This window comes from Gracilinanus agilis, chromosome 3 (assembly GCF_016433145.1).
Source record: "Gracilinanus agilis isolate LMUSP501 chromosome 3, AgileGrace, whole genome shotgun sequence".
NCBI lineage: Eukaryota > Metazoa > Chordata > Mammalia > Didelphimorphia > Didelphidae > Gracilinanus > Gracilinanus agilis.
The window spans coordinates 107,087,142-107,159,230 of record NC_058132.1 but is presented as its reverse complement, the minus strand read 5'-3'; positions in this window follow the sequence as shown (position 1 = coordinate 107,159,230).

Genomic DNA, 72,089 nt, shown 5'->3' with positions numbered 1-72,089 from the left:
TAAATAAAAGACAGACAGACCAGCAGAGACAGAGAGGGAAGAGGAGAGAAGAGAAGAGAAAAAATGAGAAGAGAGGAGTTTGGAAGAAGTGGCAATTGAAGTGGGCTTCAAGAGATCTTAAAATTCACTTTTTATGTAATTAGTCTCAAAACACTTTCCTTGCAACAATCCTGCGAGGTAGGAAATGTAATTATTATCATAGCTATTCTATAAATGTGGAAACTTAGAATTATGGGCCAATAGATAATAATCACAAGAGCTGAGACTTATTTTTTTGATTCTAAGTCAATACTGATGTCCATGGCCTCCCACGTTGGGGAAGATGTGATCTGTGGTCCATGAACTTGTTTTAAAAATTGAATAACTTTATTCTGTCATAACTGTTTTTCTTTGTAATTTTATATATTTTATGAATCTAAAATATGATTCTGAGAAGAGGTTCATAGAATTTATCAGACTTTCTATAAAAGGATAAAAAGTGTATTCTTTACATCACAAGGTTGTTGCAAGGAAAATACTTTGTAAACCAAAATAGGGATTGGAATAACGATTGCTTCTGGGATTTCACTGGAGTATGGTTGACACCTTTCCTATAATTTAGGGTTTTAGAGAATTCTCCAAAGCACCTAGAGGTTAAATAATGTTTTCAGCCTCTCATAGTTATTATGAGGAAAAAGTGGGATTTGCATCCAGGTTTTCCTGGCTTTGAGTTTGGCTTTCTATCTTCTATCCCCTATGTCTCTTAATAAATCTTAAAGCACTGTATCAATATGAAATTATAATTAATCAGAAGTAGTTGGGTTCCTGGAAGTGGCACTGGGGAGGCATGGCATTCTAGGGGTTCTGACAGAGGAGAGAAACAACATGAGAACAATGTGTGAGCCCTTCTCTACTCCAGTACCTTCTGTTTGTGTTTTCCTTAAATATATTCTGTTAAAGAATGAGTTTTCCAGATTTTGTATCATTTTTCATAAACACCTGTGGTCATCCTTGTCCTTCTACTTCTCGTTTTCTCTTTGTGGCATGAGGATTCAGTGGAAACTACACAGGAGTGGGTACCTTTCCTAGCAGAGGTCTGGGACTTCACACAAAGCCTAAAGTTATGTTCTCCATTAGGGACATCAACATAAGCAATTTCGTAGCTACCCTAAGTGCAGAATCCCTGTGAAATCTTCTTTGTAGATGTACACATTCCATAGGAGAGATCAAATTAATTTTACTAGAAGATATGTTTTTTTCCTCTCCTTATTTCCCCCCTCTTCTCCAATTTATTAAGGAAGGAACTAAAACCACTGTGATGTTAAGAATAGTTCTACAGCAATGAGGACTGAGACTTAATCACCATGAAGTTGAAGAAGAAAAGAAAGAAGTGGGCAACAGTAATGGCAGCCTGAAGCTAGGGAAGGCAGTCACCCCACACAAGGACAGTTTGTGGAGAGGAGCTGGCAGGCTGGTCTTGACTGCTCTTTATCCTACTAATTGCCAGATCCAGGGAAGACAGCAGTGGCCAGCTCTGGCATGATTTGCAAAGTTCAGGTTCCAGCTTCTAGTCTGTAGAATCCATGATCCTGAGAGGTCTCCAACTGCCCTCAACTGTCCAGAACTCCAGGAGAGGGAGCAGTTGAGAGCAGTTGGAGACATCTCAGGATCATGGATGCTACAAGTCACATTGGAGGGGGGGGATGAGGAAAAGGTTCTTGGGTTGAGGAAATCATGGGAAGCAACTGAGTTGGAGGAGGCTATTTGGGGGGGGGACTACTGCTGGGGGGATTTAGGGTACTGTTTAAGGGAGTTCTTCTTGGGGGAAGGAGGACAAAAGGGGATAGCTCCAATGGACCCAGCAGCCACAAATGGAGCAACCCATTGGACAGAGACTTGAGACATGGGACATGATAGAAGGGCAGTTCTCATCCCCCTGGGGGAAGCTTCAATGAGCTCTGCCATGGTGGACTGGCATTTCCTGATCCAAGCCCAATGGGCATGGTTCCTTTGCCCAGACCTCTTCCCAATAGTGTTGGCCCACTGGTAGCCCATCCATGCCAACAGTTGATCCCTCTGGCATAGAAAGCTATTTTGTAGAGAACCACTAACATGAAATGGGCAGATATGAGAGTGATACAGCTTGTAGTTTATTTATTTTACTCTCAGGAAGTGAATGAAGGATCTTAGGGGGAGTAAATTCCCCTGTCCTAACAGAGAGAATGGTCAGAAAGGTCTGAGATCACAAAACAAGAGCTGGAAGGTACTTGGAGCTCACTAGTCTGGTCAACCTTCCAATGCTCTCAAGAAAGATTAAGTCACTTGTCCAAAGACACGCAGGTAATAAAAGGAAGATTCAGAACTTGAACCTAGATTCTTTGACTTCAGATCTCACCATTTCCTTTGTATTTCATTGTCCCTCAGATTCTCTTCCTCCCTGAAAATTTCAACAGCAGCAACAGCAACAACAACAACAACAACAAGGAAATCCTGACATAAATAGGAGGGTGAAGGGGAATTAATTAGAATCATTAGCATATATTACTCAAATAGCACTAATGTCTGGGAGAAGTGAGAAAAGATCATCTTTGCCTTCTGATTGCTATTTGACTGAAATCTACATATTCATGCTCATCTGGAAAATAAGCATGAGCTATGGTCCTTATGTTATATATGCAATTTCAAGCTTCCCTTTTCTGCTCTTCCTAGTAAATCTTTCTAACACTGTCTGGAAATGGCATGGTTTAGATGGAAAGCATGTCATGTCATACTTTCCCTGCTTTGTTCTTGCTGGGTTCCTTCCCCTCCTCACTTCCCCCTCCCCATTTTCATCTCTGCCTATTGACATCCAACTCAATCCATCTGTTCTGGTACTGGATTGTAAAGAATTCCTGTGGTTGAACACAACAGCATACTTGGTTTGCTTGTGCAATTTTTATTGAAAGATACACAGAGATGGAGAAAAATCAACAGCCTTTAGATGGCCCTAAGCACTCAGATCTACCCTGAATGATTTTTCTGGGCTTAGAAATGTCTCAACCCTGAGCAATATGGCAGCCACTGCTAGGAATTTGTTCTTATAAAGAGACTATCTTCTGTTCATGTTTCAAAACCCTCCATGATACTCCAATAGACCCTTTCTCCAATTGGCGAGTTCTTCACTGAACCCTGATATTTTGAGGAAAAGTGCAGACCAGTCACTTTGATTTAGGTGCTATGCTACCATCCCTCATGTGGAAACCCCTCTTTCTCAATGACCACCTCCCCACATTACCCTTTCGCAAGTTTTCTTCTGACATTAGAATACAAACTCTTTGAGGGCAAGGACTGATTTTATTTTTGCTTGCATTTTTTATCTCCAGGACTTAGCACAGTACCTGGCACCAAAGGGGGATGTATTTGTAGCTTCAATAGGATTTTTAGGCAAAGAATAAGGGGATAGTGCATGCTCAAATCTGTGTAAGTATTGTTCTGTTCAGCAGAGCATTTTCTCCAAGTGTGGCTCAATACTGGCTGCTTTTTCAGACTTCCTTGATACTTGCAGGCCTTGAAAGTTGTAATAACTCCTGGCTTGGACCTAATTCCATGACAATCCACTCACTGATTTCTGGATGGGTCCCAGAAACCACTTGGACAAAGAGCCAGGCTTCTTGTTGCTGTTTATAGGCAGCGTTCACCACTGCTCTAATTTGTACGGCCTGTGGCTGGACACCATCATCACTGGATGTTTCAGCAATCCTAGGTCTAAATGGATTTAAGGCAGATTGTGCATACCGATATGAGAGACCGCATGAGTGATGGGCAAAGCATTTTCAGGAAGGCAATGATCAGAAAATTCAATAATTAGGTAGTTTAGTAAATGGAACATTAGTCTTAGAGTAAGGAACATCTGAGTTCAAATTCTGCCTCAGATATTTATTAACTGTCTAATTTCAGACAAATCATATAATAATAATAATAGTAATGCACATTTTAATAGGGCTTTAAGCTTTTCAGAGGCCAGTAGGTGGCACAATGGGTAGAGTGTTGGGTCTCATCTTCTTGAGTTCAAATCTGATCTCAGACACTACCAGCTATGCAGTCTTGGGTAAATCACTTAACCCCATTGGCCTCAGTTCTGCATGTGTGAAAAATGAGAGGGAGAAGGAAATGGCAAACCACTCCAGGATCTTTGCCAAGAAAATCCCGAATGCAGTCATGAAGAGTCAGACATCTGAAATGACTGAACAACAGTATCAATTCTCAGAAATCAACAGAGTACCTAAAAGTCAAGTTGATTTGCATAGAATTAGCACAGTTATGGTGTAAGATTTGAGAAGACTGATCAAAAATCTCTGTCACCTAACTGTGTTCCCTAGACCAAATTGGTGGAACAATCCAATTTTGTGGGGAGTGATGCAATCTCTTCCAGAGAAACAGTGTAATTATATATGTATTTTTCTACAAGAAAGCCAATTAAATGTGAAGGGAAGCTAGGAGAGAGTTCTGACATGGAAGGAATCGACTTTTCACTGAGTGTGAATTGTGACCGAAAAAGCCTAGCAGTGAAATGTTTGGGAAACCTGGTTGCTGAGGAGAAATAGATATAAACATAAAAATCTTCTCTAGAAGACACTTTACCTTTTGAACAGTCATAGAAAAACCTATGGACTCTTCAAATTCATGACTTCTTCTAGGATACTGACTCACTGTAGTCTGGTTTCTAACTTTCTGAAGAATAAATAGTACACTTTTAACCTTAATATTCTTTCCAGACCTTCTGCATTCCAATACACTGAGACTGCTCTGGTGAAATATCTCCTATTTCTGGAACTTTCAGTAAAGTAGAGGCAGTGATAGAAAAGAGGGATCCTTGAAGGTGAATGATCAAGAGAAGGGAGTGATAGAATTGAAACTAGAGTCCCACATCTACTGCCTTCTAGTTGTATAACCTTGTTCAAGCCAATTTGTAAAATGAAAATCTTTCGCTAGACAATCCAGTAGAACATAAACTCCTAGAGGGAAGGGGCTATTTTTTGTTCTTGTTTTCTGTTTTCAGGATCTACTATACTGCACAACAAGGTTGCAGGCATTAAATAAATGCTTAACTGATTCAAATCATTAATGCCTCATCCTTTTAAAATGGCATCTTATTTTTTTTCATTATTCAAAAATTCACATTCTCTTTCTCACCTCAGACTCTCCTCTCAATTTAGAGAGAAACAACTGTTATAAAAATGAATACTTAAACAAAACAAGGGTCCATACTGGCCATGTCCAAAAAAGGATATGTCTCATTCTGTACTGTGTCCTTATACATCAAATAAAAAAAAAAGGAGATGCAATCATTTGACAAAACAAAATGTTCAAAAAGTGAAAAAGGAATAAACAAGGAAATCACATTATTATAGACAAAAACCAATATCAATATTAAACACACAAATCCAAATGCCTTGGTGTTCAAATTCATAAAGGAAACATTAACCGATCTGTAAGAATATGTAGTAACATAATAGGGACAGGAGATTTCAATATCTATTTCTCAGTTGTGGATATATCTAACAGAAAGATAACCAAAAGAAAAAAAATAGAACTGAACAAATTACTGAAGAAACAAGAGGAAAAAGACTTATGATGTGTTCCAAATGGGACTATGAAGGAATATATGTATTTCTCAGCACCATATGGAACTTTTGCAAAAAACTAACTACATAATGGTATTGCAAGCAAATGTAGAAAGGATTAAATAATAAATACATCCTTTATAAACCAAAACGCAGTAAAAATAGTCATTAGTTCAGGGACCACTACCAAAAGACACATACTCAAATGGAGACTTAATTGTACAATCATAAATAATGTGCCAGTCAGAGAACAAATCAGAACAATTAACCATATGAAAGAAATAATAATGATGAATTAATATACCAAAAATGTATAGGATATAGCAAGAGCAGTCTTCAGGGGGAAATCACATCCCTACAAACATACATAAAATAATAGAAGCTTAATTAACTTAATATATATTTAAGAAATTAGAAAGCCAGCAAATAAAACTAAAATAGACACAAAAGAGTTGATATTAAAAATTAGAGGAGAGGTAGATCAAATGGAAACTAAAAAATCCCAAGGAAATGATAAATAACACTAAAAGCTGCTTCTTTTAAATCACTTATTAAATTGATAAACTTTTACTAATTTAATTTTAAAAAGAGGAAAAATCAAATCAATAAAATAGCAAATGAGCAAGATGGAATCACAAAAAAAGCAGCAGAGATAAAAGAATAACCATAACTTATTAGGCAGATAATATGCTAACAAAGTTGTGAAAACACACACATAACACACAAAATAGAGAATGTTCAAATCTATAAAATATCTCAAACTGCCAGAACACCAGATAAAGATCTTATATAATGTAGTCTCAGAGAAGGTGATAGAAATTGGTATAAAGAAACTAACAGAGGGAAAATTCCTAGTTCTGATAGATTCACAGGAGAATTTTAAAATTAGACCCCAGTATGGTCAGAGATGACTGGTACTGATGTTTTAAAAGAGTTTGGATAGAGATCCTTCCTTTTCTAATCCTTAAAAGGAAACTTTATGACATATCCCTGACATGATGAACCAACTCTTATAATACAATCATATTATAGCCTTGTTCTAAAACAATGGTTCTCAAAGTGTGGTCCAGAGATAACAGGTTCCTTTTACGGGATCCATAAGATCAAAAATATTTTCATAATAATCTAAGATATTTTAATTTATAATATAGTAAATATCAATAGATATAACTCAAATAAACAAAAACTCCTTGAGGTCCTAATAATACAAGGATTACAAGATTACAAAAAAGAATACAAAGGATTCCTGAGACTAAATAATTTAAGAACAGGTGTTCTAAAAATAAGCTTTACCCTTTCATTCTTTATGCATGACTTCCCCTCTCCTGTTTCCTAAAGACTCATTCATTGAACTAGAAAATTTTAGAGTCAGAAGGAACCTTTAACATAGAATTCTAGATCTAGAAGGCAATTGAGAAGATGAAATGTGGATTAGGACAGAGAATATCCTTTATTTAAGCATTTCTCTTATTTTAAGTACATCCCTTATTTGGAGATGTTTAGAGCCAGATAAAACTTTAGAAAGGAGGCAATGTGAAAGTGTGCTGATCTTGGAACTCTGGGAATTGAACAAGTCACTTCATTGCTATGGACCTCAGTTTCCTTACCTAGAAAATGAAGGGGTTGGCACAGAGGTGTCAAGCTCTTGGTCCTTTAGCCAAAACTCTTGAGTGCTGTTGAACCACATTAAAATGTAATTGGGAAATATTTAATAAAATAAACATACACTATGACAAAATTAATGTTAATTTGTTGTTTTCTAAGTTAATGTGAGGCCCCGAGGGGTAAATTTCTGCTTGTGTTTGATACCACTGAACTAGATGGTGCCCAAGATCCCTTCCTTGGGGAGAACTCTGATCCTGTGAGCAAAGAACATTAGATTTTGGAAGGAATTTTGGAACAAAGAGTATTAGTTTTTGGAAGGGATTTTAGAGCAAAGATTAGATATGGAGGAGACTTTAGACTCTAGAATGCTATCTACAGATTATAAAATATTAGATGGGATTCTAGAATAGAAAATGTTAGTACTGGAAGGGGCCTTAGATATTTTTGAACATCCGCCTTTGCATAAATTAATGCCACTAAAAAACCTAAACCAAGTCTCCACTATGTCCTAGCATGGCCAGCAAGGCCAGCACTGGACATTTTATGATCACTGGGTGTTACTCATTCTACGACAAACTGCAGGCTATTCAATAAATTTTCAGGTCGGCATTCATCACTTCAGCAATTCACAAAACTATGACATTTAATGCCAATGCAAATAAACCTGTCATACAGTGACATTGTATTTGAAGGAGTTGATCGAACATTGATTGGGTGACTTTGCTGAATATAAATCACCTATTTATTTAGAGAAAACTGTTGACTTAAGATTAGTCAATACATATTCATAAAATATTGGTGAGGTAAATTAACCACAATAAATTACCAACTAGGAATCATTTGCATTATGCTGAACATGGAGGACAAAGGCTGTTTTTTAATGGATTCAATGGAATAAATGCTTTCACTTAGCCATCCCTGAGTAATTTCACATGGTCCCTGGATTCTATTAAGTGCCACCTCACCCCAGTTGTAGGGCGATACAAATGTCAGAAGAGCAGCTACATATGCTATAATGTTGGAATATTTTCATTCAGCGAGTGTGCATAAAGATAGCTTTTTTGATTTTCTTAATCAAAATGAGGGTTTAAGGTAAGAAAATGCTTAACTGTCAGTTTTTGCCCTTGGAGTTCCCTGGGTATATCTTGGGGCCAGTTTAAGTTGACAGATTTGAGCTGCTTGATTAATCAGACACAAATATAAACGAGTTGCCAGAACTATTACTACTAATGCCAACATATATTTTTACATAGAACTTTATAATAACAAAGTACTTCATGTAAGTTTTCTAAATTTGATATAATTCTTCCATTGCAGCTTAATATCATGACCTAACTGATGTACACTTAGAAAATTCAGAACCTTTGGAATTTATCTATTCATAGACTGTGGAAGTCAATTTGGTTCAATTCAGTTCATTTCAATTCAATTTAATTCAGAATATTGAGTTATTACTGCATTCTAGGTTAGGTAATAAGAGAGACAGAAAAGAAGAGTAAAGTAACTTATTGACCTTAAGGAATTAATTATACATTTTTTTACTGGCGTGGTACCAATGAACAAATAAGTTTACTTGAAACAAGGAAGACTACAAAGGAATTTATCACTGAGTCAAATGGGAGAGGCTAAGCACTATAGGAGCTCAGAGACATCGGATATTCTAGGGCCAATGCCTTGGAACTGAAAGGCTAGTTGGCTCTGTATCTATCTACATAGGAAACCCTGAAAAGTATTCCTCCAACCTCCTTTTTTCTTCTTAAAAAATCCTTACCTTCCATTTTAGAATCAATACTCAATATTCTAAATTAAATTGAATTGAAACGAACTGAATTGAACCAAATTGACTTCCACAGTCTATGAATAGATAAATTCCAAAGGTTCTGAATTTTCTAAGTGTACATCAGTTAGGTCATGATATTAAGCTGCAATGGAAGAATTATATCAAATTTAGAAAATTTACATAAATACTTTGTAATTTTAAAGTTCCAAGTGGTAAGGGCTAGGCAATTGGGGATAAGTGACTTTCCCAGTGTCACATAGCTAGTAAGTGTCTGGGGTCACATTTGAACCCAGAATCTCCTATGTAGTCCTGGCTCTTAGTCTGCTGAGCCACCTAGCCATCATATTGAAGATATGAAGATATGAAGATATCCTCTTGAAGACCTTCAGGAATAGAAAACTCTCTACTTGTTAAAGCCACCCCGTCCACTTTGGGAAAGTTCTTATTGTTAGGAAATTTTTCTTAGCCTTGGTCTCAGATCTTTCTGTATACAACTTGACAGAATTACAAAATCTTAGAGATTTAAGAGTGCTCAGAGGCTATCTAGTCCCACCCACATGGACTAAACAAATACCTTCTACAATGGAAAAGTAGTCACCTAGCCTTTTCTTGTGACTTTCAGTTAAGGGTGTTCCCTATCAAGACAGTCCATTTCACTCCTAATTATTAGGAAGTGTCCCCCTACTTAATGCCTAAATTTAGTCCTTGGTGACCTCCATACATTGATTCTGGTTTGTTGACTGGATCTAAGATGAATGAATGTAATTCCTGTTCTATAGGATATCCCTTTAAATGCTTGAGAATAGCAATCATATTTTCCTTACGTATTCTCTTTTCTTGACTAGATATCTCCAGTTACTTCAACTAACCCTCATATGGGATAAATTCAAGGTGACATCATCCTGGTTTCCTCTCCCTCCCCTTGGAATGCTATCCTTAAATGTCGATCTTAGACCTGAACACAGTGCTCCAGGTCTGACTTGCTCAGGGAGAAAATATGGCAGGAATATCATGTCTTTATTACAGGGTATTCTTCATTTCTCATGAGGCTTTAGTTCTTTCAGTTCTTCCCTCATGCCTCATAAACTTCTTTATCCTGGAAAGTCATTTCAGCTTTGAAACCTCTTTATCCTGGAAAAAATCATTTTGGGACACTTTGGATGTCCCCCTTTGCCCCCAAGGCTTCTCCCTCTCATCGGAAGGCTCCTCCTTTTTTCATTTAAGGAGGACACCCAGACCAGCCATCTCTTCATTTCCTCCTAAATGACATTTCTCTGGACTTCTCCATCATGTGTTCTCTTCTTCTCCCACCCCTAGCTTTTTGATTTTCTTTTATGTGTTATCTTCTCTATTAGAATGTTAACTTCTTGAGGCCAGGGATTCTCCTTGCTTTTTTTTCTTTTGTATTTGTATTTGTATCCCCTGCTCTGAGTATGGTGCCTGACATAGTAAAGTATTTAACAAATGTTAATTGACTGATTGAGCTTCTCTTAAGATAGACTAAGATGGCATTAATAATTTTTCCTTATTAAACTCTGTACAGAGCCTATGTAGTCAAATGACTTAAAAAACTTCAGTGTTCCCCAGCACTATTTTTATTCTTTAGCATTTACAAAGGGATTTTTACATGAAAAAATTTAGTCAAAAACAAACAACAATTTCTTCCAATACCTTTGAACATATACTTCTGTACACTTCATTCTTTGAGTAGTCTCAAAATTTATTTCATTTCCTATATAGTAATTTATCCCACCAAGCTGATTTCCAGATATGGCATATTTACTGGATAAATTCCCATCTGACTTCAGCTGACTTGCATCCAGAAGGTCCTTATTGCTTCTTGGGGTATCAGTGTTTGACTGGCTATTGACTGGCCAATACCAAGCCTATAACCCATTCAGACTTTCAAATACTAGAATTCCAGAGCACCTTCATGATCTTTCAAAACTTACAAGATCCTGGAAATTCTACTCCCTTCACCTACAAAGAAAAAAATGAAGAGGATCTGTTTCTTGGGGACCATATGACCTCAGAAAAGAGAAGACCACAAAGTCCTCCCCCTAAACATATGGACATTGTGAGCCAAGGAGTTAAGTCACTAATATCCTCTAAGAGTGATAAACAAAAGAGGCTCCCCCGTTTTATGTTTTACAAGATCATAATATACTTTCACATCCATATCCATTAGCTGTCTTGATTTGTTTTCTATTATCTCTGTCTCTTATGCTCTATGCCTCTGTCTTTTATCTAAGTTGGTTGGTGAGTTCTATGTGTATTCATATCAGTCCCTTTTCTTACTCAGAATTGTTTCTTGTTGTATCTTCAGAATATCATTTTTTGAGAGCTTCACATCCTTGCTGGGTTGACCTCCTCTGGAAAATTTCAGGCCATGGAATCATGCTCATTCTTCTCTGAACCCTTTGAAACTGACTTTCCCAAAATCTAGGGTGTCGTTTCCATTTTCTTCTCCTTATCTAATAAATTCTATTGTAGAATGAACATTTCCTCCCAAAGTTCCCAATGTTTTCATCCCTAGTAAACAAATTCCTTCTTATTGGAGAGAATTTGATACAATTTGTTATAACACTTTAAAAAATTACTTTATTGTTTGAAAAATTGAATTTTCATTAAAATAATGACAAAAATTGCTCTATTTTTGGCAGAGAATGAGTTCCAGCACGTTTGGATGATTGCATTCTCCCATCATTACTGTTGCCACTATGCCATGCTTGTGATATGTTTTCTAAAGTTCTCATCTATATGTTCTATGTAGTCATTGGAGTATAACTCCAATGACAATATTATTTTTATTGACTCTGCTAATTGTCACTCAATAATTTCCATTCCGTATTCTTCCTTCCTTCTAGATTTTGTGTTTCCTTATGACTATTTTTCTTAATCAGTTCTCATTTCATATACTTTTATTCACCCTGTTTAAAAATTTTTTTAAAGCATACCTTTCTAGAGGCATATTTCTGTTGTAGGTTTCACCCAAATTTCAGTTATACCTGTGATGTCAAATTTACCTCCTTGTATTAAAGTTCTTTAATTCATTTTACTTGTAACCCATATTTTCTCTCATTGCTCCTACTTCTGCACTCTGAGTCCACGTAGAAAAAACCTCATATCTCTTTCAATTTTCTTTAAATTAACAAATTTATTTCATTGCTTTTCCTCCCCTTCTTTGGAAAAAGAAGATAAGTAGAAACCCTGAAACAAATATCCTTAGTCAAGAAAAATGAATCTAATCCCTGTTGTTACATTTGATAACCTTTTACATATGTAATGACAAATACCATATTTTCCCTAATTTTTGTCTTTTCTATGCTAAATATTTCTAGTTATTTCAACTAATTTCTAGCTTTTGATCTCATCATTCAACTGAAATTGCTCTCTCTAAAGTTATAAATGATCACTTAATTTCCAAATCTAGTGACCTTTTTTTTTTTCAGTCTCTACACTTCTTGATTTCTTTGGAGCCTTTGACACTGACGATCACTTTCTTCTGGAAATGACTTCTTTAAAATTTCATTACAAAGTTTTCTTCTTGTTTTCTTCCTTCCTATGTGGTGCAGTGCGTAAGGTGCTGGGCTTCGACTCAGGAAGACCTGAGTACAAGTCTGATTTCAGACATTAGCTTTGTGATCCTTGCCAAATCACTGACCCTCTCATTATCAGTTTCCTCATCTGTAAAATGAAGATATTAGCACCCACCTTTTAGGTTTGTTGTGAGGATCAAATGAAATAATAGTAGTAAAGGACTTAGCATAATACCCGACACATACTAAATGTTATATGGATGTTATCTATTATTATTATCTCTTATTTCTCCTTGTTGGTCTAAATAAGGTTTAGAATCACTTCTCTATGTTTCTTTGTTCAACTTCTGATAAATACAATTTTCTTTAAGGAGATAAATAATTTATTAGCTGCTTTGATATTGACAGAAAGAGAGCTCCAATAGGTATTTGGATAATTGAAGTTCCTAAGCACTACTCTATCATGCCTCTGCACTAGACTTATTATTTGTTCCCTAAATTCTTAATCTACTTCTTCTTTCTGTCCAAGTGATCTGTAGTATACTTCTTTAATAATCTTCATTATTTTTCTCCTTATATTGATCTTCACTTAAATTATCTCCTCCATGCCTCCCCTTTGATTCTGGGATTTCTTCCAATGAGTATATCTTCTTAATAACAATACTACCTTCCCATCTATTTAATTTCTTTTATGTAAGATATAACCTTCCAAAATAATATTCTCATCATGAGTCCTACCCATTAAGTTTCAGCGATACCTTTGAAGTTCAATTTCTCTTAATATTTTAGAATCTCTGCTTTACCTTACCTATTATCTATTCATGTATAAAGAATTTATAATCCGTTTCAGTAAAGAGAACAGCCATACCAGCTAAATATTTTGAAGTATAAGAAATATGTGCACTGGTGAAGAAAGATTGTTGACTTAGCCCTTTTACTCCTGGAGCTCAAAGTCTAGGAGAAAAGATAAGAGAAAAAACTCAGTTTAGTACAATTCAAGATATAATATGATAAAAGTATAAGGAAGATGTAAAGAAAATGTCAGGCTAACTCCAAGAGGAGAAAGGTAATTTTGGATTGAGAGGATTAGGAAAGACTTCATGGAAGCCACAGATTTTGGACTTTCACTTGAAGGATAGGTAGGATTTTTTAGCACCAGAGATGGAGCCATTTAAGGCACAAGGGAAGAAAATGAGCAGAGTCATGAAGGTGAGAAAGCACAGATTGTTGAAAAATAGAAATGTTCTGTAAAGATTTTTGTGATGATCTCCTTTCTCCATAAGTTATAGTAGAGGCATCACATTTAGACTCTAACATCATAGTGTCAGATGTGTAAAATGAGGAAGTATAAAACAGAAGTAAAGAAAATAAAAAAGAGGAAGAGCAGTTGGATTAGACCAAATATATAGAAAGGGTATCTGTGATGAAGATAACATTTCTTTGTGAGGAATGAGGACTCAATTTTCAAGATATATAAATGAGGGAAGGATAATTTTTTAAATTTTTTTTAAACCCTTGTACTACGGTGTATTGTCTCATAGGTGGAAGAGTGGTAAGGGTGGGCAATGGGGGTCAAGTGACTTGCCCAGGGTCACAGAGCTGGGAAGTGGCTGAGGCCGGGTTTGAACCTAGGACCTCCTGTCTCTAGGCCTGACTCTCACTCCACTGAGCTACTCAGCTGCCCCCAGGATAATTTTTTGAAAGCCATATTTTTCAGCAGAATGATAGCTCCCTCCTATATATAATTTAAACTAAAAGGAAAGTAAAATGTTTACAGTTTAATAAAGAAGAAATGGTCCTGTCTCTGTCATCAGAGGATCTGGGTTCAAAACATATTTATGATCCTTACAAAAAATCATGAACCTTATTGATACTGAAACGATTGGTTAAGAGAATAAAAATAACTTTTGGCCTATATATCTACTTTCTCATCTTTAAAAAACTTCATATAATCTATATTTGTTTTTGAGGACAGCTTAGCACAGTGCTTGACACAAGAGTTACTTAATAAATGTTTTTCAAATCCATCCATCTATCCATCTATCTACCCATCCATCCATCCATCCATACATCCATCCTTGATGAAGGCATGAGAAAGGAACAAGTGACCTTTTTAAGATCAGCATTCCTTTTGGGATACTATACAACTATAAATCATGGGATACCACAGTTATCTAAAGAGTTGAAGAAGTAGTTCACCCAAAGGGCAAAGGAAAAGTGCATTGGAGCCCGAATAGGGCTTTAACATATTGCTATGAAAGAATTGTGCTGGAGATGTGATGCAAACCATCAAAGTATTATATGATTGGAAAAGGAGATGGACCAGTCATGGGGTAAAAATTAATTGATAGATACCTTATACGTCCAATTCTTATCCATGATATCTTGAGAGATCTAAAGGTAGGTAGGACCCCAACATTTGAGGAGGTTTCCTTTGTAGGATTTGAGTGAAAATGTGAACAAGAGTTGCTCCTAATAAGATAGCGTGGATAGCTTGTAATCTGTACCACTGGAGGAAGTGATCACATTGATAAGATTAAAGCTTCATCATGGAACTCAAGTATAATAAAAGAACAGGGTTCTACCTAATAAATGACAGAGTTTCACAATAAAACTCCACATATGTGATCCTGCCACATAACTGGTGCACTCATTTTCTGCTCCTATGTCTTTTCCTCTGCCTCTCAATGCTACAAACTGTGTTCTCCAGTGGGGGCTCTTGACAAGGCTACAGTTATCACATTATTTGAAAAAAAATTCTGTTTAATGATTTTGAGTTTTTCTCAAATTCTTTTTCCTTGATTTCATAATTGTTAAAGTTTTGTTTAATTTATAATTGATTACTTTTCTTCTGAATCCAATTTTCCTTAACCACTTCGCAAGCCTTCATTATGTTCTAAAAATAAAATTAGTGATATAAATGGTCTATGTTAATATTTTGACCTTGAAATGTACATTGAAATGTAAAAAACATAACTAAAAAGGATAGGACAATTAAATTCATTTTTAATGTGTTGTAAAAAATGTTTTACTTGTCAGATCTCTTGGAAAGGAAAGATTTTAAAACCAAGCAAGAGTTAGAGAAAATTACAAAATGTAAAATAAATGATTTTGATTATATCAAACTAAAAAGCTTTTGTACAAACAAAAACAATGTAGCCAAAATCAGAAGGGAAACAACAAATTGGGAAAAAATCTTTATAACAAAAAACTCTGACAGGGGTCTAATTACTCAAATATACAAGGAGTTAAACCAATTGTATAAAAAATCAAGTCATTCCCCAATTGATAAATGGGCAAGAGACATGACTAGGCAATTTTCAGATAAAGAAATCAAAAGTATCAATAAGCACATGAGAAAGTATTCTAAATCTCTAATAATTAGAGAAATGCAAATCAAAACAACTCTGAGGTATCACCTCACACCTAGCAGATTGGCTAAAATGAAAGAAGGGGAGACTAATGAATGTTGGAGGGGATGTGGCAAAATTGGGACATTAATGCATTGCTGGTGGAGTTGTGAATTGATCCGACCATTCTGGATGGCAATTTGGAACTATGCTCAAAGGGCTATAAAAGAATGCCTGCCCTTTGATCCAGCCATACCATTGTTGGGTTTGTACCCCAAAGAGATCATAGATAAACAGACTTGTACGAAAATATTTATAGCTGTGCTTTTTGTGGTGGCAAAAAACTGGAAAATGAGGTTATGCCCTTCAATTGGGGAATGGCTGAACAAATTGTGGTATATGCTGGTGATGGAATACTATTGTCCTCAAAGGAATAATAAACTGGAGGAATTCCATGTGAACTGGAAAGACCTCCAGGAACTGATGCAGAGTGAAAGGAGCAGAGCCAGAAGAACATTGTACACAGAGACCAATACACTGTGGTAAAATCGAATGTAATGGACTTCTGTACTAGCAGCAATGCAATGACCCAGGACAATTCTGAGGGATTTATGGAAAAGATGCTACCCACATTCAGAGGAAGGACTGCAGGAGAGGAAACAGTAGAAAAACAACTGCTTGAACACATGGATGATTGGGGATGTAGACTTGAAACTATGACACCAATGCAACTATCAACAATTTGGAAATGTCTTGATCAATGAAACATGTTAAAACCAGTGGATATACGCATCAGCCATGGGGGGGGGAGATAGAAATCAGGGGGTGAAGGGGAAAGTAAGAACATGTATTATGTAACCATGTTAACTTTTCTAAAAAATAAATATTAATAAATGTTTAAAAAAATTTTAAAGCCACATTTTTCACCAAAATAATAGTTCCCCTCCCTACTTACTATGTATCATTTAAACTAAAGAAAGTAAAAGTATTCACCATTTAATAAAGAGGAAATAGTCCTCTCTCTGGAGTCGTAGGATCTGGGTTCAAAACATATTTTCAATCCCAACCACTTATCTAGCTTTGAAAAATCACTTAACCTCACCCAGCCAGTTTTCTTATTTGTAAAACGAGGGGATTGAATTTAGATGGCTTCTGACATGCTCTTCAGATCTGGATCTATGATTGTATGATATCTTTATTTCTTGTTGCCTAAGTCTTGATGCCATAGGCATCCAAGATGGTCTTACTTTGCCCCATACTTAGGCTAATTTAACGAGCTGTAAATTAAATGATAAATATCCATTTTTGAGTTAGTACTCAAAGCTCCTTGTCTTTAAAATTATTTTTTACTCTTTCCTCCATGTCTATCTGCTTACTGTCACCATATCACATTTGCCCTATTCTTCCTTCCTCCTAAAGTATTGCTTCACACTTAAGGAAGAGCTTTCAAGAAACCAATGAACAACATTAGAGTTAGACAGTGTGTACCACTCCTTGTTATGTCAATAGTGATGCATATTAGTATGCTGGCAGCAGTATTGGATTATGAGAGGTTAGAACATGTGATGGGTATCCCATTTATAATAAAGCATCCATCATTGGGGCAGGCCTTGTTTACCTGCTTGATTTTCTCTGGGAGAGATATGTTGAAAGAATGATCCTGAAATCAGTCCTTTACTTCTCTGAAATTATCTTTTGATTTTTCCTTGACATAATGGGATTCTCACATATGAGGTACTGGGGTGGGGGTGATAACTGACTTATTGAAAAACATCTGTGGAGAAAAAAAGTTCAAGAGGACTGAATTGTTCTCAGGTCAGAGTCATGCAAAATAGAAAAAAATCTATCTTTGCTGAGAATTCTTCAAAACAAACAAACAAATAAATAAGGCCTTTAAAGTGGGCTAGCCATAATAAAAATCCTTCAGTCAGTAAATAAAAAATGTAAAAGATGAAAAAAATAGCCTTTGATATTCTTGTGAAATTAGCCTCTAGAGACCATTTCTCTTTAGATTTAGAGCAAATCTAAGGGCTACTTCCTTTGTGAATATCCATATATAGTCTCTTTGGGCCACACAGATGGCACAATGGATAGATTACCAAGCCTGGAGTCAGGAAGGCTTATCTTCTTATGTTCAAATCTGGCCTTAGACACTTACTAGCTATGTGACCCTGGGTGAATCACTTAACTCTGTTTGACTCAGTTTCCTCATCTGTCAAATGAGCTAGAGAAGGAAATGACAAACCACTCTAGTATCTTTGCCAAGAAAACCCCAAAAGGGGTCATGAAGAGTCAGACCCAACTAAAAAAGGACTGAACAACATATGGAAACTCCAATGGAAACTTCTGTCCTGAAATGTGATTACTTTTTCCTTCTCTCTTTTTCTTTTTCTTTCCTGAAATGTGGTTCTTTTTCTTTTTCTGCTGATGATATAGTCTCAGAAAATGAAATGATACTCTGTTAATTGTTGTACATACTTCCTCCAAGGAGGCAGAATTTTAGGATCTTTCTTAGGTCTAGGGCTCAACCAGTTCAACCTTCTTATTTTACAGATGAGGGAACTAAGAGCTATATAAGTTAAATGAATTGCTTAAAGGTCACAAAGGTAGTGAGCATCAGAGGTGAGATTTGAAGCCAGGTTCTCTGACTTCAGAGAAGTCACTTCAGTGACTAGCTAGCACTTAATTTGATTTAGCACTTCAGTGCTAGCCACTGTACCAAGTTGCCCCACAGATAACTCATCCACTATGACGCTGTGAGATTCTTGTTTGTTCCTTTTTATTGTGGCAACAACTTGTTAAATGAGGGATGTCTAGAATTTGAGAGCTACTTAATTAGTACTTAGCTCTGGGCTCCCATTCACTAGTGATACCATGCCTCTTTTTGACTTATATTTAAATGAATACTAGTCATTTGTCCTTGGCACAATGAAGTCAGATATCTAAAGATTAACCAAGCATGCCTAGATGCTACATAGAGAAGATGAGAGAGACAGAGAGTCAGAGAGACAGAGAGAAATAGTAGTGAATTTATAGTCTTGGAGATTATTACCTGCCCCTCTCACCAGACCCACCCCAAATCTAGGATGGTCATCCAACATGGACAATGTGTACAGCCCAGAACATAATTGGAGAAAAGGAGGCTCAATAACATTTGAGAAACTGTGTAGTTCTAATAATCCAAGAATTCTCTCTGAAGCAAAGGATCATTTTTATAATATCATTAGTCTTCTGATATAACTGCAAGTTATAGAACACTAAGGCTCCAAAAAACTGAAAATGAGTGACATTCAAGCAGTATTCTTCTCATTTTTTTCCACCACTCCCCAATTCTGCTTTTTGGTTCAGCAGGTGATGGTGTCAGGAAATAAGAAGAGGAGGCAGAGCATCAGTCAGAGTTGTAGCAGGGAAGGGCTCTGCCAAGACAAGGGAGACCAGGATGGGACAGGAATGGGGGGGATCTAGTTCTCGTTGAGTCTGACAATCCACTCCACTCATCTTGTTCCATGATGGGTTGGCTGTGGCCAAAAGGGGTCCCCTCCAGTGACAAGGTATAGGTATACATGTAGGCATGCACAAATGTGTAGATACACATGTGTGTATACCTCTGTAGGGAGTATTCATTCACATGTATTATGTGTACTATGTGTATATATTCACATGTACTATGCTTAGCTGGGTGAGATGGGGTATCTATGATTTGTATTGTTTAAAAATATTTTCACAGCTATTTTAATATAATGAGTTTCCTTGGAGTTCCTGTGTAAATTGTTTTATGTATTTAAAACCATTCTTTTGAGAAAGAGTCTATAGGTTTCACCACTAACAGAGAGGTCCATGTTAACAGGAAAAAGACTGAGAATCTTATCTAGATAATTTTTTCCTATGCAGTTAGGTCAAACTCTTTTGAGTGATTATGGATCTTATCTAGGAAACTGGATATATGTATATATATATATATGTATATTCACATATATAGATACAGATATACACACATATAGATGGATTAAACATGACAATTTATAGAGAATTGCTCTTCACCAATTAATTTATCATCATTGATCACATTAAATAACCTTTATTAAATGTCTTCTATATGCTGAATATTTATTGGAACACTTTGTTATTAGAACACTGTGTTATTGGAAATCTGAACTACATTTCCCAAGAGCCCACTGGCTTCCTGTCATTACGTGCTGATGTAGATAGTGGGATAAAACTGAGGGGCTGGCATGGCCAGTCCTCTTTTCCTTCCTATGGCAGCTTGGAGCTGGGAACGGCAGGCTATTTGAACAAGTAGATTAGCCATGGCATGTGGATTTAGTTTTTTACTTATTTATTTCTTTATTTTCTTTTTTTAAAATTAAAAAAATATTTTTTAGAAAAATTTGCCATGGTTACATGATTCATGTTCTTACTTTCCCTTCCACCCCTCCCCAACCCCGCCAATAGCTGATGAACATTTCCACTGGTTTTAACATGTGTCATCAATCAAGACCTATTTCCATATTACTGATAATTGTACTAGGGTGGTACTTTTGAGTCTACATCCCCAATCATATCTGCATCAATCCATGTGTTCAAGTGGTTGTTTTTTTTCTGTGTTTCGATTCATGTAGTTCTTCCTCTGAATGTGGGTAGTGTTCTTTTCCATAAGCCCCTTAGAATTGTCCTGGGTCATTGCATTGCTGCTAGTAGAGAAGTCCATTACATTCTATTTTACCATAGTGTATCCATCTCTGTGTATAATGTTCTCTTGGTTCTGCTCCTTTTGCTTTGCATCAGTTCCTGGAGGTCTTTCCAGTTCACATGGAATTCCTCCAGTTTATTATTTCTTTGAGCACAATAGTATTCCATCACCAGCATACACCACAATTTGTTCAGCCATTCCCCAATTGAAGGGAATACCCTCATTTTCCAGTTTTTTGCTATCACATAAAGCACAGCTATAAATATTTTTGTACAAGTCTTTTTATCTATGATCTCTTTGGGGTACAAATCCAGCAATGGCTGAGTCAAAAGGCAGGAGTGCTCTTTGAGCATAATTCCAAATTGCCATCCAGAATGTCTGGATCAGTTCACAACTCCACTAGCAATGCATTAATGTTTCTTTAAATTTCTTTATTTTCTAGTGATTAGTAATAAATCTTATGAAAACATAATATTTAAAGTTATTATTATATATTCATTTTAATTTTTGCAAAACATTGCCTTTTTATTTGTTTTTGTATTCTATATATCTTCAATAACCTGTTGCTTTTAGCCTAGACTCTGATTCAATCCAAACCATCCCTAGAATTTGGGCCTCTATGGAGTATTTTAGCTAGAGTAACAGTAGTAGCTTTTAATAAGTAACTTAGTGAATTTTTGGAGATAGCTAGATGGCTCAGTGGGTAGAGGTCTGGGAGGAGATAAATTCAAATCTAGCCTCAGATAATTCCAGCTGTGAAATCCTAGGCACATTACTTAACCTCTGTTTACTTTAATCTGCTGGAGAAGGAAATGACAAACCACTGCCAAGAAGACCCAGGAACAATATTGGTGTGGTATGGTCCAAGGGGTCACAAGAAGTCAGGCATAGCTGAATGACTGAAAAATAACAGTGAACTTTTATTTCTCCTGTTGGCAAGTTGTTCTAGACTGAAAAACAAAACAAGGTTCCATACATCTGCAATAAATAAAATACCATCTTTAAGAACTACAGGCACAAAAAGGTTCAAGAAGGTCCCAGATACTACAGTTTTAAAGAATATTTGAGCTGGAAGAAAACATACAGAGAGTTAAAGCCATCTCTTTTCTTTTACAAAAGAATAATCAGACTTAGAAAGGGGAAATGACTCAACCTAGTTGAAAGAGTGACAGGACAAGTGACTTTGAATGTTCTGAAACTCAGTTCTTTTTTTAACAATGTTGGTTCCTACACCATTTGAAAATAAAATTAAAGTAGATCCAGGGAGAAATGTTCAATTCCTTCTTTTAATTTTTGAAGCATCCACCTTCACATGGATGATAAATCTCACTTTGGCTGACAGTTCTTACTGTCTACTCAATCTTCTAATTATCAATTAGAAGTTTCCAATGAAATATATTGAATACATAGATACAGGATCATCTATGAAACAATCTCAGATCTGGACACCTGGAAGTCTGAAAATGGACAGGAATGAATTCTTTATAGTTCCACTTCTTTCTCTTCTGTTGTCCCTCTATTCATATACTTAAATAATATAACAGATTTCAGTGAAAGGAATAGAAGAACTGGATTGTAGCTCTTGTCTAATCATTTTTTTTGTGTGATTGATAATTAGCAGAGAAATGCCTCACAATGGTTTGTGAGCAGGAGAGAAGAGAGCTGATGCCTGTTGTTATCAAAATAGATAAGCTATCCCTCATAGAGAGGGGAAATGAAACGATGATTTCAGGCAGAAAAACAGATAAGCTCTCAACCCAGGTTAAATGGCAGGGGGAGTATATGGAATATTTAGGAGATAGACAGTTCACTCTACATCACAGCTGGAGGTTTTCACATCAGCTTAGAGTGACAGTAGGGAGTCTGGCTTTCACCCTTCAATTTCTAAGACCAGCTAAGCTAATCCAAATTGGCATGTTTAATAGCAGTAAGGGGAGAGGAAGAAGGAGAGGAAGAGAGAGAAAGACAGAGACAGAAAGACAGGGAGAGACAGAGAGACAGGGAGAGACAGAGAGAGAGAGAGACAGCGAGCTCTGAAAATTGGAACACAGAGTTTAATTTGTTTTGCCCGGTTATATGTTGTTTTTTTCCCCCACTATCATTTGGGAAAGATATATATAAATGTAATTCTCTAAGAGTTTCGATGTAATTGTTTTGCATTGTGAATGCTGATAAAACTCTTACAAGTGGAGATATGAAAGGTGGTCCTTTAGACTATTTTGATATAAGATCATTAGGTGACATTAAGAATTTGTGGAATGATCATACTAAATAAAACATGAATGAAATATTCCCAATTCACAATAGTGGAATGACATTGACCTTTGGGGAACATAAGTAGATTTTAGAGGGCTATTGGAAGACAGAAAATATTTGTGGGGTACAGAGACAGACTTTGAAAAGAACCCACTATTCTACCTTAACACATCAACACTTCAAAGTTATGGACTGAATCTGGCCAGAAATAATTTGAATACTTTAACCTGAAAAGTAGTTAAGATTAAAAAAGTAAATTTAATTATCCTCTTCCATTTTTATATCTCTTATTTTTGGAAATACCAACCAACCTCTTGTGCCCTGATTTTGAACTGTCCCTTGCAACAAAGAAAAAAGTTAACTAATAAAGGCAGCATTTACTGAACTTGGGCTGGAAAATGAGATAAAAAGAATATTTCATGTTTCCCTTAAATGACTGTTAAATGTAACCAAATTTACCAATGTATATTAATACTGCAATCTTTTCCTGAGAGAAGGGAGACATGTTTCTTATTTTTTTCTGGGACCATGACTTTTTTTTTAACTTACAAATATGGACTCGATGATAAGATAAAAGTGTGGAAATATATATATTAAAATATATCATTAAGCTTTTCTCATTAAAGAATATAAACCTACAAACATTTAAAATATTCCTTCTGCCATATGGTGCAATATCTTAACACTGATTTTTTTTCATTATAAATTATCTCCTTGTTGTACTCAATGATAGAAAAAAGGACTGGCCTGAATTAGTAGGTAAATATCCTTCCTATCACTGGAGTTATTCAAACAGAAGTAAGATGACTAATTTTGCAGGCCAGCAATCATAGCTTTGAATGGTTTACAAAGCACTTCATATATATTATCCTATTTGAGCCTCACATTTACCATATAAGGTAGGTGTTATTATTATCTCCACTTTATAGATGAGAAAACTGAGGTTTGGAAGGGTTGTATGACTTATTCAGGATTATAGAGATAGTAAATATCTGAGGCATTCAGCATTCAACATCATGTCTTTTTGCTTCAAGGTCCAGTGTGGGAAGCTCAAGTTAATTGTCCCATGCAGTTTAATTCCTTTGACAGAAATATTATGGTGCCTATGAAAAAGTGCCATCCTGGTAATCTAGCTGTTATCACTGAACTATCTGCTCCTGCTAGAAGTAGACTGCTTGTAAGCAGACTACCTAATATATTTGCTCCTACAGGACCCTCAAAAGTATAATGAATAAATATAATCTGTGCAGTGGATTTAGGATCATCTTCATATTTCTCTGGTTTTATGAAGGATGCTACCAAGGGGGTAACTAGGTATCACAGTGGATGGAGTGCCAGACATGGAGTTGGGGGTACCTAGATCCTAGCTATGTGATCCTGGCCAAGTCATTTGACTTCTCTGCCTAGCCTTTACTGCTCCTTTGACTTAGAATCAATACTTAGTATTAATTTTAAGACATAAGTAAAGGGTCAAAAAAAACCAAAACAAAATGGTGCTACCTTTCAGCTTTTTGAACTGTGACTCCAGTGCCAGAGGATTCAGATGGAAAGATGATGATTACTGTAAAGCTTGAAAGAACTTTAGAAAAAAAATTCCCTCTTTTATGAGATATTTGTAGACATTGGCTCTTTTTATTTTGTACACTACTTGGTAGGTAAAAAGGGAGATGCTAATCCTATTCTGATAATCATTTCCCACCAGCCACACTCTACCATTATCTTGCTTCCAGGAAAAGCTCATCATCAGGAAACTCATTATTTTGGAGACTGTAGCTTTGGTATTCACATTTTTGCCCCTCTGATCAGAGAGTTAGAGTATGGAGCAAAAATCTTCTCCTGAAGCCTCCGTTTAAGAAAGGCTTGGATGGTTCACTGAGCAACCATTTCCCACTAGCTACTTTGCTTTGTTTGGACTCCATCATCACTGTGCCTCTGTGCCAGTTTTGTCTTGTTCCAAGACTCATCCTGGATTTTTCAGCTTTTTTTTGGTGTTGTCTTCTTCCATTAGATTGTAAGCTGATTGTGGACAAGAATTGTACTTTTCTTTCTTTTTTTGTAACTTCAAGAGCTTGACATAGTATCTATGACATTATTTTTCATTGTTTTCACTCCTTTTTCAGTCCTGTTTGACTCTTCATGACCCCATTTGGGGTTTTATTGGCAAAGGTACTGGAGTGGTGTGTCATTTCCATCTCTAGTTCATTTAACAGATAAGGAAACTAAGATAAATAGGGATAAGTCTAGTGTCACAAAGCTATTAAGTGTCAGAGTCTAGATTTGAACTTGGGGAGATAGTCTTCTCAAATCTAGTCCTGGTGGTCTATACAGTGTGCCATCTAGCTGCCTGACATTGTAGAAAATAAATGTTTATTGAATTGAATTGAATGGGAAGTGTCCTATCCACCATTCTAAGCTACTCTCTAGAACGGGAAAAAACAAAACACTGTTTAGAAGCCAGGAAATCTTCTAATTTGCTCCAGCTCTGACACTCCGTGCTTAAACTTTCTGGATTTGTTTATTCATCTATAAAATGAGGATAGCAATTTGTGAGTCAGCATAGTGCAGTGGATCGCAACTTAGAATTAGGAAAACATGGCTCAAACACTTAGATCTTAGCAGTTGTTTGACCCAGGGTTGTCAAAGTGTCATAGAACTAGATAGCTAAAAGGGCACTTAGAGGGCATCTAATCCAACCAACCCTCTTATTTGACAGTTTGGTAGGCTAGGTGGTGTAGTGGGTAGAGAGCCAGACCTGGAGTTAGGAAGACTCATCTTGAATTCACATCTGGCTTCTATGAAAAATTAAGAATGAATTGGGAATTTTTTTGAGAAATAGTTCCTCCTTTACCACCCCCCCCCCAAACAGTTTTTAAAGCTCAAAAAATTTCTTCCTCAGGCTATGAAAATAGGATGTGTCCTTTCTACTTTTCTCTAGATGTTTTGCTTTTTGTTAAAGATAACAGGGTTAAGGGCATATCACTGGGCTGATTTTTGTTACAGGAGTGGGGGAGACCTGCGCTATACTTCTCTGTAAAAAAGAACTGTCCAAGGTAATGAAGTCAGTCAGCTCTTGCTGCCATGGTGGTCCAGCCACATGGTGAGGAGGAAAGGGCATCTTCCTGAGACCTTCCTCTTCCTGTGATGAAATGGTGAAGGAGGAGTTAAGGTTTCTGATTCTACTTCTTGAGTGCCTATTTTCCAACCAAAGGTGTCCAGGGTAGAGACTGGATGATGACTCGGAAGGGGTACTTATTGGCTTGCACCATAGAGAGTCTTTCTTTTCTCACCCAACCTAGCTGCCCAGCTGCTCACTCTTTTTTGGGTCCCCTGCCTTTTGCCCCACTCAAGTTCTGTAGCATTTGTTCAGACTGTGGAGGGAGTTCACTAGCTAGTTAGATTTTTCTTGAATGGTCCATGATTAAATTAATCTAAATTTAATATATACAGCTTTCAGGAATCTAATTCATTATACTTCAGCCACTATTTGTGTGACCTTAGGCATGCCATTTAATCCTGTTTGCCTCAGTGTCATCAACTGTAAAATGAACTTATGTCAAATCACTCCAGTGTCTTTGCTAAGAAAACTCCAAATGGGGTCATGAGGAGTCAGATATAACCAAATGGGGCATTGGTTAGTGTACAGGACTTGGAAGGAGGCAGACCAGTTTGAACTTTGCTTCAGAGACTTAGGAGCAGCGTAACTGTGAGTCATTCCAACTTTTCCATTTCTCAGTTTTCTCATCTGTAAAATGGGGAAAAGAATAGTACCTTTATACATCCTAGGGATTTTATGAAGATTTGCCCTTTATAAAACTGAGGCACAGACAGATTAAGCAACTTCCTCATGGTCACATAGGTAGTACACATTAGAAGATGGTTTTGAATCCAAGTCCTCCAACTCCAGGTAGTGTTCTTTCAGAGGTACCATGCCTCAAGATATCTCCAAGGATTTCCTACTGTTATAAATAGATGATTGATTTCCTCCTACAGAGTTCCCCATATTGATAAAATCAAAAATCCTTTGGTATTCTTATAATTCTTTATCTCTCAAACTCATATGATCATAAACACCCAACAAGATAATGTCTATAAAAGATCTTTTTAAACTGTATTGTTATTGTTCAGTTGTAGTGACTTCATTTGGGATTTTTTTGGGGGGGTTTTCTTGGTAAAGCTCCTGGAGTAGTTTGCCATTTCTTCCTTTGTTTCATTTTACGGATGAAGAAACTGAGGTAAAGAGAATTACATGACTTGCCCAGAGTCACACACATAATCTAAGACTAGATCTGAACTTAGAAAGATGAATCTTCCTGGCTTCAGGCTTGGCATTTTATCCACTTTACCACTTAGCTTCCCCAATTAATTATTATTTATACCACTCTCTAAAGCTGTCATGTTAGAGGAAGGGTCCACGGGTCTGAGAGAGGTCATTCTAGATGACCTCTAAACTCTCAGCTCTGAGAATCTTTGATTCTATGAAATTAATCTGTTACTAAAATGTGAATGTATTTTATTGAAACATACTGTCTATAATTTTATTCCTTTTTATTCTAAAAGGGCCTTTTTGGTGCTTTAATTTCCCAATGATTGTACAAACTGAAAACAGGAGAAGTCTTCTAAACAGAGTCATTTAAGTGAAACTTGAAATAGTCTTTTTTGCTCTCATTTTCCAGCCTGAGTTCTGTAAATGCTGCCTCCCATTTCTTAAAAGCAATAGTCGTCCTTATTCACTTTGAGATAATTGTTCTATACAAATAGGCATAGCCCGCTTTGTGCTGAAGAAATGCAGCATTTCATTATCACATGCAATAGTTTTCAGAATCTGCCTTTCACTTTTCAGAAGTTTAATGGGGTTTTTCAATTTCTTGGAAAGAGAAGAAAAATTGGATTGCTCAAATTGCTTTGAAAAGTCAAACAGCGTAAAACTTAATTTTACTATTTATAAACACATATTTTATTGATGGCTCTTCTATTTTCTAGATAATGCAGGAAAAGTTGGTGCATAAGACATTAGATGGCAAATACAGATAATAAAAGATGAGACCCTTAAAATAATCAATATATTTAAACTTACCAGAGCTTAGCTGGTAGGAAAAATATATCTTTCATAGCTTAGGTATATAGCCTTATTAGTTATCTCTGTGCAAAACTAGACATCCAGAAAAAGTGGTATGTACTCAGCTCACAGAGATATGGCCATGAATCTCTAGTTGTCGTTGGACAACTTGTCTCTGTGTAGCCTACTTTTATCCTGTCAACCCCAGCTCTCAGTTGGCCTCTAACGGTCTTGATTCTAGGTGCTTCCAGCTTAATTTCATCAATTCTTCTTATCGTAAAAAGGCGTATTTCAGCTTGGATTCCTAAGTATGGCATCATGAAGATCCCTTATATTCTGTTGGAGGCAGATGGATCTCTACATTCTCTACCAGAACTGCCTCTCCATTTCTTCATCAAAATTAGTCATCTAAGCCCTGGGATCTGAAATGTTGGCCATATCAATTTCTGATTGGTTTATGTGTGATTATATGTGGCACAATTGGATTTTTCCTTAAAAAGAGTAGCATATATTTACTGAGTCCCACAACATTCATCAGTAGACCCCTGGGTTTGTCATTTCATAGATCTCATTCTGTCCAGTAATACAGATTGCAACCATCTTTGCTTTCCCATTCTGTGTGCCTCTTGTTAGTATCCTCTCAAAACCCACCACAGGAAATATGTACATTGTGTGTGGTGTCTTATTTTATCTTGATTTTCCAGGCAGTATGTGTGCTGGAGATAAAAAAGACAAAGGGCAGTTTTTATCCTCATGGAACTCCCAGTGTCATGGGGAAGACAACATGCAAACCACTATATACAAACAAGATAGAAAGTGGATAAATTGGGGATAATCTGAGAGGAAAGGCACAATCCTTAAGGAGGACTGAGAAAGATTTCTTAAAGAAGCATCAAAGAATAGTTGCTATGTGTTCAGCGAAAGGAGAGAGCACTGTGGACTGGAATGGTCATTTTAAGAGGGGTGGGAAATGACAACGAAATTTGGTTTCAGATTCTATTACTAGAGGATTTTTCTGAGTCTACCAGTCCCTATTATGGACATTTGATATGAAGAATGAGTAGGAATAGTTTCTTCACAGGGAGAATAGGTCTAAACCCTCTTTCTACTGTTCTTTAAATATCTGTAGGAAGTTAACATGTGGGTAACTAGAGGACACATTTTTTTTAAACATTTTTAAACCCTTAACTTCTGTGTATTGGCTCCTAGGTAGAAGAGTGGTAAGGGTGGGCAATGGGGGTCAAGTGACTTGCCCAGGGTCACACAGCTGGGAAGTATCTGAGGCTGGATTTGAACCTAGGACCTCCCGCCTCTAGGCCTGACTCTCAATCCACTGAGCCACCCGGCCGCCCTAGAGGACACATTGGATAGAATGCCAGGTCCAGAGTCAAGAAGACTTACCTTCCCGAGTTCAAATCCAGCCTCAGATATTTACTAGCTATGTAACCATGGGCAAGTCACTTAAGCTCTGTTTGCCTCAGTTTATTCATAAGTAAAATGATCTGGAGAAAGAAATGCCACCAGGAGAACTTTATACACAGAGACTGATAGACTGTGGCACAATCGAATGCTACTAGCAGCAATGAAATGATCCAGGACAATTCTGAGGGACTTATGAGAAAGAACACTATCCACACCCAGAGGAAGAACTGTGGGAGCAGAAATGCAGAAGAAAAACAACTGCTTGATCACATGGGCCAATGGGGATATGATTGGGGATGTAGACTCTACAATCACCCTAGTGCAAATATTAACAGTATGGAAATAGGTCTTCATCAATGACACATGTAAAACCCAGTGGAATTGTGTGCTGGCTACAGGAGGGGGGTGGGAAATAACATGAATCATGTAACCATGGAAAAATTCTTTTAATCAATTAAATAAAATAAATAAAAAGAAAAGCTAAATCACTCCAGTATCTTTACCAAGAAAACTCCAAATAGGGTTACAAAGAGTTAAACATGACTGAAAATGACTGAACAACAAACAGCCCAAGGAGCTATATTGGAGTCTTTGGGTTTCTGCCTCACACCTGGAACCTGCCAGGCTTGAGTACAGCTGAGGCTTTGTGGCTTTGGGATTCTCACTGCAATCCACTGATGATGTCTGGATGCCAGGAGCTACAGTTGTCTCAGGAACCAAGCAGTAAGGGGTTTGCTTGAAGCACTGTCCTCTTTTCTTGGCTCTGTAGATCTTGTTCTTTCCTTAAATGCCACACCACACAGGATCCCAGGGGAAAACAGGAAATAGGGTGTCCTTTGCTCTGAGGTCTCCCAGGCTGGCAACAGTTTTTGCCTACCACTAATGGAGTCCACACACAGAACACAGATAGACTTCCTCCTCCTTCATTCCAACCTGGAATTCCCAGCTCCATCTCCTTCCTGCTAGGTTCTTCCTAATCAATATATAATCAATGCCTAATAACTAGCTAATCTAATCTTACTCATAACACAAGTAATTAATATGATCAAAAAGCAAATTAAATCAAGAACCAGCCTCTTGTGAAGGAAGGTATGTCTTGGAATATTTATGGAATCCTAGGAGGTCATGACTAGAAGAGATCTTAGAAATCACTTAACCCAACTGAAGAGAAAATTGAGACTCAGAGAAATTGTTACTTGGCCAAGGTCTCAAAGTGAAATTAGTGACAGGCTAAGCTAGAACCTCTGAAGTCCTGATCCAGATTTTTTTCTACTACTCTGTACGCTTGTTTGATATTGTTTTTCTAGCTATTGGCAATATCTGCAATGGCATTTGAAACCATTTGTCAGTAGATAGGAGCCTCCTTTTCCTATGTGCCCCTGGCCTTTTTCTATGGTTGATTGTAGTGAGTGATAGTAGAATACAGAATGCCAGACTCTGGGCCAGTCTCAGTTTCAGGAATTGAGGAGATGCTGATAGATTTAACTTCCTATCCAGATGCACCGTCATTTGTGTATGCATGCACACCATAAATGTCAAGATATCATAATGTCCAAACACTTAGGGATATGGAGCAGGGGAAGGTGAGGAGAGAAGGAAGGGAAAGGAATAATCATTTTTATGGTCCTTTCTAAGTTACAGTACGCAGGGCTAAGCACTCATTACAAATACACTTTAATTTGATCTTCACAATTCACTCTGAGAGCTAGGTACTATTACGACACCTATTTTATAGTTGAGGAAACTGAAGCAAACAGAGATTAAGCAACTTGCCCAGGGTCACACAGCTAGTAAATGCCTGAGACTAGATTTGAAATCAGATCTTCCTATCTCCACTTTCCAGAACATCTGGTCCAAATCTCTCCTCCATCTCCATGAGATTTAAAGGCACATGATTTTATACTTATTTGTGTATTTGTCACATCCTTGCATGGCCTGCCAAGAAGGTGCAATGCTCCATGAGCAAAGAAGAATTATAGTTGCTGAAAAGAAAGGTGAGAAATACCAATTTAGAGCCATCTCCATCCCAAATGTTTCTACAAACTATTTGTGCCTGACCTGTGTCTTCTGAGCTCTTTTGGTCTGATAAGCCATAGTTGGATATATGCTGTACATCAACCCCAACATAATGATGTCATTTTGACCTTCTCTGATTGTGAAGGACAATAACCAATCAGCCAATCAGCCATGTTCTTTGTAATAGACTACAAAATCCTTAGGGACAAGGACCTTCGCTTTTCATCTTTCTAGCCCAACTACCTAGCATAGTGCTTTGCAATGTAGTTGGAACTTAATGTTTTTTAAAAATTGAATTGAAAGACTATGGCGTTTTCTTTCTTTATTATTGACCTCAAAAATCTGGGAATGTGCCCTCACACTTCAAACTTACCCCGAATCACCCTTTACAGATTTATAATAAAATGTTCATGTTCAATAGTCCCTTAGAGGCCATTTGGACCAGCCTCTTCTTTTTCTAGAGAATCAGAATAGATTTTAAGAATGAATATAAAACTTGGAACACACAAGACTTAGACTCCAAGGGTATAGGTTTAAGACCTGGGTCTTCAATTTAATAGCCGTATGACCTTGGACAAGGTATTTTCTCTACCTTGGACTTAGTTTCCTTTTCTGTACAATAAGGTCAATCATCTGCCCTATCTCCTTCAGGGCTAGTGATTGAATGAAATGAAATAATGTAGGGAAAGCCTATATGTGTAAGTTATTATTATTAATATGGATGAGGAAAATGAGACACTGAGGGAAGAAGATGTTTGCCCAAGGTCACACAACTAGTTGGCTGCAGAGACTGGACTAGAACTCAATTCTCTTAGACTCCTAACCCATTCCATCTTCCCACTAAGAAGTTCATTTTCAGCTGCAATGCTTTTATCTCGACAGCATGCATTACCCATTCAACACAAAACACTGTTTGAGGATGACAGAGGAGCAAGAAAATATCTTAGCAATAAGGAGAGAAGATAAAAAGGAAAAATCTGGGTGTAGGGGAAAGTAAATGACTTTGCTGTCAGCCCATAGCACAAAAGAAATGAAATCCTGGGTACGGAGTGCTCTGTGAGTCCAACTACTTAATGGACCCATTTCTAGGCCCCACAGAACTCCGAAGTGGTAACATTCCCCCTCCACCCCCAGTTTTCTTGTCTGCTCACCCAGACATAAATAACATTCCCATCAATGTCACAGAGGGAAAATAGAATGAGTGGCAGGGCCCAGCGGACTTCGTGCTGGATGTAACAGCCTGGCCCTTTCCAAAATAACAATAAGTATTTGTCTTTGTCATTACACTTGGGCTGCCTGGTGATGACTTTGAGGTATCATTGCAGTCAGTTATAAATGGTGCATGAAATAAGAAAGCTTTTCCCATGTAGGCTGAGGGAGGGAAAGGACAGACTAGCAGCCCTAAGGACCCATATGGACTCTGAACCTGAGTCTGAGGGGCCATAAAGAGGAAGAACTCCTTATTCTTTCATAGTTTGCCTTTTGTCCCCTTGGTCATTGGATTTGGGGGTCAGAAAATCTAGTTTTAAGTTCTTGTTCCATTACTTATTAACTATTTGTCCTCGGTCAAGACATTTAACTTCTTTGAACCTTAGTTTCCTCATCAGCAAAATGGGAATAATGATCTCTATCTTCCAGGGTCATGAAAAACAAATGAGATAATAGATAGAAAGATGATTTTGGAAAGTTTAAGGCATTATGTAAGTTTTAGTTATTATTTTTTAATTAATAAAATTTATAATATAATAAAATTATTTACTTTCCCGTCTACCTATTCCCCATATTAGGGAAAAAAGAAAAAACCCAAACTCTTGTAAACAAATATGCATAGTAAAATTAAAGTAAAAAAATTCTCACATTGACTATATCCAAGAATTATATGTCTCGTTCTGGACATTGAATCCACCACCTTTGGAACTACAGTTGGGCATTGTTTTTAAGGCATTTGAAGTTTGAACAATGTTGCCATTATTGTATAAGCTATTCTCCTAGTTCTCAGTTTTTCACTTCATACAATTTTTTTGAGGTTTCTTTTCTTAAAGTATAAGAGTATTTCATTGAATTCACCTATAATAATTTATTCAGACTTTATCCAATTGATGGGCATCCTCTTAGATTTCATCTTTTTTTAAAGGATATTTACCTTCTTAGTATTATTCTAAGACAGAAAGTGGCAAGGGCTAAGCAACTGGGTTTAAGAGACTTGCCCTAGATCACACAGGTAGGAAGAGCCTGAAGCCAGATTTGAACCTAGGTCCTCCAGACTCCAGGCTGGGTGCTCTATCTGCTGTGCTACCTTGCTGTCCCTAGATTCTGTCTTCATCACCACAAAAAGACATATTTAAATATCTTCACCCTCTTTCTTTGATCTCTTTAAAGTATAAGTCTATAAGTGGTATTGTTGGGTCAAAGCATGGGCACAATTTAGGCAATTTGGAGGCATAGTTCTAAATTTACTTTCCAGAAGGGCTAGACAAATTTAAAGTTCCATCAAAAATGTGGTAACATGGGGGCAGCTGGGTAGCTCAGTGGAGTGAGAGTCAGGCCTAGAGACAGGAGGTCCTAGGTTCAAATCCAGCCTCAGACACTTCCCAGCTGTGTGACCTTGGGCAAGTCACTTGACCCCCATTGCTTACCCTTACCACTCTTCCACTTATGAGACAATACACCGAAGTACAAGGGTTTAAAAAATTTGTTAACATGCTCATTTTCCTGCAGTACCTCCCAATATTTGTCATTTTCCTTTTTTGGGGTCAATTTTGCTAATCCTGTGAGTATGAGGTAGAAACTAAGAATTGCTTAAATTTCTATTTTTCTAAGTATTAGTCAGCTTATTTCTCATGGCTATTGGTAACTTGGATTTCTTCCTTAGAAAATTGCTTGTTCATATCCTTTGAGTACTTATCAATTGAGAAATACCTATTAGTGTTGAGTTTTCATCTTTCTTGTTCTCACTTTTTCTTCCTAGTAGTCTAGGACTTAGAGAAAATTAGTTTGTACCTGAAAGAAACCCAATTCGATGGCTTCCTGAATTAGGATCATAGGTTAATAGATTTAGAACTGCAAGAAACCCTAGAAGTCATTGAGTCCAACTACTTTAATTGGGCCCAACTTTCCTAAGATCAGGAAAATTAATTGACCAACATTTATTAAGCACCTACTATGTGCCAGACATTGTGCTATGTGATGAGAATACAAAAAGAGGCAGAAGACAATCTCTATACTCAAGGAACTTATGATCTAATTTGGGGAGACAACATGTAAACAAATATACACAAAGCAAGCTGTTTGTGACTTGTTCTAGATTCCACAGGTAGTAAATGGCAAAGATAGGATTAGCACAGTGGTTGGCCATAGTAGATGCTTAACAAATTCTTGTCTACTTGTCTTGGAATCCAGAAACAATGGAGAACTAGAGCTACCATGGAATAAATTAGCATTTCAGCCAGTAGAGATTAAAGTGTTTCTATGAATCTGAAAAATATTCAGGATTGCATTGTGGACTGGCCCTACTGGAAATCATTATGATAATTAGCTTGATACAGAGGTCAGCAGAGAGAGTAGTATTCTTCTGTGGTACTACAAGAAGACAGAGCTTACCATTATAGGAAAAGGCTTCCAATTTCTTTTTGTCAATTCTGTCCTCAGCTCCAAGCAATACAATACACTTCTGACCACTGAAAAAAATGATAAAAAATAACCTTTTCCCCTAAGCCTAGAATAGATAAAGAGATGGAACTGAGCAACTGGGATCTGAGGAGTAATAAGCTGAAGACTTATATCATTGAAAATCTTTGCTTTATGCAACTATGGAAAATAAACATAATATAAAAGATGTCAAGAACAACAGTTATAGTGACAAGTTATTTTGAAAAGGAGATGTGCATACAAAGACTGGAATTCATAAAATTCTTTTTGAATTTGATGATGTGAATCTAACTACCAGACCAATCATAACAGAAAAGAGTAATTTTTCAAGTGGTTATCCACTAAAACTATAATTGATGAATATATTCTTTCATAGTATCTGACAGAAATTGTAAACAAATGTTAAAGACCTGAACATATGTGGCAACCATTGTCATGTAGACTGACTGATAAAGTTTCATGGTCCTCTATCTTTCAAAGTCAGGAACCCTAGGATAAAAGGTGATGAGATCATGGGAGAGCCCTAAAAACAGATGTGAAACATCATGGTGGCAAAAGTGACTTGAGAGAGTTTTGGAAGATCTGCAGAAAGAAATTGAAAGATCATATCAATTTCTATCTGGTACACACAATGGAGAATGCAAATGCCATCTGTCCAATTAAAAGCAGCAAAAAAGAAAGGATCTAAGAAAAGAAGATTCCAAAAGGAATCTTGAAAACAAAACAATGAAATAGTATTAGAAATTTTAGATTCCCATAAACAGTAAATAAAAGCAAACATCAAAATGTTAAGGAGATACAAGGAGCAGCACAAAGGGAAAAAATACACAATTCAACATCAATTCAAAATTGTATTGCAGTCTTGAGAAGTAAAGAAATAGCAGAATATGTAGATTACTCAGGGAAACATTAAAAACTCTGCAACATATCACAAGAAGCAAAAAAAAAAATAACATCTTTCAAAGCAAGACATGCCCTGATGGTTAGAATTATATATCAGGAGCCAATTATCTTTTATGGACTAACAGATGTCAAATCCCCATATTACAAATAAAGCCCTCACAATATTCAGTAGAACTCTATCAATAAGTTGTCTACAACCAGCCCATTATCATACCCTGAACTGCTGTCCATGATAACCCAGGTACAACATGGATCCATAAAACTCAAGGTAAACATTTTAATAGATACTGCAATACCAAATACTCATAATCTCCAAGTCATATAGAATGAAAGCTTTTAAAATATAGATACCTAGCAAAAGAGGGCAAAATCACGTGAGAACCAATTAAGCTTCACATATCCCTGTTACCCTGACTACTATTCCAATTGTCCTCAAGGATGCTTTTCAGTGGGCTGACATAGAATGAGCTTACAATTGTAATATATTTATTTGACTAAAAAGAAAGCAGTTTATCTACTTGGGAAATAGCTATTAAAAGACTAAATATAAATGAATAATTGAAGGATAGAAATGTGTCCAGGGATATTTTCTACCTAAACCCCATTAAAGAAGAAGAAAAGTATCTGATGATAATGTGGTGATAGAAAAAAAAAAGGTCCTTGTATTTTCCCTTTCTTGTCTTGAATTATGCCCCTTTTAGAATAAGGCTCTATTTCAGTGTAAATGGGCAGTCACACCTAACCCCTATATTTTGTCTCCCTTTACCTTTGTTCTGATACCAACACAAATTGAGTTTACACTGTCTCTGGTCCCTGAGGCCAACGACAAACTTTTCTAATGACAAAGTCTTTCCCCTCATCTCTAAAGTACATAACATATTGCCACTGAGGCCAAATGACTGATCCACTGTCATATTATGATCATATTTTCTGTATACCCTAAATACCTATGGGAAATGGCTTTTAGTCAGAGGTGCAAATAAATACAATTTGTTCATGTATTAACTTTTGCTTCTCCCTGCTATGTATAACAAAGTACAGAATAAACGTACTTTCTTCTCTTGCCCTCTCCCCTGACTCAGCATTGCCTCAGAACCTAGCTGGGAGGGGAAACGCTGCCAACAGAGAGCACCTTCCTCCATTGTGATCCTCACTCACCCTAGACTGATCAACTGCTCTCAGGGATTAGAAGAGACGCCAGGCAATAACTCCATTCCGTCTGAGGAGTTGGAGAACCACCAGAGCTTACTATCTGTCCTACGACTGCCTCCTAAGATCTTCCAGACCTTACCTTCTAATATCCCTCTATTCCCTGAAGTGTCTTGGTACAGACTTTGTCTCAGCTCCTTACATAATATAAGGACCATTGGGCTTTGCCATCCCCCAACTACTTACTCTTAGTATTTTCAAGTCTTTCCATCTGCCTTGAAATTGAACTTTCTTTTATATGCTGTTTCCTCCAACTCGAGTTTTAAGAAGAGTTAAGGACTGTCTCATTTTTCTATTTCTATCCCTAGCCCTTACCATAGTACTTAGCACATTGTAATTTCTTAATAAATGTTTTTCCATCATTTCATTTATTTATACGACTAGTATTCTAAATAACAATAAAGTAATTTTTCTAGCAATAATAATAATAATAATAATAATAAAAACACAGCAAGCAACAATAACAATTCTTCCAGTTTCAAGACAGGAGTAAGTGTGTGCAAGATCCTGCCTTGTTCCTGTCTTAGATCTGCAATATCCCTACTTAACTCTTTTTTGCTACTCTTAACTGATGCAACTTTACCCCATTTCACTTTTCAAGTTCCTGTCAGGGATTTTGCAGAGAGGAATAGCTAGCTATTAATGTCCTAATTTGAACGGTCTGTGATTCTAGTATGTCTATTAGGACAATATCAGAATTCTAATATTGGTAGCTTGCTGAAGTGGCAAGAACGCTGGATTTAGAATTGAACCTGGATATGCTAGTTACTAGGTCCTTGGACTTTGGCGATGTTGGACAAATCATTCCCCCTTTCTATGTCTCAGTTTCTTCAAAAGTAAAATGAAAGGTCCCCTTTAGTTCTAATACTGTCCTCAGGTCCTTTCTAGCCTCCTAAATTGTTAGAGATCATCTAGTCCAAATCTCTCAATTCACAGTCAAGGAAACTGAGGTTTTGATTTATAATGCCCAAGTTCACAGGGAGTTAGGCTTTTGCCTCAGTTTACCATTTTGTTTCGAAATACCCGAGATGGCAAAGATATTTAGGGCTGCTTCTTGAATTCTGACTGAGTACTCCTGCCTTTCAGACGACTGACCACATACCACGAACACAAGAGGTATCTGGCAATTAATTTTCTAGAACTGGGTTTTTTGCGTTTGCATCAGCTTTTCAAGTTAAATTTGATTGTGCCAAAGAGACCCTAATGAATAAATGATAGCATTCTGAGTTCCCGAGGACTCATACCCGTATCCCCCAAGGACCGGCTTCCTTGGCAGAGCTTGCCAGCTTGCTGCCTCCTGCCACCCTCAGAGGTAGTTACTGTTGCTGGTGACAAACGCATGAGGACTGATACATTTCAGGGAGAGGAACCGTTTAAAATGTTGCCTGTTTAAAAATTAAAATTAATTTGCCCTGTGAATTGTGAAGCTCTTCTTTTAATAATGCTCTGAATAATTCAAGAGCACTTGGACTAAATAAAAGTCAAGGCAACATGTTTTCTGCTGCCTTGGAGATGCAGCCCAGGAAGGAAGGCTTAGTGGGGATAACATGGAATTCTCCTGTGCTTTCTGCTGCCAGCAATGAATGAATTTGTGTTTACTTGCCTCTTAGGGAAACTGTAGGAAATAAGTTGGTGATGGGGTTCCAATCAAGTAGTTGTGTGACCTTAGGCAAGTCGGTGAACCATTCTGGGACTTGATGTTCCTCATCTGTGAAATGAGGGCACTGAACTAGTTGATCCCAAAGGGTCTTAGCCTGTTCTATGGCTCTGGATCTAACTACAGAAAGCAAAAAAGGAACATAGGCTTAGAAATGATTGATTGCTTGACTTCCTTTCTTGGCTCTCTTGTTTCTTAGGTGATATTGGTCAAGTCACTTTACCTGAGCCTTAGTTTATTTTATCTGTAAAGTGGGGATCATCTCCACAAATTGTGGATGTCCTGTCCCCTAGGGCTCTGTCTGGTGCCTTCTTCTTTCTATTGCTATATTATTTCACTTGCTGATCTTATTAGCTATCATGGATTCTAATATATTCTATTAGATATTATAATATCTATGATATTAGCTATCATCTTTATGTTGATGATTCCTGGACCTACTTATTTATTCAGCCTCAACTCCTCTAATCTCTAGGCTTGCATTTCCAAGAGGACATATTGAATACATTTCAGTGGCTCCTTATCAACTCCAGGATCAAATAGTAGACCCTTTGGCATTCAAATGCCATTTTTTATCCCTGGGCCATTTCTAAACTTTCTTGTTATCTTATATCCCAGCCTCTCTATCCCCCGTATTTTTTGATCCAGTGGCACTGTCTTCTTTGCTGTTTTTCACCCCAGATACAGTTCTCTCCCTTCCTACCTTCATTTCCTAGCCACCCTGGCTTCCTTCAAAGTCCACCATAGATTCCATCTTCTATAGGAAGCCTTTCAAATCCCCCTTAATGCTTATTCCTTCCCTCTATTTATTTTCTTTAACTTATTATGTATATATCTTTTCCATACATAGTTGAATGCATATTATTTCCCCATTAGATTATAAACTCTTTGAGGGCAGGGACTATTTTTACCTTAAATATATACATGTATATATATATACACACACACACACATATATATGTGTATGTATGTATGTATATGTATGTATGGAGGACCCTCAGGTCAAAGACTTCTTCATCTCTGTCCACGCTGCACTGTTGACATTTCCAAAGGAGTTTCTCTATCAAACTAGTCCTAGTGTCCTCTCTTCCCCCCCTAATCGTTCAGCTCACTTTTTAAAATTGTTTTCCATTATTATATAAACTCCTTGAGGGCAGAGACAATTTATTTGTATTTCCAGCATAAAGTCTGGTTTACAATAAATATTATGTGAATGCTTGTTGACTGACTTGAACTGTTATCATCATTTAATATATATCTTTCTGCCTTCTCCACAAGAATTGTATGAAATACATTATCAAAAACTTGTCTAAAATCTAGGTAAATGTTATCCACAACCTTCTCTTTCTCTACTGCTTTGTAATCCTGTCAAAAAAGAAAATATGGTTAGTCTGGCATGACCTGTTTTAGGTATAAATTTCCAAGGTCTATAGATTTACAATTCTATGAAAACAAAAGAGCTGCTTGTCTATATTTTAGAACGTTTCTTGAGGGCAGAGACTGTCTTTTGCTTCTTTTTGTATCCTTCATGTTTAGCACAGTGCCTGGCACATAGTAGGTACATAATAATAATTTATTGATTGATGGACAGAAGAGAGCACCATAGTAGTTAAGTATAAGAGGCCTTGGTGGAACTAGAGAGGAAGGATCCTGAAGAAGGAAGAGTGAAGCAAAGAACAGATAGGGAGCCCCCAAGATGGAACTCTTGTTCCTGGATTCTACCTGAGACTGGTCCTGCCTAATATTCTGTATAATTATGCCCAGATCCAGGCTGGCCTGTTTTGTATAAACTTAGCTTAGAGACAGGTCAATTGTTTGCCTCCCTCCCTACCTGAGACAATTCCCCAAGGCCACCCTGGAGGACATGGAACATTTTAACAAGCTTGACAAAATCCTCTCAGAAAGTCAGTGCTCTTGAGGCCTGAGAAATGTGAACCTGACAAGTGAGGCTGGCTGAGGGATTTCTTTTTTTTTTTTTTTTAAAAATCACTCCAGAAAGATAAAGATTACTTGCTTTGAAGGCCTTCTGATTGAAATCACATTTCTTTTGTAACCACATTTCTTTCCTCAGGAATTTCCCCCACAAATAGTAGTTTCTAATTTGCAATGCAAGCAGAAACAAAATAAATAAAGGTGAGTTCTCCCAGAGAAAGGACAAATTCATTCTTCACTCAGTAGCTCAGCTTGTCTTCAAATGATTAAATGGAAACTATTGAAAGTGCTAGCTTTTTGGAGAGGGCTGTTGGGACTTGGTAGTCTTTTTAACCCCTATTATGGTGTGACATACAGCATTTCAGAGAGAGTATGTACATATTATGGTAGGATCATTGGTCTTGGAGGTGATGGTGTTCAGTTGTGTCTGAAACGCCCTGACCCCACTTGGGGTTTTCTTGGCAAAGATACTGGAGTGGCTTTCAATTTCCTTCTCCAGCCCATTTCACAGATGAAGAAACTGAGGCAAATAGGGTAAAGCAACTTGCCTAGAAGCCAGATTTGAACTCAGGAAGATGAATCTTCCTGACTCCAGACCTGGTGTTCTATCGACTGCCACCACCTAGTTGCCCTGGAAGTAGGTGATAAGACCCTAATATACCCAAGAGGACTCACCCAGGATTACTTATCCCTCATTACATTCTATTTCCTGCCAGTGATATGACTAAATATTCTTCATTTAAGATCTTACACACTCTTGTGATGACCAGCAGGAAGATTGAAATTCAAGGTAGAACTAGGAAATATAAAACAGGGTAGATCTGACTGATGTCTGTCAAAAGTAATTGGTGTGATTGTGTTAAAATACTTTGCTCTGGCAAATCACCCCAGCAAAGAACCGTCCATAAGGCAAAAGCAAACCACTCAGTGCCCATCAGAATCAGAAGAGGGGTGACCTGGTGGAGAATTGTTATAAGTCAGGCACTAGCCTCTGAAAAGTCACCTTCTGTCTCTTTGTAAAGGATTAATACTTCCAAATTTTATATCAGTTTCTATGGACACACATAAGTCAGTTTTTTAGTATTTGAGATGATTTTAAGAACTTCCAGTTCACCACTGATTAACTAAATCCACACTTTTCCACTTGTTTAAATGTATGATAGTGGACAAGTTACTTCATCTTTAAGCCTATTTTCTTCTCAGATACTTCAGCTAAATACCTTACATGAATGCTATATGGGGAAAACATTTTTATAAACCTTCAAGTGCTATGAACATAAGGGATAATTACAGATATCAACAAACATGTATTGAGTGTCTGATTTATGTACTGGTAACAATTTGAAGATAATATTTGAAAGATTTTTTTAGAATGATCTGTCTTGCCCAGAGTCACCACATTTGGACTATAATGGTGATGGCAAACCTTTTAGAGACTGAATGCCCAAATCGCAACCCTCATGCATCTCTTGAGCCCTCTGCCTTACCTCAGATGGGGGTGGGTGGAGGAAGCACTACCATTGGCTGTTGGGCAGTGGGGTGGGTCATGTGAGAAATGTCCTTAGCCATGGTGGAGAGGGGGATGGGAACAGCCCTCTCCAGTATGTGTGCCATCAACACTGGACTATAACATCATAGTCCTAGATATGCTTTTTGGGGAAGCTGAAAATGGTGTTGAAGATAAAAATATGGTAGACCAAACACTGAGCGTATCTTTGTGCTTAAAGTGACATCATTTTCAGGGCATTAAGAGATCAATTCTTAGTTTATCTGGAAGGGAAAAAATGTTTATCATTATGATCCTTTCCCCTCCCCTCAATCAAGGTGACCCAAAAGACACTAACAACTTTATCAATTTTTGACAAAAATTTGTGCATTCATGGGAATTAATTGTCCTTTAAAAATGTAGCATATGTACTGGAGCTCTTCTTTCTGGTTGTTCCTCTGGCATTGCCAAATTAGGTCCCCAGAAGGCAGCTGCTCTATCTCCCTTCAAGGTTCTAGGGGAAGGTCAAAGAGGTTGAAGGTGTTTCTCTAATGCTCTAGCTCTACCTCTTATTAATGGGCTTCCCTTGTTGATTACTAATAATATCCATTAATCAGCTAGTTTTAATTAAAATTTAGATAGGAGAATTTACTAAGGTAATGTAATAAGAAGAATTGGTACCAAAAACATCCCCTAAAAATCTGAAATATACTCTCTCAACAGGGTGTACAATATCCATGGGAATGTAGGTTCAAGCTTGGAAAGCACATGTGACAAAGGAATACTTTGGAGCTTCTAGTTATTTGAAGTCTTTTCCCTGCTTCCTCTCTTATGGGGTACACAAGAAGTTCCCCTTGGACATGATGTTGTAGCTTATGTTAGGTCGGCGATTTATTTATTTATTTATTCATCCATCCATCCATCCATCCATCCATTTATTTATTTTCTGCTAGGTTTTATTTTGTTTTATTTTATTTTAATTAATTAATTTTAAAAAACCCTTACCTTCTGTCTTAGAGTCAATACTGTGTATTGGCTCCAAGGCAGAAGAGTGGTAAGGGCTAAGCAATGGAGATTAAGTGGCTTGCCCAGGGTCACACAGCTAGGAAGTGTCTGAGGCCAGATTTAAACCTAGGACCTCCTATCTCTAGGCCTGGCTCTCAATCCACTGAGCTACCCAGCTGCCTCCTCTACTAGATTTTAAAAAGAGTCTTGAAGCTGCCTTCCTCATCCTCAGTTCCCAGCTAAGGTTCACTGCAAGGACTAGGATACCAAGTGAAATTTCTGATTCTCTAAATTTTATAATGTTTCTGTCAATGTAGGTATATAATTTTAGAATGAAGCTCTTCAAAATTTTTTATTCCATCCCTTTTGTTATTTCTTGTGGCTGTAGAATAAACTTAAGATATTCTAATTTCATTTGCTTTATGTTTGAAGGTTTGGCTGTTTGCATAATTTATTGTCATAATGTCTTGAAGCTTGAAAGTTTTATGTGCATGTGTGTTTATGTCTGTGTGTCCAGAAGAAATCTGGGTTCTCTAAATTGATACTTGCTGACTGCATTCAGAATTTATTGGACAGCTAGGTGGTGCAGTGGATAGAATTCCTGAATCCAGGAAGACATCTTCCTAAGTTCAAATATGGCTTTGGTCACTTATTAGCTATGTGATCCTGGGCAAGTCACTTAACTGCTTCAGTTCCACATCTGTAAAATAAGGTGGAGAAGGGAATGGCAAACCAATCCAGTATCTTTGTCAAGAAAACCCCAAATAGGGTCATGAAATAATTGAACAATAACAAGAAAAATTCAGAATTTATTAGCAACTTTCTTCTTTTTTATTTTCAGCATTGGTATATTCAGTTTTTAAAAAATTATTATGTTCTGTTTGTAGGTCTATTATATTTAGGTTGTCTCTGTTTATCTGTATTTAAGGTCAGTCACTTTGACCTTTGCAGATTTCATGTATTCTTTTAATTTTGACTTTTACTTGTTTTCTTCCAGATTTTCCATTTCTTTAGTATTTTTGCACTCCAAATAAGTTCATCTCTCATTTTTAAAAGAGAAATTACTTACCGTGGACTGATTTTTTTCTAATCTGCTCATTTGAATTTTAAAATTATTAAAAAGCTCCATATTCTGACCTGCTGTCATTCATAATTTAATTCCTTTTTTTCTGGATTTCATTTCTTTTTTAAATGTTCAAGAATTTCTTGTTCCATGTTCTCTTAGGAGTCTATAGAATTCTGTATTTCATTAGGTATTGAGTGACTTTCTTTTTTTATATATTTGTTGAGTTTTGTATTCTCTTTGAAGATTCACTGTTCATCTTTCCTTCTCATTTTAGTGTCCTTTCTTTATCTGCTTGTGTTCTGAGCTTTTACTGAGATTTTTTCTTTTGTGTGTGTGTTTGGTGTTTCAGCATTTTTTCATATTCTCCCACCATTCACTTTCTGGCCCTTCCTACTTTGTTAGTGGGCTTACTAGAGAGACTGGGCTGCAAAGTTTCATCTTCATCCTCATGTTGAAATTATTAGGCCATGGATCACTACCCTGAGTACCTTCTAGAGTCATAGGACTGTTCTCAGTTGGGTTTCAGGACTCTTCTTCAGACTGGACATAAGCATTCCCTTGGCTTCTCTGCCCCATTTCCTCCCTTGGATAGCTTTTCCTTTTCACAGGTGTTGAGTCAGTTTGTCATTTTTAGTTGTTCTACTCACTATCTCTGTAGCTTTGGCTGTTTTTACTCAGTCCTTAGGGAAAAGGCACATATTTCCAAAGTTCTTCCCTTCCTCCTTTACTTTACCTAGGCACGGTGGCTGAGCAGAGTGCATGTCTCCCCTTCTGTGAGGGGTGAAGGCAGAGTTTTTGTATCAATGGTGAAACCTAAGACAGGTTCCTGCATGAACCTTTGAGTTAACTTATACTCATGTTATCCTGATGGTAAGTTCCCAAGTATTTGGGTATATTCTATTGTGTCAGACTTATGGGGGGGTATGGATGGGAATGTCACAGGATTAGAGAAGCAGAATGGGTTGAAATCTGCTTTTGGAGAGAGCATTTACATCATTGAGACCATAGGTCTATTGTAGTTTGAGAATAAAGATAGATACAGCATTTATTACATACTTATTCTGAGCCAGACACTCTGCTAAGTCCTAGGAATACAAATACAAATATAAAGAAAGACACACCCTACTTTAAAAGAGCTAGTATTTCAAGGGGGAAACGACATAAATTAGAAGGAAATGGAGATAGAGAAGGGAAGGGACCCAAGATGGAAAAGTCTAGAGAATTCAGAGGAAGGGCCAGGAGAAGTGAGTATAGATAACCTTCATGAAACGGTCCAAGGCAGGAACTCACCAGTCAGAGGAGAGGCTCTAGCTATTATTGCATGAGAAGGTTTGCAGATGAAAGAGATTGGAGACTCAGCAATGGAGCTTAGAGAGAAGCGACCATGGGTAGTTTGGGTTCCTCATGAAATAATGGTCCACAGTACTTCCCTTATGCTGTCTAGAGAGCCTTCATCTAGGAAGAAAGATCTATAGCACTGAAGAACAAGAAATCCTAGGATGTAACTATGGCACATGGGCAGTTTCATAGCTCTGTAAGAGGAGTTTGCCTGCTTCTCTTCAGGAAGGGACCCTGAATGTGTATTGATCTGTAGTATAGGCATTGAGGGGCACAAACTTGATAAGTACATGTGAGTAGTATAAAGTGTTGTGACATCAGCTAAAGATAAAATGCTTTCAACATTTGGCATTTGGCATGAACAGGGCAGGTTTTATGAAGTGATGGCTCTTAACTCCCCCCCCCCACCTTCTCTCTCTTTCTCTCTCTCTGTCTCTCTCTCTCCGTCTCTCTCTCTCTCATGCCTCTTTCTATTTCTCTGTCTCTTTCCTTCTCTCTCTCTTTCCCTCTCTCCTTCTCTCTGTCTCTGTCTCAGTCTCCCTCTCTCTCAAAGAGAGTAAAGGTATTCTAGGTCGAGGGAACAGTGTGAACAAAGACAAGGTAGTGGGAAAGAGTGGGACATATTTGGGGGAAAGTGGGTAATACAATTTGCCTAGAAAATGTGTGAGGCATGACAAGAAAGGAAGGGAGGTACCATGATTTTTGAGATTCTTAAATACTAGTCCAAGGAACTTGGTGATACTTTGATAGATAGTGGCCAGTCATGGAAAGTTCTTGACCACAGGAGTGATATGTTCACTGTTTGGGAAAAATAGTTACATAGTATGTACAGCCCTTTTGAGTTGAATCTAAAGTTTACCAGAGTCTATACTTTTTTTGAATAAGGCCAATCATTCACTAAAGTATAAAGATTTTGTGAATAGGGTCTCTATTTCTCTATCAACTGCAGAGTTTACATGTGGATTCCCTAGTTTATCCTAACCAGTACAAGTGAAACTTGTTCAACCTCATCTGTTAGACTTGCCAGTCAAAATCCTAGTTTACAACCATTTCTGGAATGAAATAAACATTTATGTAGTTTCTCATATGTGCCAAGCCTTTTACATATATTATATCATTTGATTTATCCCCTTTTTAAAGTTGAGGAAACTGAGGCAGATAAGGTGATTGTCCAGGGTTATATAATTAGCACATGGGATAGTCAGTAGGTGTTTGAGGTGGAATTTGAACTCAGATCTTCCGGACTCCAGGCCCAGTGCTTTATCCATTGTATTATCAATTACTTCTTGTTCCTTTTGAGTGCAGGCAATAGCTCACTAGGGTCTTTATACTTTCTTTTGTGAAATTAGTAACTTACCAGGTCTGACTGTATTTCTTCTCTATTGGGAAAGATAGTCCTAGTAGATAGACATGGAGAGGAACTGAGGTTTAGCAATGACACGAACAGGTGCTTTCACTCTAATGCTATTTATATAACATTTTTTTTTCTCTTTTGCCAATAATTTTTAGAAGTAGTTATGGATAAAACTATGAAACAGATGGAGTTTGTCTTCAATGCTCTTTCAGGGCCTGAGTCTCCCTTCTTGTTTCTTCCATTACAATACTCAAACCCCTTATTCTTTTCCCCAATTGCCCAAGGGTTCCCGCTATTGTGGCCTGCTCAGGTCTGCCTTGTTAATGGCCTACACTTCCCTCTTTCTACTCTCTTTCAAAATTTGTCATTCCTGTGTTCCTTTCTATTAGTGCTTTGCCAGGCAATCAGTTGTTTTACTGATATTAATTGAATATCTTAATTCACACTGAGAAATTAATAGATGCTAAGAGTAAGCATATAATCTTTCTCAGATGTTTATATTTTTACAAGGGACTATTAGAAACACAATACTTTAATCCCAAGAAACGAAATGCTAATGGTGGAATTTTAGGCACCGTGAAAGTCCAAAAACAGAAATTCTTTTGGACAGTGAATGGGCTTTTCTAGTACCCCTAAATTATACCCTGCAGCTAGTGACCAAATCTGCTTATGTGTGAGTCGGTCCTGGACAACTGAGTGGCATGGTACATAGAACATCAGCTCTGGAGTCAGGAGGAACTGAGTTCAAATCTGGCCTCAGATACTTAAAACCTTTGTGACCCTGAGCAAGTCATTTAATCCTGTCTCCCTTGGTTTCCTCATCTGTCAAATGAGCCAGAGAAAGAATTACAAACTTCTCCCATCTTTGCCAAGAAAACCCCCAAATCGGGCAACAAAGAGTCGGAAGACTGAACGACAATAACAACAAAAAGCTGATTGGGATTACTCAGCCAATTAAAATTACATTTCCTGCGCCCTTCCTGTGACTCTATTGGATTATTTTTTTAGCATTTTGAATTTCAGGCTCTATCTGCCCTTGCCATTTCTAAGATCCTCCTGAGCATTGGCACCGAGCTCTGCCGCAGAGTCTTCTTTTGGACGGAGGAGCCTTTCAGGCTATTAGAGTTAATGGCATCGGAATCAGAGAGCGTGTCTCTCACTTTCATTCATTCTGGGATTAAGTTCTAGTTGCGCTTTCCCAATTGAGCATCGACCAGGTGCATTTATTGAAATGGATGAGCTGGGACAGCTGGGGAATCACTAGGCAGAGAGTGTCTCCCTCACCCGCCAAGCCCGGAGACCTCCTTGGCCTCAATTTGCTGCGAGTTCATGGGGAGATTGTCAAGAGGGAGGGTGTGACATGCAAACCATCCTTGCCCTCATGCGGGGCCTCCTTTGGTGTGGGAGGCGGAGGAAGTCCTTCCTGGCGATGAAATCCCGATCCCCGGGAGCCAGGGGAGGTGAGAGAATTTGCCCTGTTTGCTCAGCTTTGTTGCTTGGCTGTGTAACTGATGTTTGCTTGGGGCTATGACAAGGCCTTTATGCATCTCCGTGTAGAAAGTGACAGCTGTCTGGAAATATAAGGGGAAATGAAAATACCAATGAATTTCTCCCAAGGAAGCCGGCAGTGTTAGGAAGAATTATGTTTACATACCCGGAGTTCCTTGGCATGTGGTCCCCCCTTCCCTGAATCTTTTATTCCTCTCTGCTTGAGGCTTCCTGATCAGTCTAGTTTGTATTATTTGTGTACATGGGGGATACAAGATGCACCGGGGGCCTAAACAGGCAGAAGCATATGACCAGCAACGGCTAGTGTACAAAAGTACCGTAAAAAGCATCACTGAGTACCTGCGTTTGTGGCTGGAAGATGCCTGAGGACGTTGGAGGTGGGTCACACGGTCTGCTTCTTTGGAAATAATTGGTGTCTGCGCCATGTTGTATAATGTGAGGGGAAAATGGTCAATGAGGATTCTGGGTGCTTTTTTTTTCTTTGCTTTATAATGGATTAAAAAAAGGGGGAGGCTATTTTGTCTGTGCAGGGAATGAACAGAGGTCTGAACCTGTAGGTAGTATTTATGTTGCTCCAGAAATAGATTTGGGGAGACCTCTGGAGAGGGGTGGGAGAGAGGACCTTCTCTCATCATGTCAGATAGTCCCTGGTGCCTGCAGCCATTGCTCTTTTCTGGCATGGGTTGGTTGCTTATATTCTGAAAAAAATTTTTTATTTGTATTTGATCAGGCTTTTTTTTAAATCAAGGACTATCTAAATGTTCTTGTGGCAATATAGACAACTTAAGTGCAGCAGTGGTGCTCCCCAAATGATAAATGAACTAGAAGAAAGATATTAGAGCCTTGATGTTTATAGAGGGTTTACACAAAAGCACCAACAAGAACTACACAGAAGGTACAATAGATGGGGAGCCAGGTTCTGCCTTGCAACGGAGGAGGGGGTTCTACACATTGTCTTCAGTCCCATCAGAGATCTATTGAAAGGCTTTTGCTTGTTGTTCACTCATTTCAGTTGCCTCTGACTCTTTGAGACCTCATGTAGGGTTTTCTCAGAAAAGATAGTGCTGGGGTTTGCCATTTCCTTCTCCAGCTTGTTTTACAGATGAGGGAACTGAGGTAAATAGAATTAAGCGATTTGCCCAAGGGATATTAAAGCTAATAAGTATTTGAGGCCAGATTTGAACGCAGGAGGATGAGTTTTCCTGACTCCAGCCGTGGCACTCTATCCATTGTACCAACAGCATCAGCTGAACTACACTGTGGAATAGCAGCTTTGAGATGCCTGTTAGTGTTGCATAATATTGCTATTTTTCACTTAATGCTTCCACACCTCCATACTTCCTGAAGCTCTAATTTGATCAGTGGGTTTTACTACTTTCACAGATGCAGTTTAATGGCCCTCCAGGCTTCAGAGAATGGTCTTCTCAAGCTGCCAAAGTCCAAAACTTTCATCACCTGTAGGCCCTCCTTATGCTACTGGACCACTCTGAACAAGGGGCGTCCTAGTTCTAGGATGACACATTCCATTGCTAGGCGCACTTTTAAAGCCCTGCTAGGTGGTGAAGTTGGCTTTGTTGCATCTGCACTGAGAACGCAGCTTTTAGAACTCAAGGCCATGTCCCTGCCAAATGAATCACTGAAGGAAGACTTTAGTGGACGTGTGATCTCAATGAGGAAAAGGAAAAAACCAACAAAACCACTTTCCTTCATGGGAATCCTCTGGCAAGGATTTTTAAAGTAACTTGGCCAAAGTAACTGAATATATGAGAGACAGTATTTGAATCTGTGCCTTCTATTTTTTTTCCCCAACGTAACTGTGTAGCAGAGGGTATACCATATAGGAAATAAAGAAGTGAGAAATAAAAGGTAAGTGGAGTTTAGGTATGGAAGGCCTTAAATGCCTGAAAAACCTGGAATGCACAATTGCTTGGACTTAGATTAAGCAGCAGAAAGAAATTACTGAATGCTATCTGCCTTAAAGCTCTGTATCAACATGAGCTGGATGAGAGCTATGCTCTGGGAAGACGAACCTGGCAGTGGTGTGGAAGCTGGACATTAGTCTGTTGCAGAGAATGTCTCTGGTACTTTCTGGTGTATGGCTGAATTGGAAAGATAGAATTAGCACACATAAAGTAAAAGAAAAAAAAGGAAATGAGGATGCATTCTGGGAAGATGGAAGAGTAGGGTGTGAAGTTTTCTCACCCTCTTCAAACCCCTGCAAACAGTAAAAAATAACTCCATAAAATCAACATTAAAAGCAGCAAAAGCAGATGGGAGTTCAGAATTAAGCTGAATAGCCAAGGACAGCTAAGGAGGAAGGTTTCTGACTTTCCTGGCCTCAGTTCCACCATTTTAGTCCCTGGGGGCAAGAATAGAGAGCAAAAGGAGAGAATTCACAAAGCAGCCTCCTGGGACAGGATTAGCAACTTCACCTTGTTTGCTGAACCAAGGATACCACTGGAATCAGATCTGGTAGGTTGAGGGCCCCAAGAAGACCCTGGCTGGCCTTATGGGTGGGAACTGAAGGAGTGAGTTTGCAAACTCAGAGTTTGCAAATGCCAGGCCCTAAGGGCAGGAACTTAAGCCTCATTGCTAACAAACATGGGGACTTTGGAGGTCCCAGAAATGCAGTCTGAATACCTGCTTTGTCTGGGGTTGTGGTGGTGGGAGAGGAGGATTAGAGGAGTGAGGAAGCAATGTGTACTGGTGAATGTGTTTATTGAAGTATCTGGCAGCATCAATTGTGAATACTTCCCAGGAGAGTTGGGATCCCTGGTTGTTGCCATGGGGGAAAGTGAATTGGCTGCTTGTGATTGCTGTAACAGAAGTACCATGGGCTCTGGTTGGAGCACCTGAAGTCAATCATGGACTGGGACTTGAGCACATCTAACTCTGGACTACAAAAACAGGAATAACTAGATAGGACCCAGGAAAAACCAAACACACACACACACACACACACACACACACACACACACAAACTCCTGAAATGTGAGATAGTTTATATCAACACAATAACTGCAGAAAAGGAATTGAATCTATTGCCCAGGCCACTGAAATAAAAAAAGCAGATAAAAATGAACAAGCAAAGGAGAAAGAACTCAATTACAGATAGCTATTATGGGGGCAGAGAAGATAACCTGCTCACACTTAGAGGACAGTGAAGTAAAAACACCTACTTCAAAAAATAGTAAAGAAATACAATAAATGGCTATAAGCTCAAAAAAAGCTTTTGGAAAAAGCTTAAAAAATCCCTCAAAGACAAATGAGAGAGGTTTAGGAAAAACTAGAAAAGAGCAATACAAGAAAATTATGAAAGAATGATTACCTAAACGTAAAAAGAGATTCAGAAATTCACAAAAGAAAATAATGTATTAAGAACTACAATTGGACAAGGAGAAGCTAACAATTTCCTAAAACAACAATAAATAATAAAGCAAAATAAAAAGAATGAAATAATAGAACAGAATATGAAACATCTTATCACAAAATAACTGATCTGGAAAATAGATCAAAGAGAGACAATATAAGAATAGTTGGAATCCCAGAAAATTACTGTACAGAAGAGTTTAGACTCCATATTGTAAGAAATAATCAAGGAAAACTATCTAGAAATTTTAGAAACAGAGGGTAAAATAGAAATTGAAAGAATCCACCAATTACCACCTCAAAGAGACCCAAAGATGAAAATGCACAGGAACATCATTGCTAAATTTCATAACCCCCAGTTTAAGGAGAAGATACCATAATCAATAAGAAACAATTTAAATAATGTGGACTTACAGTCAAAATAACAAAAACTTTGCAGCCACAATATTAAAAGAACAAAGGACATGGAACATAGTATTTCGCAGAGCAAAAGAACTGGACTTACGACTAAGAACGCATATTGAGCAAAGGTGAGCATAATTATAAAAGAAAAAAAAGATTATTTAACAAACTAAAGGAGTTCCAACTATTCCTGGAGAAAACTCCAGAACTGAAGAGAAAATTTGATCTGTAATATAGAAATATACAAATGTAATGAAAGACTAATAATAAGCAACAAAGTCATCTATGGTCCCAGGGAATGGCATTATTGCCTGGATATTTTGAAGGGGTAGGTATAGATGGAAGGCTTGAGGAAGAGTTGGGGGTGGTGGTGGTAGTGGTTATGGCTATCTCATATAGAGAAGGAACTACCATAGAAAAGGGGATAAGAGGGTTAAAGGGCTGGGAGTAGTAGAATCCAACTGTCATCAGATCTGGTATAAAAGAGAAAATAACATACGTTATTAGAAGGATAAAAATTTTCTTAAAATACAGAGAAACAGGAAGGAAAGATTTTGGGATAATGGAAGGACTGGGAATTCCCTTGGAGGACAGAAAATAAGAGAAAGAAGGACAAGGGAATAAGAAAAGAGAGGGAAGGGATGGATACCTAGAGGGGGGTACACACAAGAAGTAGGGGAGAAGGTGAGAGGATAAGAGAATCAAGAAGATGGCAAAGTTGGGGATTTTGGGAAAAGTGGATAGAATAAGAATTAAAAGGTAAGGAGGAAGGGGATAAGGGAGTGATCTTTAAAAAGATGGGCCAATTTGGAATTAGGAAGACAAGGGGAGAGATAAGGAAGGCTCTTTGGGAAAGAATGTGAATAGGAGAAGGATTGATCAAAGGAAATTTGACATGTGAGGAGGAATACAGTAGAAACAAAGGAAGAGGGGGACAAACAATGAGGAGGAAAGGATCAGATAGAAATGCATAACTAGTAACTATGACATTGAGTGTATTGGGATGAATTCACATGTGGGAAGAAAATGGATGGTAAAAAGGATGAAAAGCCAAGAATTGACAATGAGTTGTTTGCAAGAAATATACTGTAAATGAGAGACAAACAAAAAGGGACTGAAGCAGCATATACTCCACCTCAGTTGATCTAGAGAAGGCAGGTGTAGCAGTCATGATCTCTGATAGAGTTGGGGCTAAAATGGATATAATTGGAAGGGATGAACAGGGTAACTATATTATATTGAGGGTGGTACCTACTCTGGATAATGAAGCATGATCAATATTGGACTTGTATGTACCAAATGTTCAGCACCCAGATTTTTATTTATTTTTTATTTTTTACACTTAATAAAGAATTTTATTTTCTAATTTAGAAAAATTTTCCATGCTTCCATGATTCATGATCCCCCCTCTCCCCTTTTCCTTCTGCCTCCTGAAGCTAACAAGCAGCTCTGCTGGGTTATACATGTATTATTGTTCAAAACCTATTTCCATATTATTCATGTTTGCAATAGGGTGATCTTTTAACATCAAAACCCTAATCATATCCATATTGAACCACGTGATCAATCATATGTTTTTCTTCTGCATTTCTGTTTCAACAGTTCTTTCTCTGGATGTGGATAGTGTTCTTTCTCATAAGTTCCTTTGGATTGTCCTGGATCATTGCATTGCTGCTAATAGAAAAGTCTGTTACATTCAATTGTGCCACAATGTATTAGTCTCTGTGTATAATGTTCTCCTGGTTCTTCTCTTTTCTCTCTGCATCAATTCCTGGAGGTCTTTGCAGTTCACATGGAATTCTTCCAATTTGTCATTCCTTTCAGCACAAAGGTATTCCATCACTATCAGATACCACAATTTGTTCAGCTATTCCCCAATTGATGAACACCCCCTCATTTTCCAATTTTTTTTGCCACCACAAAAAGCATGGCTATAAATATTTTTGTACACGTTTTTTCCTTTATTATATCTTTGGGGTACAAACCCATAAGCACCCAGATTTTTAAAGGAGAAACTAAACAAGATATAGATGGGAACAGAGAGGAAAATAATAATATTAGGAAAATTTAACTTCCCCTTCGCAGAACTAGATAAATCTAACAAAAAAATAAACAAGAAAGAAGTTAAGGAGATGACTAGAACCTTGGATAAATCAAATAACAGAGATGTCTGGAGAGCCCGTACATACCTGCCAAAGGTTAGTAGTAGAATTAAACCTGAACATACACATAATTAAAATATAGTTTTTGGAAGAGATTCAATGGCTTTGAGAGCATCAATATTCTGCAAAAGTTTTATTTAAACCCTCATTATATTATAGAGGTAAACCTTAGGAGTTGTGGCACTGGAACAAAAGTTCCATAGGAATGATCAAGCTGGAAAGACTCATTTTGGAAAGAGTATGGTCCTGGTAATAGATTGCATCTCCTGCCTAAGGAACAATCTCTGAAAATATGGTCCTGGTAATAAATGTTAATTGAACTTCAGATGGGCTAAAGTGATCAAATTAAATGCTGATAGGAACAGAAAAAGGCCTAATATTACATTGCTAAAGCAGCTGTGAATTTTTCTTTTTTAGAAAATGAGATGGAAATATACATTAAGAGCTGTAAAGATGTTCATGCTCATTGACCTAGAGATTCTATTACCAAGGGCATTATTGAGAGGATAAAAAGCTGTGGATGGGTGAAAATATTTACAGAAGCTTTGCTATTTCAAAATAACTGAAAACAATACAAATGCAATGAATAGGAGAAGTGGCAGAATAGATTGTGATATTTGAATGTAATTAATTGTATTATGTTAGAAATGACAAATATTGGAAATATAGAGAAATTACCTACTCAATAAAAAGAAAACAAGATGTTAAATATAGTATCCTACACTTCCAGTTGAAAAAGGCATTAGAGTACATCCAGTTCAATCTTCTCTTTGTAGAGTTGATAAAACTGAGGCCCTCAGAAGTTAGATGATCTGTTTAAGGTTGTTGTTGTTGTCGTTGAGTCACTTCAGACTCTTTGTGATTCCATTTGGGATTTTTTTGGCAAAGATACTTGAGTGGTTTTTCTCCTTTCCTCTCTAGCTTATTTGACCTATGAGGAAATTGAGACAATTTGGCTTAAATGACTTTCTCAGGGTCACAAAGCTAGTAACTGTCTTAGGCTGGATTTGAACTCATGCCTTCCTGACTCTACACCTGAGGTACTCTATATACTGTGCCACCTAGCTGTTTAAGGTTACAAAGGTCATAAACAGGGCTGTCTTGTGTTTCACAGTCAGTAGTCTAGAAAAAAATTTGTAAATGATGTCTTTTTAAGTTAATCTGTACTGCTAACGTTTTCTCCATTACTTTCTTAAGTCTAGAGTACGCAATCAACAAAACAATAAATTAAGTCTCGATATGTAACATTTTGATTTCTGAAATGTATAGATATCAACGCTGAAAATTTAATAATCATTGAGAGCCAGTATGACCTTTCTCCAAAACATCCCTGAATGTAAATAGCTGTGTCAAATTTGAGTAAGTTTTTTGACCTGAATGAGGTTCAGGGAAGGGCAGGGGAGTCAGTGGAAGGAATTCTGCATTTGGAATCAGGAGAAACCTGGATTCCAGACTCATAACACAGTACCTGCACATGGGAGGTGCTTAATAAATGCTGGTCAGTGGCACAGTAGATAGAGTGCGTGGCTTGAAGTCAGGGAGACACATCTTCTTGAGTTCAAATCTGACCTCAAATACTTACTAGCTATGTGAACCTGGGCAAATAACTTAACTCTGTTTACCTCAATTTCTTCATGTCAAGTGAGCTGAAGAAGGAAATGGCAAACCAATCCAGGATCTTTGCCAAGAAAACCCCAATTAATCACAAAGAGTTAGACATGACTGAATAACTAAACAGCAATAATAAATATTTCTTGTAATTATCTATGTGACTTTAAGAAATAATCTAACCTCATGAGCCTCAATTTTCCCATTTATAAATTAAAAAAATAATGCATGCAGTATTTACCTAATATGTAGTTTTGAGGATCAAAAGCAAAGCACACCCGTTCAAGCATTCTGCAAACCTTAAAGTATTATGCAAATAGTAGATGGTATTGTTATTTCATTACATGTCCAGATATTAAAAATGAGGAAAGAATGATTTAAAAATAGGAACTTTTCTCTTTGGAACAAAAACCTTTCCCATCAAATTCTTGCCAGGAAAAAGATTTTAATTCAAATCTTTGTTGCTGAAAGGCAATGACATTAATGTACAAGTTTTGGGAGACATCCCTGCTTTCTCTCTCGGTGCAGTAATTGAAAAATAGCAGGGTAGAAACTGCTGGCAAGATTCTGCCAGGGAAAGACAGACCATCTGACACATGTGAAAACATCTAATATATCAGCCTTGATTCTGGCAGGTCAGGATGTCGTGGAGGTTTTGAGCTTTGAAATGAGAATGGCAAATCAATTAAATCTCCACCAAATAAAAAAAGACTGTTCTTCTACCATGGCTTGAGTAAGCAAATATTACACCCAGAACTTAATCATATTCCCAAAATGTATTACACATGACAGTAGATAAAATGCTTTTTTATATATATGTCAGCTATTAAAATGTGGTTTGGCTCAACTCAGGGTTCTGCCTCTCGTAGTCCCCTGACGATTCACAAAGTAGCCAATATGCAGAATAAAATATTTGTAAATGCCTAGGAAATGTGGATCCTGATAAACTGAATTGCCTTGGGGATGAAGGAGAAATTGAATATATGTATTTTGTAGATATATATACATATATAATATATGTGTATATATGTCACTAGAAAGATGGAAGGGGGCTTGAAAACATTTGAAAATTATGCTAATGAACATGATTCAAACTCTTATAAATCAAAATAAAGACATTCTTGTCTCCAGTTTCTCCCCCCTTCTAATGTTGCCCAGATTCATCTCCCTAAAGCACAAATCTGATTAAGTTTCTCCTTAAGCTAAAAATTCCATAATGGCTTTCTTTCACATACAGAATGAAATCCAAACTCCTTAGCTTGGCACTCATGGCCCTTCGAAACCTTGTATCTATAACAATTTTCACCAAATACTAAATTCTTATTCTGCCAGATTTGAATCTTCACTTTTTTCAAACACAAGGTTACTATAATTTTTACAGCTATTTATGGTATGTCTGTTCTGTTCTCCTGATCTACTTTTCTGTTTCTTAGTCAGTACCAGATAGTTTTGTTAATTACTGTTTTATAATGTAGTTTATCAGGTACTTCTACAACTGATAAATAGAAATAGAAATAAGTAAGACATAGATTTATTTATACATATATCTTTTTGTCAAATGATGCCTTCTCTAATGGCAGGAGGGAAGGGGAAGGAGAAAGTTACATGGATATTTTAATGTAACAAATAATTAAATATATTTAAATAAAAAAAATAAAACATATGCACACACACACAAATTCTTGTGCCTCCTTACCTTAATCTGTTTTCCTTCATGTTTTTCTAAAAAGTTCTTCATCTTTTCATGGTGCCTTTGTTCACATTGTTTCCCATATGAAATACTTATGCTCTGCATCTCCATCTTTTGAATTTAACCTGCAAAAGCCTTTGTAAAGGCACTTGTCTTCTATGAGATTTTCTCTAATTCTGTTAACTAGAAACAATCACTTTGTGTATAGATTTCATGGAATATTTTGCATTTTCTTTATATATTGGCTATATTTTATTTTTTATCATGGATACCTGCATGAATATTGAATAAATGAATGAATGAAGAAAAAAAAAGCACTTATCAATAATTAAGATATATCAGGCAGGGGCAGCTGGGTAGCTCAGTGGAGTGAGAGTCAGGCCTAGAGACAGGAGGTCCTAGGTTCAAACCCGGCCTCAGCCACTTCCCAGCTGTTTGACCCTGGGCAAGTCACTTGACCCCCATTGCCCACCCTTACCAATTTTCCATCTATGAGACAATACACCGAAGTACAAGGGTTAAAAAAAAAATATATCAGGCGTTGCCAAGTACTGGGAATAAAAATACAAACAAGCAATACAGTCCCTAACCTTATGGCATTCCAATAGGGGAAGACTACTGGTGCTCCTTCTATTACCCACATTGTCTCACAGGGATCTTTTAACACAACTTTTGAAGTAATTCTGAGAAAGCTGGGTCAAAGTGGCCAATCCTAATTCTGTTTAGAAATATCTGAATTGATTGGTCTGTTAGATATGGGCAAACAAGAGGTAAATAAAGATAGGAATATAGAAAAGTCATTCTGAGAAGAAAGTTCCTTTCCTTGAACCGCAATTTTGCTTATCTATAAAATGGGACTAATAATCCTTGGAGTACCTTCCTCAGAGTTAATGTCAAAACATATTTCCTAATAATTAAAGCAACCCATCAGTGGAATGGAATTTGTTTTGGGATATTGTTGGTCATCTTGTTGGATTGTTTGCTGTTAGTTAGCATCTTTTCCTTCAAGTAGAGATTTGGGCAACTGCTTGGGTATTTTATATGGCGATTACTTTTCAGGTATGGGTTGGACTCTAGGGCCATTGAGGTTCTTTCCAACTCTGAAATCTTTTGTTTTCTGTGGTTGTTGTGAAGAAAGCTTTTTGTAAACCGTAGGGTGCTATAGAAATGTGAGCTATGACTATTGAGTGCCTCGAAATGGAATTCTGCTCTAGGTCTGCTGGCTACCTAGGGGCTAAATCCATTTCAGAATTTATTGACTCAGGAAATAGAAAACTAAAATGATTATCCCATTCTCAGGTCTAAGACAAATGTGGTCCAGCTTTGCCACTTGGGCTTGGGATAGGAGGAGAGCAGGTGAATATCTGAGTCATCTTAGGGAGCCATTCAGAACTTTCAGAAATTATAAGAAGTTTCCTATTAGAGAATCAAATGAGGAAAGCCTACGCTCTGTATGAACTGTCAAAGAAACATCAGCTCTTGGCAATTTGGCATGGATTCTCTGCAATGTGCTATTCCAGGTGCCTCAGAACTTAATAATTCTGGTATTTCTCTCTGTATAATGAACCCATCATCATATTAGTTTCTCTGAGAGACAAACACGAAAGCCACAAGGACTGGCTGGCTCTCCATCTGGAGCTCAGGAAGCACTGAGGCATTTAGAATCATCTGATAGAGTCAATTATTTCTAATCATGGTATCTGGCTCTGAGATCAGAAATTGCATAGGGAAGTACTGGATTCCACCAGTGCTTGATTTCTGCAAGAGGTAGTACCCTCAGAGAACATTCCCAGTCTCCATAATAACTGTACTATTTTGTTGAGTAGTTTCAGTTGTGTCTGATTCTACATGACCCATTTGGAGTTTTCTTGGCACAGACACTGGAATAGTTTGCCATTTCCCTCTCTAGCTCATTTGACAGATGAGAGAAGTGAGGCAAAGAGAGTTAGGTGACTTGCCCAGGGTCCTAAAGCTAGTAAGTATCTGAAGTCAAATTTGAACTCGGGAAAATGAGTCTTCCTGACTTTGGATCTAGTACTTACTATGCCATCTAGCTGCCTTTAACTGTGTTCTAGGAACTTAGAATAAAGGGATACAGTAATAATTGATGTGAGAGTTATAACTTGTATTAACTTAAACATTTTTTAACTTTTAAACACCCAATTATTGTGAAGTTAACTTGGGATTCAATCCCTAAATGTCTACATTGGCAACTTGCTTTATCAATGTAGAACACAATCTATTCATGATATAGTAATGCTAGCTAGCATTTATATAGTCCTTTAAGATTTACAAATTTTATTTTGTATTTGAATTTAGATCTTCTTGTTTTGTGGTTTAGTACTCTATCCTCTGTGGACTTGGATGGGACTTTAGAGATCATTTATCCTAGTCCCCTATTTTATAGATGAGGAAACTGAGGCTAAGAGCATAAATGACATACCCAAAGTCAGGCAGATTATCACTAGTAGAGATGGGATTCCAAATGAGGTCATTTGATTCCAAATCTTGGACTGTTTCAGGCTTAGGGAATTGCTGGGGATACACAGAGATTAATTGTAAGAGCAGGATTTGAATCTAGTTGTTTATTAAAAGAACCTTTACTTTCCATCTTAGGATCAATACTAAGCACTACTTCCAAGTCAGTGCTGAAAGGACTAGGGAATGGGGCTTTAGAAAAACATACTATGAATAATAATGTGGAGATTTAATAATATTTAATTTATTTTAATAATAATAACAACACTGTCAAGACTTAATGACAATGATGATAATATTGTTAATGCCCAATAATAATAGGTAGCATTTGTGAAGCACCGACTAGATGCCAGGTACTGTTCCAAATACTTTACAAATATCTCATTTGATCATTGCAACATCCTTGGGAGGATTGTCTTTCTTGTTTCCATTCTGCAGTTGAGGAATCTTAGTCAAGTGACTTGACTACTGTCACCTAGCTATTACATATCTAAGGCTGCATTTGAACTCAGGTTTTCTTGACTCCAGGCCTGGAGCTCTAGCCACTGCATCACCTAGCTGCCTCATCTTAAGGAACTGGATGGTTGTGAGTGTAAAAATGAGATAATGTACCTAAAGGGTCAATATATATTTAGGATAATAATATCTGCCTCCCCTCTTAGGGACATTGAATATGTATTGAACAAAATAATGTATATGATAGTACTTGCTAGAAATTATTTAGCTATTTAAGGAAAAAAAAACAATTTACACACATGATTGTATTTGTCCATCACACCAACACTTGGAGATAGGTGCTATTATTCCCATTTTGCACATGAGAGAACTGAGGCTCAAAGTATTTTAGTGACTTGCTTAGTATCAAGTTGTTAGTGATTGTTTGGGATGGAAGTCAACCCAGGTCTTCCTGATTCCAAGTCCAACATTCTATTTGTTAATTTAAAGCCATAAAAGTCCTTTAAAGATCCAAGATATAGAAAAGAATAAAATATAATATGAATAAAGAGAGTTTCCACCCCAAGAGGTCCCTACCCTGATAAATTCACAGGGCCAAATCCAAATAAAGAAGTAGATGTATAGACCTGTCCATAATTCTTCAATCCATGCTTATTTTCTTTAAATTTTGATAATTACATTTCACCAAGTTTGGTTTCCCTTTAATACTATGTATCTTATTTGATGCATTTTATAACATTCTGAGGGGGCACCTCAGTGGCTCAGTGGATGGAGAGCCAGGCAATCTACAGATGGGAGGTTCTGGGTTCAAGTCTGCCATCGAACACATCCTAGGCAAGCCATTTAACCTCTATTACCTAGCTCTTACCATTCTTCTGCCATGGAACCAATATAGGGTATTGATTCTAAGATGGGAGGTAAGGATTAAAAAACCCCATTATTCTGAGAAGGGGTCCTCATAAAATTCACAAAACTGGGAAGGTAGGTCACGGCACACATACAAAAAAAGATGAACCATCCCTGCCTTCTTACATGGTTTTACTAAATCATTTTAACCGAAGACACTCATCAGCTGTTAGTCAAGATCCTGGTGATGAGCAGGGGCAGGGGATAATCCAGGGGCAGCTGGGTGGTACAGCGGGTAGGTCTCTGCACTTGGACTCAGGAAGATCTGAGTTAAAAATCTTGCCTAAAGACACTAACTAGTTGCACCCCCACCTTGGCAAGTCATTGAATTTCTCTTTGCCTCATTTTCCTCATCTCTAAAATGGAGATAATAAATGTACCAACCTCCCAACGCTGCTGTGAGGATAAAAAAATAATATTTGTAAAGCACTTAGCATAGTACCTGGCACATAGCAAGCATTATATAAATGTTAGAAGCACAGCATTTAGGGCATGATGAGGCATTAGCAGAGCCCTCCAGGAGAGGAATGCAACAATAACTCAAGACAATGCCTGCATCAACTATTTTCCATTCTTTTGGTTGTGACTATTAATTATTCTGAGATAAGACTGAAAATCTCTGAAATTGGCTTCTCCCTCTGGCTCAGTACTCAAGAAGAGAAGCTTCCCTGTGTAGCCTACAGTGTCTCCCTTCTCTTGCCACAATGTTTTATTCCAAGTCGGCCAAGGATGGTGAACTATTAAGATTAACATCAAAACCCTCCTGGAGTTTGACTTCTCTGGAGCGGGCTCTTTTAATGTCTGAATTTCCTGCCTTGAGCAGGCCCAGGCTATCATCTCACCTCCTGCTGACTGTTGGGATGCTTATAAAAATACAATTCTCCAATGCATGTGGCATCGTCGGCTTTCTAAAGGACTGAGGAGTGGGGTGGCTTGTGGAAGGGAGGGGGCAAGGAAGAACATATTAAATGCAAAAAGAGGCAGACTGTCAGAGCTTTGCCAACTTTAGGGTTATAAAAAGAATGCTGATGAGAGAGAAAGAAAAGTTCTGGTTTTTAAAAATATTTTTGTTTGTTTGCCTTTGAAGGGAACTCTTGAAACCTCTTCTTCTACAGGTCATTACACAATTTCTGGCTTTGAGGTACAACCAGCCATCTTGTCAGTTTGTATTATATATATTGACAATGGTCAGCCAAGGTTGTTCATATCCTGAGAGGTTGCAAACACAATGATTTTTTCCATTTTTAAATTGAGATAGGAATAGATCTGTGCCTCCCTGGAGAAAATTGGGAGTGAGAAGGGGCAGAAATGAAGATTGATTGATTGATCAAAGAATCATAGGGTTATTAGGATGGGAAGGAACATTAGAAAAGAACTATCCTGGTTCTGCTCATTTCATGCATCCATTCAAAAGAAGCGGTGGGTTCCTAGTCACTGGAAATCTTCCAGAAAAAGCTAGATGAACAAACGATGGCTGGAGAGTTTGTCATGGGCATTATTTTCTGAGTATTGGTAGGATGAGTTGTTCTCTAAGGTTCCTGAGATTTAGTAACAGCTGAAAAGGCTAAACTGAACATGGAATCTTGGGGTTAAAAAGGATATGCTTTTTGGGTCCAAATGAATGATTTCACTGGCATAGAGAAACTCCTGGTAAGGAAACCTACCAATTCATATCAGCTAATGGATCTACAATTTATGTTTTTATTTATTTTTTATTCTTTAAATTTAAAATTTTATTTTGAATATTTCCCCATAGTTATATGTTTCATGTTCTTTCCCTCTACCCCAAACCCCCTCACCACCCCTCCAAAGCTGATGCACAGTTCTACTGGGTTTTATATGTATCATTGATTAAAACCTAATTCCATATTATTGATAGTTGGACTAGAGTTATTGCTTAGTGTCTACATCCCCAATAATATTCCCATCAGGCCATGTGATCAGCAGTTGTTTTTCTTCTGTGTTTCTCCTCCCACAGTTCTTCCTCTGAATGTGGTTAGTTTTCTTTCTCATAAGTCTCTCAGCCTTGCTCTGGATCCTTGTATTGCTGCTAGTAGAGAAGTCTGTTATGTTCAATTGTACCACAGTGTATCAGTCTCTGTGTACAATGTTCTTCTGGCTCTGCTCCTTTCACTCTGCATCAATTCCTGGAGGTCATTCCAGTTCATATGGAATTCCTCTGGTTCTTTATTCCTTTGAGCACAAAGGTATTCCATCACCAACAGATACCACAATTTGTTCAGCCATTCCCCAGTTGAAGGATATTCCCCCATTTTTCAATTTTTTGCCACCACAAAGAGCGTGGCTATAAATATTTTACAATTTATGTCTTTAGAATTTTGCCTGGGGGGAGAGAGGTTAGAGGAAACTTTCTTACCCAGATAGTATTTATTGGAGATGTGACTTGAACCTCTGAGGTCTTAGACATAATACATACTGTGCCAGAGACTAGGAATCCTTCCCCTCCCCTGCCCCTGAGGTTCTATACTGGGATGAACTGATGCCAGGCCCCCTTTTTCTGAAAGAAGCTCAGAACATTTGAACAAGCTGGTTTGGTTGTCTTGTTGGGTGGGAGAACAGGGGAAGATGAAGAGTTGCTTATGGAAGAAGGTGCATGATTGATATGAATGAGGGAACACCAGGGTTCAGAGAATGAGGGAGGGAAGTGGAATTAACTTGCCATATCCTAAAAGGGTTGCAAGATAGATTCATTTGAAAAGTCAAGAGGCTCCTCTCTGAATGTGCCCAATTAATTTCTACTCTTATATGATATTTAGGCATTGTGGTTTATAAGATGACTCAAAAATATGGAAGATATTTTTAAAAAATAAAAAATACGGAGAGATTTGCTCAGTTGCTCAGTAAAGGCCAGGTGGACAGTGAGTTCCCAGGAAAAACAGACAAGCACTGTCCAGCAGAGGAGACCCATGCTGTGGAGGGTAGCCAAGTGGCACGGGAGCAGAGTGACAATAAGCAGGGACCGTGAAGGACAAAGTCAGAGGTAAGATGATCGCCTCCTCCTAGGAGGAAAGAAGAGTTTGGGTGGAATGGTAGGAGAAGGTGGAAGCCAGGCATTTGCAGAGGATGAGCTGTTGACATGGGTACCTCTGTGCATTCCTGATGGGAAGCAGCGATTGACTTATGACTCACAAGTCCAGGATGATTGGGAAGAATTGGTTTAACAGGTTCAACCTCAATCTTTCCATTTCTATGTTTCGAAACATTAAGACAAGTCATTGAAAAGGACTGTGTTTCTGTAAAACCCAGTGAAATTGTGTGTTGGCTTTGGGAGAGGGGTGGGAGGAGGGGAAGGAAAGAATATAAATCATGTAACCATGGAAGTATTTTCTTAATCACTAAAATAAAATTAAAAAAATAAAATGACAAGCAAGTAATAAAATAAAATAAAAAAATAGGACTGTGTTTCAGTGTCCTTGTTTCCAGGTCTGAGATAATGACATGTATGTAAACCATGGGCAGCTAGATGGCTAAGTGGATAGAACACCTGGTCTGAAGTCAGGAAGACTCATTCCTGACTTCAAATATTGTCTCACAGACCCTTGCTAGCTGTGTGACTCTGGGCACCCTCTCTGCCTTAGTTTCCTTATCTATAAAATGAGTTGGAGAAGGAAATGGACAAACCGCTGTAGTATCTTTTGCCAAGAAAACCTTAAATGGTGTCAAGTAGAGTTGAAAATGACTGAACAATTGCACAACAGCGGTAACAAAACCAATAATAAACCATGCTAGCTTTGTGTGATACTGCCATAAGTGCATCCACTTCTGGGCCAAAGAATCTGAATTATTCTCATACGAATAAATAATTAAAAACCCAAAGAAACAGACATTGAAAAAAATAGGCATTTTCTATATTCCTAACAAGTCTCTCTATAAAATATTAATTTGAGATATATTAAACTTAGCATATCATGACAAAAAAGATTATACGGTCTAATTTTCTATTCTTTGTGTATATGTCTATATAAACACTTAAAAAAGTTATATAGTGAATAGTAATTCACATCACTATAGTTTCTTTTAAAGTTTGTAAAATGTCTTCCTTCCTGTAAAATGGAATTCAAATTGTCTCCATTTAACAGACATGGAAAGCGAGGCTCAGAATTGTCCAAGCTCACATGGCAGCATTGGGGCAGAACTCAGGCCCATATCCATGAGACTAAACTACATGCTAAATTAGTATGATAGTGCATGAGCTTTATTAAGATCTCATTCTGTTAGGTTCCCAAAGGCTTTTCTTTAGATTTCTGGGAAAGATTAAGGTAGAAAAACTCTTTAATTGGGACTGGGTTTTTGAATTTTAGTTTCATCTCTGCCAGTAAAAGTTGTAATACCTTGAAAAAAAATCACAGGACCCTGGCATTTAGAGCTGGAAGAAACATCAGAGATCCTCCAATTTACAAATGAGATAATATTTGTAAAGCACCTTCTAAACCTTAAAATGCTATATAAACATTAGTTATATGTAAAGCACTTACTGTGTTAAACAATATAGATATGAATAGAAAAGGGAGACAGTTCTTGATTTCAAGGAATATGCTTTCTTTTAAAATATTTTATTTTCCCAATTACATATAATAACAATTTAAAAATATGTTTTCCAGTATTATAAGATCCAAATTATCTCCCTCCCTCTACTCTCCACCTGCTCCCTGAGATGGGAAGCAATTTGATCAGGGTTATATGTGTACGATCATGAAAAACACATTTCCGTATTAGTCATGTTGAGAGAGAATACTAATATAAAACTCATACCCAAAATAAAAATACATTCAAATAAAATTAAGTGGAAAATAGTATGCTTTGAGCTGCATTTAGACTTCTTTCTTTTTCTGGAGGTGGATAGCATTCTTTGTTATAAGTTCTTCAGAATTGTCTTAGATCATTATATTGCTGAGAATAGCTAAGTCTATCACACTTGATGATTGTACAATATTACTCTTACTGTGTACACTGTTCTTGTTCTGCTTACTTAGCTCTGCATCAGTTCATATAGGCCTTTCCAGTTATTTTTCTGAAATTGTCTCACTTGTCATTTCTTATAGGGCAGTAGTGTTCCATCACAATTATATTCCACAATTTGTTCCTCCATTCCCCACTTGATGGTCAACCCCTCAATTTCCAATTCTTTGCCATCACAGAAAGGGGCGCTACAAATATATATATATATATATATAATTTTTACAAATAGGTCCTTTCCCCATCTTTTTTGTTTTTGATCTCTTTGGTACACAGAATTGATCATGGCATTTATTACTGCATGAAAGAGTAAGTAGGGTTTTAAAGCCCCTTTGGCATTGTTCCAAATTGCCCTCCAGAATGGGGGTTTCACTTCACAACTCTACCAACAATGCATTAGTGTTCCAATTCTGCCACATTCTCTCCAAGATTTACCACTTTTTTTTCCTGGCATATTAGTTAATCTGATAGGTGTGAGGTGGTAGCTCAGAACTATTTTAATTTCTCTAATCAATAGTGATTTAGAATATTTTTTTCCTATGATTTTAGGTATCTTTGATTTCTTCATCTGAAAACTGCCTGTTCATATCCTTTGAAGGAATATACTTTCTAAAAGTGGGAGATATGGGAGGGTCAGCAGCAGGGTAGATGAAAAGATACCGAAGGCTGAATGGCGAGGAGTCCAATTGGCTTGGAGTGTAGAGGGGAGATAAGGAGAAGCACATTTTTAGTGTCATTTTGATTGGTGCTTAGCAAATGTTTCATTGAATGGAATAGAATTCTAGGAGTGGGGTTAGATTTGCATTACACTATATTTAGTCTCTTGTTTCATACTCTTTTGGGACTATGAGTATTCATCTGTGAATCACTGGCATGGGAATTAGGCTTTGACCTATGGCCTTGGAATAGATTCGTGCTATCAGGCCTATTTGGGAACTGTATTTACTATAAAACTGTAGAAGCTAAAAGTTGGAAATGGAACTTAGAACCGTTTAATCCAACCTCTGTCCAAAGCCTTCTACAGTATATACTGTTGAGTGACCCTCTAATCTCTCACTGAGAACCTCTAGTGATGGAATATTTATTATATCCTGATAGAACCAAGTCATAGAACCAAGCCCACATGGGGATTTGAGAATTCCATTTTTAGAAAAAAACTTTAATTGCTAGTGCTGTTTCTTCCTCTGTGACTCTATTTACCTAGCTACAATCATACACTTTTAAATGATGTGAAATACCATAAAGAGTCAGCATTTTATGGAAAGTTTGAGCTAGAAGGGACCTTTAGAGATAGACCATTTAGTCTAATCTCTCCCGTTTTACAAGGAAGTACACCAAGGGCTACTCAAATGACTTTCCCAAGACTGTACATACAACTAATTCATGAGTATTTCAGGACGAGGATTCAGATCTCTCGACTTCCATTCTAGTATTCTTTCTCCTACATCACTCCATATCTCATTTACATTCATTCTGAATTATGATCGTGTAGACAAGTTTGGGTGATATATTGTTATGATTCCATCCTGTGTGACATGACTATCCTGAAAAGGCTGCATTTGCAAAATCACACAACTCAGTGAGGTGTTTTATTACAGGCATCAATTTAATTTACATGTGAAAACACAATCCGTTTTCTTTTCGGTAGCAGAAGCCAGACATAAAAAGAATGACAGATGGCAGGTGGAATGTTACCCAGTCGTGGTGTGGATCACTGGAAATGGGACAGTTGGGCCATATTGGTATTTCAGGCAGAAATCATGTGAATAAGGGACTTACTGATAGAAACTACATCATTCTTGTTCCCTTTGCTATGAGTCTTTGGAATAGGAACATCCCTGAACAGAATGAGAGGATTAATGAGGTTGATTTGTGATAAAATATGTTTATAATATTTACAAAGTTATAAAGTACATAAGGATGAACAAGTGAACCCTGCCTGAGACTTCAAATCGAATAATGGTTGGTTTTTGCAAATGAATCCATTTAGAGTCCAACTTTTTTTTTTTTTTTCTGCAGAAGCTGTTGGACAAGTGCCATGAGATATAGCAGAGTTTTGTTTTGTGGGTAGTATCTTCTAGCCTCGAGGACACAGGATTGGACACACCTGCTGGGAAATTTCCTTTTGGAGCCAAAAGGACCACTAGTAGAGTGGAAATTACATTGGCCTGGAAATTAAGTCACCTGAAATGAGTCTCAGCTCTGCCCCCAAATCACTTTTTGACAATGAATAAATAACTCAATCTCTTTAGGACTTAATTTCCTCATCTATAAAATGAGAGGCTTGAACTAGATAATCTCTAGGGTATCCTTTCCAGCTTTACAATTCTAAGTATGACAACAGTGGCCTGGATACTTCCACAATGCAATTCAGGCATGGGATTCCTAGGGTTGTTCTTGACACACTCCATAATTTCACTCTTTGCTTTGTTCTCTCTTCTAGCTTGATTCACTCACTCCAATGGGCACTCATGAAGGCAAGTCTAAAGAAAACCACAACATGACTGAATTTGTGTTTTTTTAAGGTCCTAGAGATAACCTCATTGAAGGGAAATATACTCCCTCTATTTATCATCTTGGGTCTTGAGCCCCACCTTATGCATTTCCATTTATATAAACTAAGCACTCATTTTTTTAAACCCTTACCTTCCATCTTGGAGTCAATACTGTGTATTGGTTCCAAGGCAGAAGAGTGGTAAGGCTAGGCAATGGGGGTCAAGTGGATTGCCCAGGGTCACATAGGAAGTATCTGAGGTCAAATTTGAACCCAGGACCTCCCACCTCTGGGACTGGCTCTCAATCCACTGAGCCCCCCACCTGCCCTGAAACTTAGCACTCATAAATGATGACACTCACCTGTGCATAACACTTTGGTGGATATTGTGAAAGTCACAGATATAACTAAATTATTTTCCTTATCCTCATGATACTCAAAATTATAGGAAATGAAGTGGGGTTGGGGTTGATATGCCATAAACATAAAGTCATTTATACCCTTGGAGCTTCTTGAAAATTCTTCAAGACTTATTTTGAAATTTCAATCTGTCTTAGTGGAGTTTCTTCAAGGCAATCAGAGCTCCTTAACATATTTATTTAGTGCTTGTATATGATAAAGGAGAAGTTAGGGGTTCATGTCAAGGTTGGTGTTGTACTAAACAGAGTATCTTCTTCCCAGTTTTATATAGGCCCAGAGCTAGAAGGGACAGGTGGATTGTATATGCCCAGTTTGTAGCCAAAAAGAGGAGACAGAGAACAATTAAAACACCCAAAGAGGAGAGGAAGGTGGCAGTTGCCTGAGAAAGATGAGTGTGTGCTGATTTCTCAAATCTCATGGACTGAACAGTCTTTGCTGAGACTAGAAAACATAGCTGGGAACCTCTGTGTTAGAGAAAAAAGGAAGAAAGAAATTCTTCAGATTTCCAACTTGTAAATTTCAAGGGTTTTCAACAACCCTCCCTGCTATTTCTAGGTCTCGGGATTTAGGGTTAATATTAACATAAAAGTCAAGGAAAAATGTTAGAATTGTCCCCAACTAACCTTGTTTTGTTTTAATTTTGTTTATAGCAATATCACATGGCTACAAATAATTATATCTTCTCAGTATATAAGATTTTCTTTGGGACTATATTTTGCTTCACAATTTTAACTCAAGTAACTTCCTATGTTTAATATCTTACCAGAGTACTAAGCTGAGCAGATGGAGGATTTAAGAGACATAGGTGAGGCAGAAATATGGGTTCCAGGAGAGGAAACATCATCATTTATTGCTAAAATATTTTACAATGTCTCTTTAAAAAATGAATTTCAAAGTCGATTTTTGAAAGAGGACATGTAGCATTTTCAAGTGAAAGTCCTTCAGTTGAGTACATATGAAAGGAACTGATTGCATCTATGAGCATGAAATGCTTAGTAACTCTGTTATTAATTAAATGGCCTCTCTCTGCCAAATGTTCATTTCTGGTTTGTACTTCATTTCTGCACAGATTCCATTTTTATAAAATTTTATGTTCCATGCATTAATCCACTGTCGGGCACTCTTGGGAAGCAATGTGTGGTTAGGGAAAGAACAGCCAACTTCAAAGGTCAGAAGACATGGGTCAAGCTCCAGTTCTACCATTAACTAGCTCTGTGACTTTGGGAATTCACTGTGCCTCTCTGGGCCTCCTCTTAAAAATGGGAGGCTGGTATTGATGAGCTTTAATGCCCAGTCCAGCTTTGTTTTTTTCCCCCCTTTCCCTTTGGGGACTCATAATGATGAGCTAGCTTAGTAGAAAGAGCATTGGGTTGTGACTCAAAAGACCTGGATTTGAATTTTACCCTAGGGGATCACTGCTTATTAGACCTTAGGCATATTTTTTTCCTCTCTGGACTCATTTTCTTTATCTGTAATGAGGCGATTAGATTAAGTGATTCCTGAAGTCCAGACCAGCTCTAAATTGTATGATTTCTTGGAATATACTATCATATTGGAATATCCTGACGCTTTTCAAAAAAACTGAGGTGCCTTCACAAAGGACTAGTCTGACCAGTCTTCTACTGCATTTCAAAAGAAATATAACATTCTTTATGGCACCTAAATTACAAGGGAATTTAGTAACATGAAGACAGAGTCATAAGATATACTGAAGGAGAGACAGCTAGGTAGCACAGTGGGCAGAGCACCAAGCCTGCAGTTGAGAGGTTCAAATCTGGTCTCATACACTTCCTAGCTTTGTGACCTTGGACAAGTCATTTAATACCAATTGCCTCACCGTTACAAGACTTCTGTCTTGGGATCAATACTAAATATAGATTCTCAGTCAGGAGGTAAGGATTAAAAAAATACACTGAAGGGAAGGAGATCAACAAAAGGATATACCCTTCTGGATTTCCTCCCTGGAGAGAAGTTCCTATGGTTTACATGGCCAAAAAAAAAAGCTTTATATTGCCTCATTGAAATGGTGGAATTCTCTCCTCCCTTTCCCCTGTCTTCTGGCTTTCTTAAACACTCAACTCAAAGCCCACCTTTGACAAGAGGTCTTTCTTGGCCTCTCCACCCCTAACCTTGCAATGCCTAACTGGCTGTGACATTACTTCCCATTTACACTGCATATATCTTGTATATACTTAGCTATTGGCATGGGATCTCCTCCATTAGAATGAAAGCTCTGTAGTGCTATGGCAAAGGTTTTTTTTTTTGCCTTTCTTTGTCTTCATTGTTTTTCACTACTTTTTAAAAATTTGTTTGTTTACATTAAAATATTCAGTTAACTTCCTCCTTCTTTTCCTTTCTCTCACTAGAGAAGGCATGATTTGGAAAAAAATCTCTCTCTCTCTCTCTCTCTCTCTCTCTCTCTCTCTCTCTCTCTCTCTCTTTCTCTCTCTCTTTGCCCCTCCCTCCTTCCCTTTCTCTCTCTGTGTGCCTATCTGTCTGCTTGTCTATCTATCTATCTATCTATCTATCTATCTATCTATCTATCTCAAATTATGAATTACTTATTTCTATTTATCAGTTCTTTTTCTGGAGGTAGACATACAGAAACAATTCTTTAAAAAACATTTCTGTTGCTCTACATAATCTTCTCTTGGCTCTACTAATTTCATTCCTCATAATTTCATATAAATCTTTCCATGTTTTTCCAGAACTAACCTGTTTGCC